Here is a 72089-nt window from a genome sequence, read left to right as displayed (position 1 = left end):
AAAATAATTCTGCAACATGTGAAGCATCATCGGTTCTGTGGCATGGCACAAAATGAGACATTTTTTAGAATCGATCCACAACCACCAAAATCGAATCCTTTCCCCTTTGTGTTCTTGGCAGTCCAAGCACAAAATCCATACTCAAATCTACCCATGGTTGATCTGGTACAGGTAGCGGCATATACAACCCTTGTGAAGTCTCTTTGCTCTTCGCCTTCTTACAGGTAACGCACCTCTCAATGACGTGATGCACATCACGAATCATAGCTGGCCAATAAAAGTGCTCTTTCACCATCTCCAATGTTTTCTTCTCTCCAAAATGACCCGTCAATCCGCCACCATGAGCTTCTCTCACCAAAAGCTCTCGAATGGAACTGTTAGAAATGCACAGCCGACCTGACTTAAACAAGTATCCGTCATGCCTGTAATAGCCATTTACAGCTCCTTTCTTGCACTCTTCATAAATATTTGCAAATTTTGGATCATCCTTGTATCGATCTATAATCAACTCAAATCCCATTAGTTTAGCATTAAGCAATGAAATCAAAGCATACCTCCTGGAAAGTGCATCAGCCACGATATTGACATTTTCTTTTTTGTATTTGATCACATAAGGAAAGGTTTCCAAGAATTCCATCCACTTGGCATGTCTACGATTCAGCTTGCTTTGTCCTTTCAAGTGCTTCAAAGACTCATGATCAGTATGGATGACGAACTCCTTTGGCAATAAATAATGTTGCCAAGTCTCCAAAGCCCGAATCAGAGCGTAGAACTCCTTGTCATAGACAGAGTAGCTCAAGCTTGCACCATTCAACTTTTCACTGAAATATGCTATGGGACGTCCTTCTTGCATCAGAACAGCTCCAATGCCCACACCGGAGGCATCACATTCTACCTCAAAAGTCTTGAAAAAGTCGGGTAGAGCTAGAATGGGTGCTGAACTCAACTTCTCCTTGATTAACTCGAAGCTCCTTTGGGCTGCTTCAGTCCATTTGAATTCTCCTCCTTTCTTGATGCATTCAGTGATAGGAGCAAGAATAGTGCTGAAGTTCCTCACAAACCTCCGATAAAAGGATGCTAGGCCATGAAAACTCCTTACTTCAGATACATTAGTAAGAACAGGCCACTCCTTGATCGCTTTCACCTTTTCCTCATCAACTTTCACTCCATGTTGTGACACAACATAGCTAAGAAAGACTATGCGATCCTGACAAAAATGACACTTTTTGAGGTTGCCATATAGCTTCTCTTGTCGCAGAACCTCAAAAACACCCCTGAGGTGCTCCATATGCTCTTCCTGATTTCTGCTAAAAATTAGAATATCATCAAAATATACAACCACAAAATCACCAATAAACTTACGCAGCACATGATTCATCAATCTCATGAATGTGCTTGGTGCGTTGGACAATCCAAATGGCATGACCGTCCACTCATACAATCCGAACTTGGTCTTGAATGCGGTCTTCCATTCATCACCTTCCTTCATGTGAATCTGATGGTATCCGCTCCTCAGGTCTATTTTTGAGAAGACCTTAGCTCCATGCAACTCATCAAGCATATCGTCCAGTCGCGGGATTGGATAGCGATATTTTATTGTGATCTTGTTTATCGCCCTACTATCCACGCACATCCGCATAGATCCATCTTTCTTTGGTACCAACAGAGCTGGTACTGAACATGGGCTCATAGACTCCCTCATATAACCCTTCTCCAAAAGATCCGCAACTTGCCGCTGCAACTCCTTGGCCTCCTCGGGATTGCATCTATAGGCTGGTCTATTTGGTAGGGCAAACCCTGGAATGAGATAAATCTGATGCTCGATCCCTCTGATTGGTGACAATCCTTTTGATAATTCTTCCGGGAACACATCTGTAAATTCCTCCAAGATCTCCTTCATTTGCGGTGGAAGGGAGATTTCTTCACTTGGAACCTGTTTAGCTACAAGAACAAAAATAATTTCATGGTTAGTCAAAACTCGCTTCACTTCCCCCTTGTTGGCAAATAGGTTCTCTTTCTTGCCCTTTTCAATCACAAGCTGATCCTTCTGGACCTGTTGCGGGCTAAGTGGTGCCAACACTATATTCTTTCCATTCTTGGCAAATGAATAGGTGTTTTTGAAGCCGTCATGAATAGTCCTTCGATCGTACTGCAAAGGTCTTCCCAAAAGAAGATGGCTGGCTTTCATAGGAACCACATCACAAACAACCTCATCTTTGTAGGACTTGCCAATAGAGAAAGGTACTACAACCTGCTTTGTAACCTTCACATCACCATCGTCAGTAAGCCATTGCAATCTATAGGGACGGGGATGTTTCAGTCACCAAATTAAATTTTTCTACCAAAATAGTAGAAGCCACATTGGTACAGCTACCTCCATCAATGATAACACCACATACCTTATCATGGATGGTGCACCTGGTATGGAAGATATTTTCGCGCTGCTCATCATCCACTTTGGCTTGTAGTTTCAGGTTACGACGAATAACCAATAGCTCTCCTTCATCTGCAAACTCCACATAATCTTCTTTTACCTCTTCCAAAATAGCCTCATCTTCACTTTCAATTTCTTCTTGTGATTCCCGAATGAACATCACCCTCTTGTTTGGACATTCAGAGGCTATATGACCGTAACCAAGACACTTGAAACACTTGATATCTCGACTTCGTCTGGGAGGTTGTGAATTCCCCACCTCTTTTTCTTTGGCCGCATCTGTGACTTGCTTGCTAGAATCACCTTTTTCTACTTGTTTTGGCACCGCCTTAGGGACGGACCATGGTGATAAGGAAGATGAGTTGGTAGTCTTACTTGACTTACTTGCACCACGCTTGCGCTGTCTCTCCACCTTAACAGCAAGTTTGATCACATCGTCAAGGAACACATAAGATTGCAACTCCACCGTATCAGCAATCTCCTTATTCAAGCCTCCTAAGAACCTTGCAATGGTCTGTTCTTGAGGTTCTCGCAAATCGCATCTCATCATCAGCATCTCAAATTCTTTGACATAATCCTCAACACACATCCCCCCTTGTCTCAAGCTTTGTAACTTGATGTACAGCTCCTGCTTATAATATTGAGGGACAAATTGCTTCTCCATGATCCGCTTCATAAGCCTCCAGTTCCGGATCTCCTTTTCTCCATCCCTCCTACGCTGAGCTTTCACATTCTCCCACCAAAGATTAGCATAATCAGTGAATTCAAGGGCAGCAAGTTTACATTTTTTTACCTCAGAATAGTCTTGACATTCAAAGACCTTCTCCACACGTTGCACCCATTCCAGATATTCTTCGGGTGAGCTGGTTCCTTTAAAGGATGGGATCTTCATCTTAATATTGTCTCCCAAACTCCTTTGCTGCCGCCTTTGCCATGGGTGTTCCTCCACACCATCATCATCTCCGGGTTCGTCATACTCCTCTTCATCATTGTGATCAACTCGTCGTGGTGCTGGATGGCCATGCCGCTGTGGTGGTGGGGGAAGTGTTGCCAACCGCTCAAACGCTTGTGTTAGGCGATTGAGTTGCTCCATCATCTCTTCTTGATGCCGCTGGAGCCCCATAATCTGAGCTTGTTCCAAACTCATGCCTCTAGGAATGACAGGGGCCTCGTCTCCTCCAGACATGATTTGGATGTCAAACACTCCCTCAAGCTCTGATACCAAACTGATGTGCCCAGGTCTAAATAACTATCTTGTGTAGGTAAGAATAAAGGTTGGAGCACAGAAAAAGAGAAAAAAAAAAAAGAAACCTTTGAAATCTGATTGATAAGAAAATCGCCACAATCAGATCACAAAGGGGTAGAACGCCACACTCAAGAAAAGAAGAATGTGAGTGATAAGTTCTAGGGTTTATAACTCGCCACTAACACACAGGGGTTAGATAAGAGAAATCAGCAACACTCATTTTCATTCATTGAAATCTGATTGAATACATAGGTCACCTCCCTTTATATAGATAAGAGAGGGAACATAAGACATTCAGTAAATGGAAGGAAATAACAGAATTTGACTATCATAAAAATGATGGTGGCTATATCTTGCTACAAAGGAAATGATAGTGGCTGTATCTTGCTACTATGGAAATGATGGTGGCTGGAGATCATGGTGAATTAGGAAGAACAAAATAACTTTGGCTGCATCTTGCTACTATGGAAATGATGGTGGCTGAAGATCATGGTGAATTAGGAAGAACAAAACAACCTTGATTACGTCTTGCTATTATGGAAATGATAGTGGCTGGAGATCATGGTGAATTAGGAAGAACAAAACAAGCTTCTAAACTCAACCCTTTTTTCAAGCAATAATTTCTTTCAAATTCTTACCAAATCTGATTCGCACCGCATCATGCTTCTACGCACGTGAGTAAAATCATCAATTTGGCTCTTGGATCCATATATGGCATGTGATCATCTCTTTCTTCATGATGGTGCACATCATGTAAAGTCCTTTGGTTAAATAGAGATATAACTTGCTAGAGATAGGAACTGAAGGGCCACAACATTAGCCCAAAAGTAGTAAGAAGAAGTCCAAGTAGGGAGCAATAATGACTGCCACTTGTCACTTTGTCTCTCATTAAATGTCATTGTATTTGGTATTCTTCAACTTCAGCTGAGTTTTTCTTAAAGAAAAGAACACCTTACAACATGATGCTAATCAATACCAAAATATAGTTATAGGATTGTTTGGATACATGGAGAAAATCCTGCAAGAGACTAAACAAATTCAGTCACCACTGAAATCTCAACCTAAGTGAAATTCACAATGCCAAGCAGATGCTATTTTATTCCGAGTCAGGTAACATGAATAGAGAACAAGTAAATTTAAGTCAAGGATGCCAAATGACTTCAGACTATGCACAATCGTTTGTCTGTTCTCAATATATGCAAAAGAAACATAGTTAGTCAAAGAGATTTTGATATCTGGATGCTTCTGCAGTTCTCTACTAGCAAAAATTTGGTATCACAAGTTCATTCTTGGTCGATTTGCACACCAGAAAATGTCCAAACAGACCTGCTAATGCCAAATTGACTTTAGTTGATCACACTTCAGCTAAAAGAACACCTTGAGACAATTTAACCACCACATGATAATTAAAACCAAAATCTAGCAATAGGGTTGTTTATAGAGAGGGAGAAAACGATGAAAAGAAACGAACTCAACAACTTCAATCACTATTACAATCTTACCTTTGGCAATTCAAAAGAATCTAGCCTATGCCATTCCCAGAGAACGGACAAACAAAGGAATTAACTGAACAGAATTTGTGATGACTAATTATCTATACTGAATCTCTGTTCCATTAAAAACTAATCTCAATATGTACAAAGAAAATATTATCAGAAATTTCAAAATATCAAGATGCTGACATGCAGCCTCTCATTTTGTAGATAGTATCACGAGTTCATCCCTAGTTGATGGTGCACAAGAAAATGTTTGATTGGACCTGCTAATGCCCCATAACATTAAAAATAATAAAAAATTACTTCAGCAAACAAACTGAATCCAACTTGTTGACAACTGCAGTAAATATAAGGCCAAGTTTTCAATTCTTTCCAAACATTAAAGCCAAAAATCAACAAAGTTGTTGACAACTGCAATGGACACGCCTTATACCTCTTTGCAGAGGTCATCTATGCAAAGGGTGAAAAAAGAAGGAAATGAAAGAACTATGGAAAAAGAAAACGAAAATTCAAGGAAGATCACAGCATATATATGCACATAACTACAATCATCAGCTAAAGTAAAAGAAGCTTTTTATATATCATGAACTCACAAATTCAGGTTTCAAGGGCTCCAAAAATTTTCCCATGTTGATGTTAGATCGGATATTTTCTACTTCTTCAGCCCTCTTCTTTTCTCTGGCTAATTGTGTGAGCCTCTTAATTTTTTTGGATATTTCTACACTCTGTGGGTTGTACTGCGAAGCTACTTGGAATGCAGCTACAGCCTGCATTTTTGAGGAATCATGAATAAAATAATGCACAAGGATAACAGTTCAATGCACCAGCAAAGTAAAACAGTTTGAAATGACCTCTTTGCTGTCACAAAATCTAAATTTCTAATCTCTTGCCTAGTTGCTCAGTGAAGCCATTAGATTATCCAATTCATGTGCATTCTTAGCTGATGCAGAGAATGAATAGTACACCAATTAGATATCCGAAGTTTAAGATATTTTACAGCCTTTAGTTAATTAGTTTGACATCTTGCTACACCTAAGGCACTAAGCAAGACCGATCATCCAATCTAAGTAGTAATGATATACTGGAAGTCTTTAGGTCAGGCTGAGCCAGCAGAATTCCCAAATACATTAATTATAAAGAATCTTGCCTTCATTGGTCTCCCGTTGCCACCCCTCCTAGATATGGATATACTAGAATAGAAGTACTAGAATTTCTAGGCTTACATCATCATAGCGCTCCATTGCTTCCAAAATGCATCCTTTCCTGAAATAACCCTAGAAGTGCATGAAACAAACAATCGGTCAAGCTACAAACTAGACGAAGAGATCAACACACAGAGCATGAGTATTAACTGAGGATCTTTTTTGGATCAAAAAGGATTAAAACAATCAGAATCTTGAAAAAAATGTATATACTTGTTTACCTTCTCCCACTGGGGTTTTAGTGTGATTGTCATCTCAGCATCAGCAAGTGCTTTGCTGAGCTTGACCAAGTGCAGAAATGCTGCAGCACGGTTGCTGTCAGACAATAAAAGAAGGCATTTTAATAGAAGTAATCATGAGATTCAAGAAGTACAACATATATTAAATTTCATTTAAACCAGTTGAAATGAAGTTTAAGTGGTGGTAAATAGATGATCGTTGACAGATCAAATTCCATACTTTGTACACTACAAGGCTATGTAGATATCATTTGAGTCGTATCAATAACTTTATATAGATTATATAGACAACAGCTTTATGAAAGGGTGCAAGTAGCATGTCTATTTTGATGATTATTAATCTGGTTTTATTGTGAAATAAAATTGTTACTAAAAGCATCATTCTATCATCATATAAATTCTATGATAGATGATGTGGATCACTTTTCTTAGGACAAGGAAAGCAAAAATAGACAGCAAGATAATAAATAAATCAAAAGATAAAAAGGATAGACTAAGCCAAGATCTTCAACTGTGATGAAGGAATCTTCAAATATTTCTCATGTTTGGTAATTAAGTGTGATACTATCATTCTGCCATGTGGCCATTTTATAAGCCTCGTTCCAGAAAATGGTGCGAATTCTAAATCTGGCAGATTTTTATAGTAGCATGACAACCAATTCTAAATCTATTTTAAATGCCAAGCTAAGATCCGAATTGAAGACTAAAATATCATCTAACACCCCTCCATTAAGAACAGTTTTACCATGAACGAGATTACCATCACCATTACCCATTGCCATTTTCTTTGATCCTGCTATCCATATTTACTAGCTTACGACCATGCAGATTTCCAGGAAAGTTGTTCCATTTCACTTGATGACACCTATAAAGTTTCCACATCCCAAGAAATAATGAAAAATTTCCTTTACGTAAGCTTCTTTACCCACTCATGATCCATCATGTGCAAGACCTCGTTCCATAATCCACTACATTTACATAAACTTTCCTTTGAAGGTAGCATAGCTTTACCCTACCCATTTCTCACTGCTAATGATCAGCAAATTTGCAGCGATGCTTCCAAAAATACCCTGCAAGAACCTTTCTATTTTTCTGAAAAGGCAGTAACTAGCAACAGGAATCTAAAATACATCTAATGCAACAGCACAAACCCTTAATCCAGACTGGAAACTAGCTATCATTTTTCAGTCCAATCAATCCCAAAAGCTTAAGCTGATAAGGAAGGGGTGAACACCGTATATCAGGCTTAACAATCACACAGTCTTGAAATTATATTGAAGTAACTGTCATACAATTAAAAACATAATTTACTTTTACAGTTAGCATGGAACTACCTTGGAGATAGACATTGACAAGAAAGAAAATAAATTGAAACTATACGAATACAATAATGCCACAATTGCCTGTTGCTAAGTTTCAGCATAATGACTTGGATCCCTTAAAATGATACATGCTCTACACTATCAAGACAACTCTGTCCCTCATTCTTCCAATGTTCAGGTGTCTTAATCAATGCTTAAAAGCATACTGATGTTTTTCAATGGGTTTTGTCAAGCAATCAACAGTGCCAGGTGTGACCCTAGTTTGAATAAGATTTGGACATTATTCAAAATCTGAAAATGGTCAAAAGATCGAAGAATGAAAAAAAAAAAAAAAAAAAAATCAAGATAAGAATTGATACAGATGCAAGTACAACTGTCTTTTTAGATACAAAGCCGTCAACATCTTTCCTCAGAAAAGTATATCAGTGATCAGTCAGGCTAACCCAATTATAACCCAGGATCCTAGTGAGAAATCACTAATATCTGGTCTATGTTAGTGGAAGTCAAGCAATTATATTATAATCAAACTTTCATACATTTCTAGAGAACCAGATTGACCCTACCAACAATGAGTATTATAATTAAAATAAATAATAAAATATCCACATGTAGTTTATTAAAAAGGCCTCTAACCGAACAAAACTGAAAATTACAGTTTAAATGTTATAAACTATGTTTAAAGGCTCTTGGTTGTGGGCGGTAAAATAAACAACAGTCCTTAGAAACTAAAATATTTTAATAAGTATACTTAAATCCTCATCACCCATATGAAAAATAGCTATATTAATTGGCTTCAGTTAACAGAAATTTGCCCCAATTCTGAGCCAATGAACACCATTTTCTCTTCTGGTGTTTCATAACTAGCATCCTTCTTTATGAAGATCATTAACTTGCCAAGTAGTTGAAGCATATAGTCAAACATCTTCAAGTCATGGGAAATCTACACATCTCCGAGAGCATATCTATTAACCTTGTTATGGACATTCTAGTCACAGTTTCATGAATGAATCTTGTAGCTCTCATTCATAGGTTTTAAAACAGTGCAATAGGGTCTTGGGGCTTCCACATTTGGATTATTTTTCATTTGATGAGCCATTATTAACTTAAAATCCATTGTAAAATTAAATAGAAAAATATGGAGTTCAAAAAATTAACCTTCAACTATTACTAAATACTAATGACGTATCATACATCATAGTAGGCATGTAAGTTATCAATTTAATCATAAGCTGACTTCAAGCGCCTCAAGATTTAATAAGTAGATTTCAGTTAATCTAGTTTGTATGGTGTTCAAAGCCTGAGTGGTCTAATAGCATAACAATTGAAGCCATATCAAACATCTTAGTTGAAATGTTGAATCACCATTTTCTTTTTTGTATAGTGATGGTCATATAGAGAGGGCTTTGTATCCACAATGGAAACAAATTGGAGTGCTGATTCCTGTTCCTTCTTTTCATTGCGTAGTGTAAAGACAAAAGAAGATACAGTCTCGTAATAGAACATCTGAAGCAAATATCAACCAACTCTACTGTCAAACCACTTCCCAACAGACGATTTCATTTCCATCCACCCGCCCCCCCACAACCCAACCCCCACAACCCCCCCCAAAAAAAAAAAAAAAAAAAAATGTTGTCGTACATTTTGCCCACAAAAACAATTAATAGGATAGTAAAAACCATTCCTCCTATTCCCTTGTTCAAACTTTGTAAGGCGTGACACACTCCATCGACCCTTCCTTGGAGCTTTTGGAGAACAATAAACTGTTCTCCATTTGCTCAAACCTCATACAAAGCAATCCCCGCTCCCCTGACAATCAACAAAGCATTTAAACCAAAAGAGCATCCATTTCCATTTCACATCTTTTCCTATTAAGCCAACACCGTGACATCGAAGCTAGGGGAACAATTACAACAGACTTCCACTTACTACACACCAAAGTGACTATCCAAAGAAGCTAAAAAACCTCTTTTTTGAAAAGGCTTGTCTTGCTTGCGAGTTTGCAATCACAACTTTTCCACCCAAAGTCGAATTTTTAATCTAAAATCAAACAAACCTACTTAAGATAATCAACTATCAAGCCCGCCCGCTCGCTCCTTCGACCACCCAATAAAGCAAACAATTCCCAGAGTAAAGATGATCGAAAGGCTGATCCAGTGCAGCAATCAACGTAGCTATATGGATTTCTTCATAATGAACTGAAAACTGATAAAAAAAGAAGAAGAACGAAATGGATGGAGATTTGGGTGAGAGAAGAACCTATAGAGGGTGGGGTTGTTGGGCTCCAACTTGATGGCCTGGGTGTAGAGGGCGGCGGCCTTCAGATGGTTCCCGGCCTTGAAGAACTCGTTGCCCTGGTCCTTTAGTGCCGCTCCTCCGCCTCCGCTCGCCGCGGCGCCTTTTTCGGCCATCGCTCTCCCTCTAGGGTTAGGGTTGGGTTTAGGGTTCGGATCGCTGGATTCGTTTTCTTTGCATCCCCTGGGAGCAGCAGCTGGTGATACTCAGGGTAAACAAGTTCAAGGAAGAGAGCGAGGAGATTGCTAAATAATTCCACCTCTACTAGAGCGACCGCCTTCATGCACATACATCCAAGACTGGAACCCAAAACCTCTGCCACCCAATATATAATTATGAATAGATATGATTATTATATAAACAAATGATTATTAAATAATTTTAAAATATTATAGTAATATGCTTTCCTATTATAATATACTTATCATTATTTTGTAAATTAAAATAAAATAACATTATATTAAACAATTTATTATTACTACATATATTTATAATATGCACCGGAGTAAATTACAAAACTTTTCTGAGATCAAGAATAAATTATACTTATATGTAAAAATTTGAAAAATCTAAACTTACTTTCATAAGGTTTAATTTTATACTTTAATTAACATTAAATGAAATTTAAATATCACATCAAAAAAATTAAAAAATAATAAAAATATCTTTAAATAATATAATAATCATTTAAAAATATAAAAAAAATATGTGCCTCTTCCTCTCCATCCAAAGACAATTTTGACTACAAGATAAATAATTTTATTAATGCCATTGAATTAATTAAGTATGAGTATAAGTTTTACAAATTATAAAATATAAGTATAATAAGCACAAACATCAAGAAAATTTTTATAATTTATTCTATATATTATAATAACTAAAAGAAATCATAATATATGATGGTGGTTATTAGATTTATATAAGTTATAATAAAATTATTATGACATTGTAATAATTATAGAAATATATTATGACCATAATAATAACAATCATAGTATTAATCTGATGACAATAATCATAGTACTATAATATCATAAAATTTATTAAATACTTTACTAAGTTTATATATTATTACAATGATAAACTTATATTTATAATATAATTATTAAAATAAATAATATATATTTTTTGATTGTAACAAATCTTGTAATTGGATCTGCCACCAATTAATGGTAGCAAATCAGGCACTCCAAGTGCTGTCATCTCACAAGCAACATGCTTGAGACCGAGATCTATAGATTGTATCTCTGCTCAACCAGATTTTTACATGTCTTCATGAGCAACATTTTTCTTCTGATGGAAACATGACACCAGCTCCCACATACATCCACTCTGCTCAAAAGAGACACGCTGTCAATTGTCTTCCCACCATCTAACAATTGATTTTTTTTTTAAATTTTTAGTTCTTTTTATTTTTTCAGGCGACAACAGGAAGGGTGTGTTTTGGAAGCAATAGATAACTTGGGGTGCATTTGGTTATATTTTTTTTTATTTTTAATTTTTAAAAAATATTTTTATTTTTATTTATTTTTATTATTAAATAAAAAAATAAAAAATTTATTTGATAATTAAGTTGCTATAAAGCAAAAAGTAAGATTTGAGGATGGCAGGTGAAGAGCTTGACAAGGGAGAAGGGTTTAAGAAGAGAGGGAGAAGATGGTGGGGAGGTGAAAGCTTGACAAAGGAGAAGAATTTGAATTTTTTATTTTTTGATTTGCTGTTTTAGATGTGCGAAAGTAAATAAGTAAAAAAGCAAGTTTTGAAAAGCAAAAAATTTTTACTTTGCATGTAAAGCAATTATTTTAATTTTTTTTATTTTTATCTTTTGCTTTGTATGGTGTTATCGAGCATTGTTTTTTGATTTTTATTTTTTAATAATCAAAAAATAAAAAAATATTTTTTCAATGGCTAACCAAATGAATCCTTAATGAGGCCGTAGTTGCATTTCTAGTGGCTTGGCAGTGCAATCAAGATTGCCAGAAGATGGCTAAAGATGTAGAAAATATTCAATCTAACATGGGCATAAGAAAATATCTGGAACCCTTGAAATTTGAATTTTCTACAAAATATGGAGCTGCATAGTTGCGGCAAGAAATCTTTTCTTGTTGATGCAATGGAGTCCACCATTAAAGTTTAGCATGAAACTCGAATATTTTATTTTCTGATTTCTATGAATATTTCTGTGTTTGAATGGTTTAATTGAAATCTGATTTACCAAAAAAATTTCGGTATGCAACTGAGAAACTAGTTCAGAAGATTGATTTCCTTCTTGACAAGCAAAAGTCACGAACCGGCAAGTAGCTCTGGTGGTCAACATCGATAAGATAACCATCATCATATGAGTATGGACACGGATTCTCTACGGTATCACGATGCACCGCACAACGTGGTGCTTCGTACACACTGTCCATCGCACAATGGATGGTTGCACGTGGCTGCATGTACGCGCGTATACAATCATATACACCAACAGTACGTGTGGTACACTGCAGAGAATCCACGCACTGAGTATACTACATGCATGCAGTTCCCATATTTCATCTGTTTTCGTGAACAGTATCTTATGATATTCCTAAATTAAAAGTTTCAATATTTGTTCTTCCTATTAAACATCTGCAAGTTGGGCTCCATTTTGCGCCAATTTAAGTACTTTTTTTTTTTGATACCCCAAAAAAAATACATTTATTTGTTAAATTATATTAGTAATTGACCTTTTCTCTATGGCACGACGAGCCGCTACCACATAAAGCATCTCATCCGTACTATCTCTCCCTTTTGCTTTGTCGGCCATTTGAATCTGTATGCAAGTCATGCCCATAGTCTCCAATATTCGTTCCACCTCATTTAAGGAACCCTGAGGCTTTGGATATCAGTTGATTTATTTGTAGTCTACCAAATCAGTTTCCTGAAGGGATGTGAATTTAGACATATGAAATGTGCAAATACAGAAACCGACTAATCTTGTTCAATCTATCGTTTGATGCAAATAAAATAATCGAATTATGTAAATGAAACGATAAGCACCATACATCCCACATGTACAACAGCAACACCTAATGCTTGTTTGCAGGAATGTGAAAAAGAAATCAGTGAAATTTCATGCTGGTGGAGAGCACCGTTAAGGCAAGGTGCTCGAAATTATGCTAAAGGGCTTATGTGGATGGGGTTATATCGGTGTCCTCATCGAGCTTCAAATCAAGATCAGTGGCAAAGCGCTCCACATGACTCCAATCTGAAGAACACAGGCACAAGCATGTCTCGCACCATACCTGTATGATAACAAGTGACTAATATTCCATCTGGAACCAATATGAAGTGAATGTTGCTTGTAGTTGTTCCAAGGGCTAATAAAATAATATCCATCCACTGCATATTTGACAGCTACCTCCTTTGGAACAGCTTAATCACATAGCAATGGACAACTCAGAAATCATATCAAGAACTAATATCTTAATATATATATATATATATATATATATATGAAGAGCGTATCAAGTGAGAGGAGTGGCTTAATGTGAGAGGTGAGAAGATATAATAATAAACTTTAGATTCATATCAATGGTTCAGATGAATGCCGCACGTATTTTAAAAAAATTTAAAAAAAAATGATAAATCCTAGAGGTATTTGGACAGTCTGGACAACCGCGTTCTCATCTGAACTATTGATATGGATCCAAAGATTATTATTATATTTTTTCACCTCTCATATTAAGCGACTTCTCTCACTTGATATGCTTTCTATATATATATATTATACATGGTGTGTGATACTAGATAACCAACATTAAATGAATTCTTCAGTTCGAACCTAATTATTCAGTTCACTGAGACCCCTTAAAAGCCTTTAACTTGTAACCGAATAAGATCCCTGTTGTGGCAATTTTCAGATCACCCATTGTCTGATATGTTCAAAAGCTAAGGTAGCAAACTGAGTTTTGTTGTGGACTACGTAAATGATCGAAGGATTGGAAACGAACGAACATTCTTCCGTTCTGTAGTCATTCTTGGCAGGGAGATATCTGGCCCTCTTTCCAAAGAAGGAAACCAGATACCAGAAGCTGAAGTTTAAAAGCAAGAAAATGATGTCAGCAACACAAGGTTACCGTTAACTTTTAAACAAACTGAAAACTGCTTCGGAAGACATCTTGACTTATGGTCGCCTGATGTCTTTCCATGTTTCAAGGAAACCTTCAGTTTAAAATGCTGCGCTTTTAGTTCCTTCTGAAAATTAGGCAATGAATAGACAAGTTAGACTCCTTATGCAGCAGAAATAAATAACTTGAAAATTTCAGCAAGAAATGGAACAACTGCATAATCAAACTAATATTTGCCAACACATTGTAACTGTTGTCAACATTCCCTGGGAGCTGGTGGGGAGAGTGAGAAGAGAAGCAATGAAATACCATTCATAAAAAGGAAACAATGAATGCAAATAAGCATCTAGTTCATGAATGTGTAAGTGCAGAGAAAATTCACCCAAGTTTGCCATATGGATCAGGACTAATTTTCCTTGCTAAATCAGCTAATTTTTGAAGTATCAAATTGAAGACTTCTTTTACAAATTGAGACAGCGACACAGAAATAACTTTACTGAATTCATGTAACTTTGAATACTATGCTTGCATAAACCTTTCCTTCTCTTCTCTCAAAGATGCAAAGTCAAGTGACTGAAGCAGGAGGAATGAGAACTAGTCATTTTTTTGCTTTAAACCTGAGGAAAACACAAGTAGGGGCTTGCTTATGTTGACGGCTGTTTCTCCTTCCATAAAGATATTCTCGCAAAGAGATTTTTGGTGTTCTCTTACTTACATGTCCTTCCCCAAGTTTCAGCAAGATGTAATTGATTTTTTGCAGCTCCACTTCCAGCCTTCCAATCCTTTCTGACACCCTTCGTGCCTGTTCTGAGATTATCCTTTGTCTTGTGCTCCATGTTTCTACATTTTCCTCAAGCAGATTGTCAGCGGACACAGTTAAGCCTTCAGCCTCCTTTGTCAACTTGCTGTTGGTACCAATCAACTGCGAGATGATTTCCGTAGTCTCTCTCAACTGTGCTTTGACTGTATCAAATTCAAAATCTTTAGGTATATTAAACTCTTCAGATTTTTCCATATTTGCTTTTAGTCCATGTACACTTGCTTGTAGGACCAATAGCCTATGAGCATCAGAAGAAAGCCTTTCAATCACCCTTCTGTTCCAGTCTTTATGAGATTCCATTAAAACTTTTTTTGGCAGTTCCAGCTTGTCGACATCCAACTCTTTTTCATCCAGCAGTTCGCAAACAGGTTGCTTACCTTTTTCTTCCTTGATTGCTTTGATCTGGTGAGACTCTAAATAATGCTCTGTAGTTCCCAATGGAGTCATCTCTATCTGCTTGCTGTGGTCCCCTTCAGCTGTTCCCCTTAATTCAAACCCCTCAACATTAGTTTTAAAAATTCCTGTCTTTCTTTGTACATATGAACCAACACTATTTCCAATTCCATATTGTGAGGAATGTGAAACAAGATCAAGTTGTATATCCTTCACGTTTTGCTCATGCTTTATTTGGTGATTCGATCATCTGAGGTTCCCCCTGATTTTAAGCATTCAATTTCTTTCATTGCAGCCTCCAGATTAGCATCTGAATCAAACCTTTCTTTCCTTAAAAGATTTCCAGTGTCCATGACGACCTTCCGAAGTGCTTCAACCTTGGCATGCAATTGTTGCAACTTCTGAATTCCCATCAGATCTATGCCATTGTCATCTTTGATAGGCTCTTGACTGCTCTTCATACCCTGGAGAGGCACCAATGGAACTTCCTGGAAGAAAAGATATAATATTTTTTCTTTAGAAATCGTTACTTTGATTAGCTCAATTCTATTAATGTTTTCTTTATATAGTGATACTTCAAGATGCTTTCCCAAATGTAGTCAAGCCAAGCCAAAACCATTAAACATGATTCAGGAATAACATGCATGAGTTAATAAATCCAACAGATCTGTTATGATTCAAATTCCCATATGTGTTAGGGGCAAGAGAGTGAAGTAATTTTGATTAATGCAAATCAGTCTACTGATTTGCACTACAGAGATGAAAACAAGATGATCCTCTTTGTTACCAAGGTGGAAGGAGTACCTGTATTTCTTTCTTTTCTGCTGAAATATGATTGGGCAGCATAAGGATGTATTCTTCCAGCAAGGCAACATCACCCCGCAGAGACATGACAAGGGTAACATATGCACTCAAGTGTGTCTTAAGTTCTCCATTTTCTCTTTCCAGAGCCTCCAGTTTTTCCTTTAATTCATTCACATACATATTTCTTAGAGTGATTTCCTCCTTTAGCACTTTCCTTTGTACCATGGCACTTATCTCAAGGTTATGACATGCTGCTATTAGTTCAAGTAACCTTTCTTCAAAGATTGCTGCATGATCTTGGTAGATTGAATTTCAGCTAATAATGATGCAATTTCTTCCTCGCAGCACTTGACCTCATCTCTTCCACTCTGCAGTTTAGAAGTCAAATGTTCTTCTCTTCTTCTAAGCTCTCCAACCTCTTTCTGCAATTTATCAAGTTCTCCTTTCAAGATTTCATTTACTTGATGAAGACAGGCATGCTCAATTTCTTATGGGTATAATCTTCTATCAATGTGGAAATCTTCTTCTCTAACTCTTCTCTTGCCAACTTACCCTCATCAATGTGCGACTTAAGGCCCTCGATACTTCGAGATAATTCTGTTGTCACATATTCTGCTTGTTGGATCTTTTGATTTGCTTGTAACAGCTCCATGTCTTTCTTTATTAAAAGGTCCCTTCCTGAATCAATTCGTTGGTTCAGTTGTTCACAGACACTTCTGCATGCCCTAAGATCATTCTCAAGTATTGCCAAATGCCTTCTGCAGTCTTCCAGATTAACAACCGAGTCCTTAAGATGTGTGTTTTCAAGTTCTAATGCTCCTGATTTTACAACCATTAGTCTGTTCACCTTGGATAGCTCATTTCTAGCTCCACGAAGATAGTCCATATCGTTTTTTAACAATTGTAGCTTTAATGCATTCTCAGCACTGAAACTTCTGAAGATCAGACAAAGATATTCTAGAGCCATGGCCTCTTCAAAGATAATGCTGTTTTCCTCTTCCAATGTGTTTTGTTTCACCCTCATATCATCAAGTGTCTTCGACAAAGAGCAATTTTCTTTTAGCAGCCTACCAATCTCTCTTCGCAATAAGCAACGAGCCTCCAATAAATCTGATAGCTGTCCATAAAGATTCTTCATTTCAGCCTTGAGTTCTTCTTGTCTTAGACTACTCGCTTGTATATCCTGCCCCAACTTTTCACTCATCTTAAAGAGTTCGTGCCTTTTGCCATGCAGCACTGAAAGTTCCTCAGTCTTCATTTTAGATTCTTTCTTGAGAACCTTCTTTTCTGATTGCAAATCTGCTACATGATGTCGAAACTGCTCCAGAAGGCCATGGATTTCAGATTTCTCATTAAGCAGATGCTGCTTTTCATCCTTGGCCTCTGAAAGTGACTTCAACAAACATCTAACTTCATGCAGAATAATCTGCAAAAGCACTTCATCTTCGACACCATCTAGAGCCCCATACTCTTCGGCTATTAGTGTTTTCAATATCAGATGAACACCCTCCCTCAGCTTCTCATAACTTACCGAAGAAGATCTTACATTTTTCTCTTGGATGAGGCTGTCCTGCTCATGTTGTGAAATTGAATCTTCTGCATCCCTTGATGTCTCTTCATGTTTTTGATGAACTGCTGAAAGAACCATATTTGTTTCTTTCATATCACACAGGCATCTCTCCAAGATAAAAATCTGAATCTGGGCACTTAAAAGTTTATATTGTTCCACTTCAAGCTCCTCCTCTCTATATTGATTTTCTTCTTGTAGGGAAAAGATCTCGTTTTCTAAAGTATTCAGCTGACTCTTGCGGGACTGGATAGCAGCTTGATGTGCTTCCTTTTCTAGTTTCAATACCTCCTCTAGCTCCATGAGTTGATGAAGTGTCAAATCTTTCTCGCTCTCTAAATTTAAGTATTTGTTTACCAATTCTGCATACTTACTTTCCAAGTTTTCCAGACTCTCGCTAATCTCTCTACCTGAGGCACAAATGTCAGTCAGGATTTATCACCAGTAAAAAATAATAAAAAGGAATTCTAGGACAGCATATAAATTGTTCTCATTTTTTGTCAAAGGAAAATAAAAGCAGCTACAGAAACATATTATGAATCTTAAAAACATAAACATCTATATAAAGGACAAGTTTGAACAGAAAAACAGATCTTGCAATAGCAAATGGGCCAAAACCTAAAAAGCAGAAGGAACAATATCATCCAATTTCCCATTCAAGTGGGCTAAAGAACGAGGACGAGGAACGGTTCTTGAAAAATCTACCTGAGCGACAAGAGAAATCTTTTCAGCAAGAAGTTCAGAATTTTGATCATGAAGAGAATGACAGTGTTTCTCAAGGCCTTCCAACTTTCCTCTCAAATCTTCAAGTTCGATGTTCACATCAGACAGGGAGTTCTCCAATGCATTTTTCTCCAAATGCTTCTCCATATTCTGTGGAGTAGGCTCCACCTGGGAGACCAGAACAGCATTTTCTGATGGAAGGATGGAAATCTTGCCACAGAAACAACCACAGGAATCTTCTAATGTCTTTATCTTCTCTCTTAATCTCTCTAGCTCAAAATTTGCATTTGAACGAGAGTTTTCCAACAGTGCATTCTTCTCTAACAGCTCCTCCATTTGTTTCAGGTTCTGCAAATGTGTAACATTTTCATCTTCATGTTTCTTAATGATCTGCTTTAGCTCCAACTCTAGAGATTGATTTGCTTGCTCCAGCAGAAGACATTTCTCTTGTGCAACATTCAGATTCTTAGCTCCAATTAACACCTCATTGTTAAGCTTTCTTATATATTCTTGGAAGCTGGAGATTTCCATCTCCAGGCTAGCGATCCTTCCCACGGATTGCTGGCATTGAAGAGTGGCAGCTTCCTTCTCAGATTTTACTTCAGATAGGATGTCTTTTAGGCTTTGCACTTCAGTTTCGGCTCTGCTAGCATGGACTGACTCTGAAATAATTTGGCTCTCGAGCTCCTGGCTTTCCATCAGCAATCGCGAAATTTTATTTTCCAGTAGCTTATACTCTGAACCTTCTCTTTGTTCCTCTTGGACATCCAAGCCTGTCTTGTCCTCTCTTCAGTGGTATTTGGATTGGTAGTCTCCTCCCCAGCTGCAAGCATCTCATTCAAATGCAACGACCCGCTCAAAGCATCCTTCTGAAAGTCATCAAACAGTTCATCAATGGGTGGAGGCATCTCAAAAGTACAAGGATCCTCCTCTTTGTCAGAAGATCCAGATGGAGGCTCATCAGTTAACACTAATGGGATTTGGTTGGGAAATGCTTCTGCGATTGTTTGATGAGCCTGGTGAAGTGCTCTAGTGGCATGATCATGTCTTTCTGCTAAAGCACGGTACATTCGGTAGAATTCCTCCACCAATTTCATAAGCTCAGGGCGTTTCTTATAGAACATTTCTGCTCTTTTTGCAAAGGTATCAGCATCTTCATCTACAAGCTTGATCATTTCTTTGATCTTGTAGTCCATTTCTGTCCAGATAAGTGCATGACCTTAGTGATAGATATAAACATGCAACATCCAAACCAAAAGGAAAGAGGTAAGACCCAAACAAATGAAAGGAATCCAAGACAAGTTTTTTAGTACCAAGTCAACTATAAGATTGCCCATCCACTTTTGTTAACATAAACTATGAACAAGATTGAACAATTCCTAGACATAAATAACAAAAAGAGTAGGCTCTAACTCATAAATCACACAAGTTTTTCATCAAATCAAATTTTCAAACTTGTCCCTGAGAATGCATTCCTTTTATTAAGAGATTGAACAGAATTCTTAAAACTTGTTCATGATGAAAAGTAGAACAAACCCACATACATGCATATATAATGCATAGATGATTTCAATTAAGAAGGGCATACTACAATAGATAACAAATTACAGATGAAGCAACAAGGATTGAACCATATATGGTGGCAGGAAATGGAGCCATCTCATCTGGTGAGCTATGGGCTACTTTTAAGTGTGTGGGACACCCAATCGACAACCATCGGCAGCCAGCCAAAGCTGGTACAGCCATCATAAAACCGGCACATGGTACAAAATCTCTTTCCTTGGTTGAACATTTTGTATCTTCATGGTGAAATACACAATTCCCGGGACTTGTCGAAGTATGATGCACAAAGAGCAAAATTTGATAGGGATTCTCTGTTTTCATTAAAAACTCATATCTGTCGCTGAACGAACTGCCAATGTTCTATTATGTTATCTATTGGATCTCAAGTCTCTTATTAGTTTGGTTCCTGAACTGTAATCTTTGCAGTTGCTGAAGTGTATCTAGAAGCATTATAAAGTAATCTAAATTCTAAAAGCAGACGCAGCCTTAAGTTTGTTGAGCATGATAACTCTGGCATTTATGCTTGCAGTACAGTTCTCAAATTTTGTAAAACTTTCCTCTACTAAACTCTATCCATTGTATCAAATGGTAACAAGACAACCATGAAGCAAAAATGCATACCTGCAAGGTTTTCCTGAAGCCATTTAGAATTCTTTGGGCTGATATGACTCGCCCACCACCATGAATACAAGCGTCTGGATTCATCACGCGTCAACTTCTCCATCTCTCCAAGCAAACAAACCAAGCTATCTGATCTAGTCTTGCAAAGGCTCAATACTTTTACCAATATAAAAACCTTGGTAATAGATCAAACCCAGAGAATTTGAACATATGCGTTAAACCCAATGCATAAAACCACTCAGTTCAATGATGAGTTCCAAACCACCTACAGAACAATGCAAAAGAGACCAGGTTTAGAGATACAGAGGTTAGTGTAAAACTCTCAATGGTGCATGAAGAACATTAAGAACCCAATAAGCTAGTTGAGTGTTCGCTTTCCTACAGCAAAAATCACCTGATCGACAGCAATCACATCAGAAAACAACAAATGGGTCACTAAAGAGTAATGTAAAAGAGTAATGTTTAGATACAGCAACAGCAGACAGTGGAAAGATGAAGAAAATAATTTTTTTTCCCCTCACCTCCACGTCAAGAAGCAGGAACAAAGCCTTCTTGTAGGAAATCATTCCAAGGTTCCACCTTCAACAGCAATTCAAATAATTTCAGTGACTACATCATCATACATTAAAAAGTCAGCAAGTCTAAGACTGAGTCCACCATTTGCATCTGAGTTTTAATCAGAACATGGAACAAATGAATCAATTGAAGAATAGAGGCTCAACCAAAATAGAAATTACGTGCAGTGCAGATAACAGTTATGGTTAGAGACCCAAAACGCAGACAAAGTTCCCACTGATTTTTACTTTCTACAGCAGCAAGATTCCCTGATCAACTGAAGCCATAACCAAGATACCAAAAAGCCAATTCATTCAGTGATTAGGATAAGAAGAAAGAATGGAAAAAACATGATTAAGACATTAAGGGCCTGTTTTGTTTTGATTTTGTCTTTTATCTTTTCATTTTTAAAAATAAATCACAAAACTGAGACAAAAATGTTTTTGGTACGTTTTTTATTTTCTATTTTTAAAAATTATTTTATTTTTCTATAATAAAAAAAAATAAAAACTTAAGTTTCAATATTTTTTAAAAAATAAAAACATGTTTTATACCACCACCAACAGATCTCCACCACCATCATCATCGTCTCTCCCGCCACTAGTCTCCACCACCTTATTATAGCTCCGCCTTCACTACGCTGCTACTATCATCATCATTGCTTTAACATATCCCAATATTTTCATCACCACCATCATTGCCTCCATCATATAGTGGGCATCATCATCACCATTATCTCAACCACTATATCTATCACATCATCGCTACTATTTTTGCAGTATCTCTGCCACTATATCTAATCACATCATCGCTACTTTGTTGCGGTATTGCCAGCATTCTTACCACTACAATCACTATCATCTCCATCTCTACCATTATATAATTGTCCCCATTAACGCTATCAGTATTTTTACCATCTTCATCACTACTGTTATTACTATTATTATATACTTATGATTTGAAAAGTATTTAACCATCCAAACATATTTATATTTTTAAAATTTTAATTTTTTTTATTTTTATAAAATAAAAAAATTTAAACGTATATGAAAAAGGTACCTGAATTGCGTCATAAAATGGCCCAACCAAGGCACCGAACCACTGAGAAGAACACTAGATATGGTCTCTCTGCAACTGGATTTTTAATCAAACATAGAAAACAACAATCATATCATGGAAAAAACAATCTTTTTGTATAACAATAAGATCATACCATCCATGAAAAAGATCGAATCTTTTTTTTCCCAGCCGCTGTACCGAAAGATCCAACCGCTTCTCTAGCAAAAAAGAACTCTCTCTCTCTATCTCTCTCCCCTCTCTCTCTCTCTTTGCGTGTGGGGATCTTTCTCCTTATATAATATTAACCTCCCCTGTTCTGTTGTACTAGCAAAAGGAAAGCAGAGGCAAATAAAACAGAGCACAGGAAAAGGACAGGAAAAAAAATACAAACAAAGCAGCGAGGCCGAAAAGGAAAGGAAATACACTGGGAATTAATTCTGGGTGCCAAAATTGGTAGATTTATTGGGATTAAGAATGTAATTGGAGAATTATGGGCGGTAACGGCTTGGAACTATGCCATGAACCGAATGGCTATCCACCAACTTTGGCAATCCCTCTTCTACTGAATACTTGCTATATTACAGTCATTAAAATCGTCTAATAGAAGAAAACGCGTTCATTAAATTATTAGATAAGTCATTATACTAGGACTAGTCCATGGACGCTGCATCTGGTGCTGTTGCTGTCCATTGTCATGACACCTTCAAGTTTCCTTTTATTCCTGGTTTTAATAATTCCTGGCTTTGATAATTTTCTAATGGTTATATTACTTTCTTAACTGGTAGAAAAAAAACTCGGTCCATTGGAGCGTATACTTAACGTGACTAATTAATGATGGGCAATTAATGCAAAATATATCTCGAAGTCATACAAAAAGTTCCTCGTGATGATGTGGCACTAATAGATTGGTACAATTCACGTGGATGGACGGAGTACTAAATATTTTTATCAGACTTTTTTGGTGAGAAATTTTTACTTACAATATATGTGCGACATGATCATGCATTGATGCACACGATCATTTATTTTTATAGATTCTATACATCAAACACACATCTCGATGCATCACTATATGAATATGTGGTTATGATTAGTGGTGTATATGATCATTTGGTGCATACAATGTAGAGAATAATTGCTCCTTTATGGTTGCACGAAGAAAAAAAGTATAGAGACACAACAGATAACTCTATGAATACAGAGATATGCACAACAAAAGGCATATATTTCGAGAGCATTAATAGAAAGATTACAGAAGATAACTCTTTTGCCTCTTCCAATTATATGTTTTACAACTTCTCCATTTATTATTGTCTTCAAGGAAGACAATAGGTTGTGCGCCTCTATCCATCAATATGTTTGTACATATCGTATTATTCATTAATCAACTGGACTTAAAATTTGATACGGACAAGGTATTTTCATAATTTATGAATGAGATAGGACATTTCATATGTATGTTTATGATGATGCTATAACTCATGACTAATTATTGTGTTTGTTTACAACAAACTTATTTTTTACTCACTCTTGAGAACTTCATTTAAAAAGAAAAGGTGTTTTTAAAAATATGCCATCCATAAGATAATGCTTGTGTCGCATCAAAAAGTATGCCTCAAGTGAAGGGGTAATGTCCAAAGATTTATTTGATCTTGACCTTGCAATCAACTGTATTGCAGATCCAGCCCACTAGTTTGGAGACCTGTAGTTAGGCCCCGGTGAGAGAGATTAATATACTTGCTATTAGAAACATACGTTATTTTCATCCTAAATCCTTCAAGGAACTTGAAATTGAGGTCAAATCATGTTTTGAAATGATTCAAGAAATCAAACTGATTTATATCCGCATTAGGTTTCTTTTTTTCTTTAAAAAAAAGTCAAACCCAAGCTAATCTATTTATATTTGATTTAGATCCACTCAAGTGGAGCTTTTAATTTAGAATAAATTACAAAAATTCTCTTGAGATTAGAGATAAATTATACTTACATCCAATGATTTAAAAAATTTATTCTTATCCTCATAAAGTTTAACTTTATCCAGTACTTTAACTCATATCTTAACAGAATATTAATCAAATCGTTAACATTAACCGACATAACAGCTACCCATAAATGTATAAAAAAAAGAGTCATCCTCTTTCCCACTCAAGGATAATTTTGGCTTTTTATATGATGTAAATAGTTTTACTAATACCATTAATGGAAGTAGATGTAAGAGTAGGTTTTATAAACTATCACGTGTAAGTGTAATAAATAAAAATCTCAAGAGGCTTTTCGTAACCTACTATTTAATTTACCACTCCATCAAGTTTATTGGCTTGAGTTGAGCCGGCAAAAACATAAACGCAATCATAAGCCACAAGTATATACCAACTTGCTAGCACCCCAAATCCAGAATATAACATAGCTATGCTATTAAGGATACCACCTATAATAACACAAAGACAACAATCATAATCTCAAAGAAAATAAAGTGTTCAAATCTATCATTTATTAAATAATTAAACAAATGTTGTTTCAGAACGTTTAAATCTAGATATAAATATCAAAACTCATAATCCTCAAATTTCATAAAATCACTTAGTACAAAGTCATAAGTAACTAATAAACTGAAGTTATGTTACAAGATTTACCAAGTTTGCTAGCGCAAACCCTATACTTAAAACATCTTTTGCTCCTATGACCTTCTTCCTCTGAAAAAGAAAAAGGATAAAGAGATATGAACTACACAACTCAATAAGTAATACTTACACTACCTTATTGGATCAAGCATAAGTTTTTATATTAACAATATATCATTTAGAGAAAATAACAATAATTGCAAATAGACCTTTTCATAGTATAATATAATAAAGCAAATCATAAAACTAATCATACATGAATAAATCATAAATATTTTATAAATATAATTATAAATAAAATTATAAATATTTTTTTCCTATATATTCATATCATAGTTTAAAATATTACTTATAGATTTTCATGTTATGGTCATTTTATATCTGAATAGAGCTATATTTCGTAATTGATAGAGTTTCATATTTTATATGCAGACTTTATATCCACTGGTAAGATCATGTTTCGTATGGATGCTAAATTTGGATCAATTTTTCTAAATCTAAGAGGTCATATATAGCTCTCTATCAGTCTTTAAAATATTTATATCTTTTTTAAATATACATATAAGTAAATTAAAAAATACTAAACAACATGTAAAGATTCATACTTCATAAACATATTTTTTTCATTAAAAATATTCATGAAACTAATGTTTATAATAAAATATGATTTTTTATGTCACACATGTCAATCCTTTATTTTAAGAAAAATATGATTTCATCAATGGCAAACCATATGTATAAAAAATATGATAATTTAAAAACAAAGGAGAAGTATAAGATTTACTTACCTCATTTATCTCGGACCTTCAAACTTCATCACACAAGTCTACTAAGCCTATTTAAAATATTAAAAATATAATTAATTTTTATTTGATGAATTTAATATAATTAAATAATAAAAAGGGGAGACAATTGGCCGGGTCATCATGGCTCCGAGTGGGTCAGATTTAAGCGACTCAATTGATAAATTATGAAGCGCAAACTTGATTAAGGCTAAGATCATCTAACAGGGATCATCAATAGTGGTTTTCAAAAATAGTCAACAGGCAGAGAGGTGGTTAGTCTGATAGGCTGCTCGAGCACCAAGATGGTTCAAAATTGTTGGGTCAATTTGGATCCATCGAAAAAAGAGATGGGCCTCTACGTAGGGTCCAACACTCCCTGGCACGGGCCGATTTACGACTCTATTATCAAGGATCGGCCGGGGGTCCACAAAAGGAGGCCGGCACCATGGACCAACTTAGAAGGAGAAAAGGGAGGAGGACTGGGTTTCTCTCTCCATTTTTTCCACCTCTTTCTCCTTCCTTCCTGACAAACCAGGGTAAGAAGGGTGGTCAGTGGTCCGGTGGCTGCGGCGGCGCAGACGGAGGTCGGGCAGCGGGCGTCTAGGCATTGCCGGATGCGGGAGGCGGTGGACAGCAGGTCTCGGAGACCGGCCGACGACAAAACAAGAGGAATACTTGGAAAAACAGGGGAAGCCCGGGTTCATCTTGTCTCCATCGTGGAGGAAACTAGAGAAGTCGAGGATGTCGGCCGGGAGTTCGGTGTCGAAGGGAACCGGCGCCATCGGCCGGAAAAAGGGAGAGAAGTGCCCAAAAAGCAGGGGAAGTGGGATTTGGTTGATTTCTGGCGAATTTCTCCACTGGCGGCGGTAGTTTAAGGCCTTCTATAGAAGAAGAGACAGAAAACGAGAAGAAGGCCGGGCTTACCTGGGCTCCGGAGGCGCTCTCCGCCGTCGATTTCTGGTGAGAAGAATCTGGCAGAAGGAAGAAGGGAAAGAAAGAGGGAGAAAAGAGGGCCGGTACTCGTGGTGGAGCCTTAGAGGGAAGGGAGGTGGTCTTTTAAAGGCGGATGCAAGTCTCCAAGTGATTGAGGGAGTTCGACTACGGAGAGAAGAAGACTCCCAACTCCCTCCATTGGAAGTAGAATGGAGAAGAAGACTCCCGATGGGAGTCTTCCTCCACTCTCTCTCTTTCCTACCTTCGTGGCTTGGGGTTGGGCTGGTCATGGGCCTCGCACTAACAGATTAGGCCCGCTAACGGCTTTCATCTGGTTCGTTAATGGGCCGAAACAAAGCTTTCTGGGGCTTTATAACCCGGCTCGTTCTGAAGCCAGACGTCCAGAGCTAATCCCCACGGGATAAAATTTTCATAGTCAATCGATCATGAAAAGAATCATGATCAAACTATCATCGTCTGCCACATGCATATATTGGGATAACATCATCTGCTCGATGAAGTTTTATTCTAATCCATGGATTAAATATTCTCATTCTCTCACCTGACCAACTTCTAAATGAAGAGAAGAGAATATGGTATAGAAGATGAGTTTAAAGAATTCGCAGGAGATGCAATCCTTAAAACCATGGTGCATAATATAACCCACTTGCAAGGTGATTCTCCTTTTTTTGGGGATAATACAATCACCAGCTGCTGCTCCAAACTCCCTTCCCCCTTCCCAAATAAGACTAGCTATTGATATGTATGTGATGGCCCAGTCCGAGTAAGAATCCCAGCCCACCAAAGTCAAAAAAAAAAAAAAAAAAAACAGAGGAGAAGAACTCCCGAAGGGAGTCTTCTTCCTCCTCTCGTCGGCTCCCAATCGGAATCGGAAAAGATCCCTTCTCTCACTCTATTTAAGGAGGAGATCCCTCCTCTCTCCCTTCCACCGAAGATCCTAAGCCCAGTAGCGGCAATCGTAGAAAACTACCACGGAAGACTGTCCCTGTGCCCGTCCAATTGCTCGTCGGAAAAGCTCGCCGGCATCGGAGGTAAGCCTCCTCCCCTTCTTCTCTTCTCCCTTTTTCTTTCCGTGCCGGTGTGCACGCTCGTCGGCGATCAGAGTCACCGGATTTGTTACGGAAGAACCTTATTTTTGCCCATTTTTCTTTGATTTCCGACGTCGGTGGTCACCGCCGACCACCGGTTTGGCCCTCCTCTTATCGTTGGGCCGCTCCCTCTCCTACCGATGGTCGCCCATGCCGGCTGCACCGTCGGTCGGAATTCAAGGAGGGGACTTGTCGGTCCTTGTTTCGGCCAGGAAAGAGCCCGAAGAAGAAAAGAAAAAGAAGAAGAAGGAAAAAGAAAAAGAAAAGAAAAAGAAGAAGAAGAAGAAAAAGAAAAAGAAAAGAAAAAGGAAAAAAAAAAAATAAAAAATAAAATAATAATATAATAATAATAAATAGGATTTTCTCTTCTATCTTTCGTAAAGAAAAAGAAAAAAAAAAGAAAGAAAAGAAGAAAGAAAAAAATAAAATTAATTAATTAATAAATAATGATATAAATAATAAACTATGAGAAAGAGAGTTTCTTTCTCTTCCTTTCTTCCTTCAGCTTGAACTAGTATTTTTCTCTCCAGAATTGGACATTCTCTCTCTACTTTCTCTCTCTAAAATTCTTCCTCTAGATTATTTCTCTCTCCTAAGATTTTTAGAATTTTGAGAAGAATGATGATGAATTTAAATGATCTCGTGATGGATTTTTGATCTGTGATTGTCGGACGGTACACCGACATCCACTTTGATCAGATCAGGTATTTTAAGAATCTATTTTTCATGATTTTATTGAATTATCACATGATAATCTGAGCATGATTTGATCTGATCGATCGGATTTGTTGAATCATATTGTCTGAAGAATTCAAGATAATTTTTCTCTCTAAAATTTTATCTCTCTAAAATATTCTCTCTCTTGATTGATTCTCTCTCTAAAAAGGTTAGTGAATGAAGAAATTTTTTTTAATAGTCCTAATCTATTCTAATGAAGAATTCTGATCCATAGTTGTCAGACAGCGTACTGGCACCCACCTTAATCAGATCATGAATCTTTAGATTTGATCATCCATGATTTGATCTAGCCATGACTTGATTTGATCATGTTGATTTACCAATCGAGATATTGGACCAATCGTAATGTTGGATTGTGTCGCCTGATCAATTCGAATTGTACCTCATGAATTCTCTCTCCTCTAATTTCTCTCTCTACTTGATTTTATGAAATCGATGAAGAAACCTCGGTCCTATCACTTCAATCTGATTTGATCTGATTGTCAAACTTTGGATCGTTTAGATACTAATTAGATTTTGATTAGATGAAATTAGATGATCGAACCCAATCTAAACCGTTGAAAATGGTATTCGTATTCTTTCTAATTATTGAAATTGATTCTGTATAGGATTGTGGATGTTTGATCATGGGATATCGCAATATGATCTACGAACAGAATTTTTGGAAGAAAATTTATAGAATTATGTGGATTTATTGGAATGCGTTCGAGGTAAGTAATGTTTCACTTTTTTTAGATTTATCGATAAATTATAATATATTTTTCTGACATGATTTGTGAAACGATGCATGAATTGGATGAATGATATTTTGTTATGAAAATATCTTATTTGAAATGTTATGATGAAGCATGATTGAACATATTGATTCCATGATGCATTATATTGATTGATTTCGATACTACATGATTATATGTTTTATTATCAAATTAGAATATGAAACATGATTTATGAAGAATTATGATATAAGAAACAATATGAATTAACAACCTGACTATGGAAAGGACCCTGCCAATGGGGGCATATACGTTGGCAATTGATTTGTTCTGAGGATTTACGTCGTCAGAGAGACCAGCGACAAATCGCCAGAGAGACCAGCGGTTTCGAAGGATTTGCTGCCAGATGATTCGCAGCTCACCGTAAGAAGATACGCGGTGTTATGACCCTGCCACAGGAAAAATGTGGTCATAGCTCATGGTTGATGAAAAGAATTGAAGAACGAAAGAAATTGAAATCTGAAAGAAATTGAATTTTCAAAAAAAAATGAATTTGGCATGAATTATGTTGCATAATTAAAATTGATTTCGAATTGATGAACTCTATATGCTTATTTTCTATAAATGATTATTTACTTAAATGCCTGATGAAATCTGTTGAGAAGTGATCATTGCTTACTGGGCTGTCTAGCTCATTACCTCTTATTTTACTATTTTTACAGATGTTGAGGAATTAAGATGATACAAGATATGAATGGAAGAGTGATCAAAAGCAGAATCCCTATACTTTTATTTTAGGTTGAAAGTCTTATTGAATTTGATGTAAGGCCTATGAATCATTGTTGAATTTATTGAGATATTAAAGAAGAAATTTAGGTCGTTATATTTTTAGATTTAAATTATTGACTAATTATTCTGCTGTCGTTTTAGAATAGTATGATGAGATGCCTTGCATGCTTATAGGAAGAGTTTTCTATGAGTATGCGGCGGTTGTCATGACCCTCGATTCACAATCTCAGATCGGGGGCGTGACAATTAATATGGTATCAGAGCATAAGTGGATGAATTATGAAACATAGAATCAGATATAGAATGGGTGTAAGTGGATAGACACTAGGACATTATAGTGTAGATCTTTGATGATTGTAGTGGGAGAAATATTTAAAAATTTTGATTAAATATTGAGATTATGTATGAAAGGATCACAAGAGATTATGACATATAGAATTTGAAATATGATGGATGATCTACTGATCATTATATGATTAGTTAGATTTTGATTGAAAGTAATTACAAAAGGATTGATATAAAATTTTATTGTGCATTATGGTTATTAATTTGATCATTGGTTATTCAAGTAAATCGTAAGTTCAAATTCGATGTGAGAATAATACTATGATATTACTTCTAGTTGAGAAGTTGACTATTATTGGCAAATAAAGATTTGACGATAAAATATTGTTCCAAGATGGACTAAGAAAAATCTTTTATAATGCCTGATTGAAATATTTATCGAAATTAAATTTGGTATGTGGATTATATATAAAGTGGCATATTAGGATGAATGCATATTTGAGGATATTGCAAAGAAACCTATTTCTTATTGATGAAATCGATTATGAGATTGTAGAATATTCATTGTACTGAAATCTTTAATCATCATCCTTAGATCTAGATAATAGATCTTATTATGTCTCTTAGAGACTACATGATGTGTATGAAATTTCAATTTAAAGATTTCGTATCTAAGTTGATCAAGAGATTTTTTGATATTATTGTTGAGGTTGTTAATGAAAAATTGATATCTTTAGATTAAGATAAAAGATCTGCTTTATATTTATTTCAGATTAAGGGATCCATGTGAATTTACAATTTAAAAATTTTGAATTTAGGAATTGATATGGAGTTCCTTTACTTTTGTTAACGAGGTCCCTAATTGAATCTACTATTAAATGGAGATTTGATTTTTGAGGCTTGTATGATCGTTGTGAAAAGATACGTGATAGATATTAAAGATTTTGATTATAAAAATTTTAGAAAAAAAATAATGATTTGAAGTTCTTATATATTCTGATTATGTCCAAATTTGGTGGAGCATCGAAGGATTTTTTTTTCTTCATTAATTTGACTTATAAAGATTTTTTGTTTGAAAATTATCGAATTGAATTGATATGAGAATTAAGATTTGATTCATATTGATTATAGTAAATCTATATGATGGTTTAAATATGATATTGGACTCAAGGGTTAATCAAGATTATTGTATACCAGTAGAAGTATGAATGAGAATCAGAAGCTAATCTTTGGCTTCAATTGAAATTTAAAATTTTAATTTTTTTTTCTATTAATAAGGTAAAGAAATAATTTGATCAAAATTTTTTTGGTGAAGCTAAGAAATTTTGATTGTTAGATCAGAGTGCGCAGCGGAAGCATGGTAATCTGGATTATTTTGAGTAAGTCAGGAATATTGACCCTTTGAGTTAAAGAATTATGATAGATGATATGGTTTGATACAAGAAATTTATTGATATTAGAAAGAATAATATTTTAAAAATTTTAAATTATTTTAGATATCCTAATGTAATTTTTAAAGTAGTGCTTCCACCTACTATGCTAAAAAAATAATTAGCATCCTAATTCTAGGATGAGTGGATCTTTGATTTTTTATTTTGAATTTAGAATATTTAGAGATAAATTTTCTCTATCCTAGAATTAAATTTTATAATTCTCTATTTATTTGAAAGAATTTAAGATTATTTATCGAATAATGATTTCGATCTTAGATTATTATACTCAAATATTTATCTCCAGGGTATAATAAAATTTGAAGTTTGGACTCTTTTGATCATTATTATTTCTCTGACTGAATAAAAAAGATTGAGATTATCTATTGATATTGACGATTATTCTACAAAAGATGGATTGGAGTTATTTATAATTTAATTTGATAATGAATCGATTTATTAAGAGTTGTTAATGTTTAGATAAAGAAAATTGATATACTTACTTAGAATAGAGACATTGATTTTGATTATAAGAAAAATATAGTTTTGATTTAGATCAATTTTTGAGTTATTGATTTTTATTATGGAATGACTTAATGATAAAATTTGCTTCAAAAATTAAAATATTTAAGAGTTTGAGGGTTTGAGTAAGAAAATTTTGATGACTAGAAATAGTGATATTGATTCAATCAACAATAGTGATATTGATCTTTATGAAATGACTTAATGATGAAGTTGTATCGAGAATTAAAATATCAAAAGTTCGAGAATGAGATTGAAATGATAAATCTTCAACTTTTGAAAGTACGAATAAGAGAAAATATTTTTTTGAATTTTGATTGATTGGGATGTCATCATATGATTCACATAAGTATGTTTTTCCTATCTTATGATGGGTTGGAATTAAGAATGGATAATATTTTAAAAAATAAATAAATGATGATGAAAAATAAAATTCTTATTCAAGAATTAAGATATTGATTTTCTTCTATTCACAAGAGATAGATTTGATTTTGATCTAGTCATAAGGTATTGAACATTATTTTATAGGGAATGAGAGCATAATTTCAAAATTCTTGAAATATTAAAAATCTTTGAGATGTTGGTCTTGATAAAAAGAAAATGAATGATTCTATTTCAGATAGATATTGATGTACCGACTTTTTCTTATGAAATGATTTAAGAATGAATTTATATCAAGAATTAGAATATTGAAATATTTATGGATAAGATTCAAGTAAGAAACTATGAAGGCTCAAGCAAGAAAAATTATGAGGACGAAATTTTTTTAGAGGGGAAGAATGTGATGGCCCAGCCCGAGTAAGAATCCCAGCCCACCAATGCCCAAACAAAAAAAAAACAGAGGAGAAGAACTCCTGAAGGGAGTCTTCTTCCTCCTCTCGCCGGCTCCCAATCGGAGTCGAAAAAGATCCTTCCTCTCGCTCTATTTAAGGAGGAGATCCCTCCTCTCTCTCTTCCACCGAAGATCCTAAGCCCAGTCGGCGGCAGTCGTCGGAAAACCACCGCGGAAGACAGTCCCTGTGCCCGTCCAATTGCTCGCCGGAAAAGCCTTGCAGGCGTCGGAGGTAAGCCTCCTCCCCTTCTTCTCTTCTCCCTTTTTCTTCCCGTATCGGTGTGCACGCTCGTCGGTGACCGGAGTCGTCGAATTTTGTTGTAGAAGAACCTCTATTTTTGCCCATTTTTCTTTGATTTTCGACGTCGGTGGTCACCGCCGACCATCGGTTTGGCCCTCCTCTTGTCGTTGGGCCGCCCCCTCCTGTCGACGGTCGCCCCACACTACAAGAAATTTGATTTTTTGCGACGAAATTTTTTCGTCGCTAAAAATCTTATTTTCGTCGCTAAAACTATTTGCGACGAAATATATCGTCGCTAAAAATTTGTAGAGAAAGCCTCGTAGCAAAAGACCTTAGCGACGAAAATATTTTATTTCGTCGCAAAAAATAGTAAACCCAGACGACGAAGTTATGTACTATATTAGCGACAAAAATATTTTGTCGCAAGAGCTTAAATTTTCGTCGCTAAAATTACAACGAAAAAAAATTTCGTCGCTAAATATTTTGATTTAAAAAAATTTTTTCTTATTTTTTGCGACGAAAATAAATTTCGTCGCAAAACTTAGCGACAGATTTCGTCGCAAAAAATTTTGTCGCAAAAATTTCGTCGCAAAAATTACGACGAAAAAAATGTTCGTCACTATAATTGCGACGAAAAAAAAAAATTCGTCGCTATAATAGCAACGAAATAAAAATTTCGTCGCTAAAAGGGCGACGAAATAAAAAATTTCGTCGCTATAATGGCGACGAAATAATAATTTCGTCGCGATAATTGCAACGAAATAAAAATTTCGTCGCAAAAAGTTTAAATTTTTAACGACGGAATTTTTTTTCGTCGCAAAAATAGCAACGAAATAATTTCGTCGCAAAAATTGCGACGAAAAAAAAATTTCGTCGCTATAATGACGATGAAATAATAATTTCATCGTAAAAAATTATAATTTTTAGCGACGAAATTAAGACTTTCGTCGCCAAAATAGCAACGAAATAAAAAATTTCGTCGCAATGAATAGTCTGGAGATGATCGACATCATCACATTGCACAGTTGATGACATAAACTACCCACACATTCTCAACTAGACCAACATTTGTTGCAACAGACACCAGGATGTTTTGTGAGATATCCGAGTAAAACATAGATGGCACATTACACCACAATACTGATATTTTCAAAATCACTTCAAAACAAATTGCAAAAGCAATGATACAGGGAAAATGACTGGCAGATAACAACGACGGAAATGGATGTAAAAAACCTTGCCATATTTATAGCATTGTTCAGATTACAAATATCACATATACAATATACACAATAACAAAGCAAACCTTATATTTTCTCATTCATGAACAACATCATGTGAGATTTTCAGGAGAATCTACAGCACACACCAACAAAAGAACACTAACATTTCATAGAGCAATCTGACCACCTCATGACTCTGATCTAGTCTACACTACTTTCTTGTGTTGCATTAGATACCCTAAGGTTAGAAAGCAAAGCATCACGTCCTGTCAGAACAATTTGGAAGAAGTCCCTCACTTGCTTTGACAGAAGATCAAGCCCATCAGTAAGCCTCTGTGTTCCTTCAGCTAGATTTGAAACGGACTCCTGCAATCTTTCCCTTTTTTCCTGGTCTATAATTTTTGCCAGTGTACCTATTTCCTCGTGTTTGAAACCATTGCTCTGTAGTAATGTTTCTTCTTTCCGCCAACTGCTTTGCAGTAAAGTCTCATCTTTGCCGTTAACACAACTTGTCAAAGCATGTAATCTCTCTGCATATTTTTCAACTGCATCCAGCTCTTTCAATATGGTAACCTTTCTGCTTGAAAATTGACTCCTAATTTCCTCATTCACAACACCTTGCAAGTCACTGAAGGCCTCAGCCCACAAGAACTTGTCAGAAACATGCAAATCCATCAATAGTGCGGAGCAACCTGATAATGCTGCAGCAAAGACACCACAAATAAATATAGTCATAACCATCACTCCATACAAGGCCCTCATCAATACCTTCCCTTTGGCAGAGTTCTTGACCTTCGTCAGATAAAGAGTTTGTGCTTGACTCAACAAGAACAGAAGCCCTTATCATCAATAGATTGAACTATAAATTGCAGGCCATAAGTCAAGACAAAAATGCAATATAATATTAACATATACATAACTCGTCAGTCATTTTATCATGACAGAATTTTATACATGCTTGCACACCTCAATGTATACATCAACAGATAGAAAAGTTTGCATATATACATGTTGTGATATAAAAAACATATGACATAGCACAACTGTAACTGTACAATCAATGTAACCAACAGATCTAAAACGAAATCTCTCTGTTGTTAAAATACACATTATTTTCAGGATTTAAGTAGTCATAGCACTGTGATAGCTTTCATGGGTTGACAAGGGCTAGAGCACATGGACATATTATGAGTGGCTACCAGGTCCTATAAGCAATTCCTTGTTTATGTTAGTTTTAAATGGAAACCAGCACTTCATAGATTAGCTGAAGACCATAGCTTATAAATTGTTGCAGGGATCACACTTGAGATAACTTATGTGAGGGATGATGAAGACAAGGTGTTCATTGAAAAGAAAAGTCCCATTTATTTTCTTTGTAATGCTTTTCCCTTTTATCGATGTAAGTGTGTGGATACACGAAAATTATCAAGCACTGCCATCATAAATGGTGAGCATGTGCCATAGTCATATCATCCAAGATATTATTTATGTCGAATCTTTCACGTGCTCATGAATTCTGGTTCGCTTCATGCAAAGTATCAGCAACAGATGGTGGTTGGCCGACAAATAAGGTGCATTAGTTTCTTTTGTTCAAACTTACATCAAACCTAGTGAGAAAATAGTGGCATAGAAAGGAAATTCCAGTTATCCCCCTTGTGTTTTGTATTATCTTGAACAACTAATATACCAGAATCAATACTCATTTGGCTGGACTGAAACCTAAATCCAGACTGATATCTTTCGAACCTTGGAATCAATAAAGTGATTGAGAATTCATGGGCCAATCCATAACATTCAAAAACTCACAGCAAACTTAAACAAAATTTGGTGTATCCTGTTGGGACTTGGTAATAGACATTCACTGGACAGATAATACTTTAAGACTTCCCTGTCCGTTCATTTATCTCTTGCCAATCTCCGCGGTTATCTTTGTACAATCGGTTTAGATTATATTATATCATGGTTTAAAAACAAAATTAGGTTTTCAAATTAGGTTTAGACTCAAATATGGCATGACAACCCCACGCTATGATCATCAATCAGCAAAAACTAAAGCTTGTATCTCCAATCTAATCAACCCTCGGTAACAAACAAGGAAATAGAACAAGATCCCCCAATTAGAACACAAGATAACATAGCACTAAGATTAAAAACATAGCACGGACTGAAAGCTACAGATCAACAAATTAAATAGCAAAAAAGCACCAAAGAATCACCTGCTATTACCCTTCTATATCGGTTCCATTAAGGTTCTAGACAGTATAAATAAGAATAGAGGAAAAAGAAGTCCTCAAAGAACGCCCAATTCCAGAGCCAAAACGAGTAAAGGAAGCGGGCAACGAATACCAGATGACCAAGGACACCATCAAATTGGCCCTTTTAAGAAGATGAACCCCCTTATTTTCACAGAAATCTTGAATCAATTAAACCAAAGGAAAGGGTACTCATCTTCGACCCATCGACTTTGAATTATTCTAACAACGCGTAGAAAGAAAAAACGAAGCATAAATCTATACACACCTCCAGAATTAGAAAACGAAGGCGAGAGGAGAGAGAGGAAGCAACGACTTTCGTAACCGAATCGGTACCCGAACGGGAGAATGAAGCGAGGGGGAAGTCGCAGCAGCAAACGAAAACCAAAGGAGGCAGCTTCTGTCGGGTTTTTTATCCTCTCTTCAGCCCTTTTTTTTTTTTCCCTGAGCACCGACCGCCACAAAAAAGAATAGGAGGAGGAGGTAGTCATTTCGGCGGCGGCCGGCGAGGAAGAATAGGAGAAAAGTATGGAAGGAGGAGGAAAGGGAGGGAGGAGAGGTGGCCGCCACCTTCGTTTTATGGATTGGAGGGTTAGGGTTTCGACGGATTGGAGGGAACCGGAGGGAAGGAGGCAGAGAAGAGGGAGGATTCGGTGCGCGGAGGAGAGGGTGGCGAGGCGGGAGGGAGATGGCCGGCAAGCTGGGAGGTGGGCTCGATCAGCGACGGGGGGCGGGCTCGAGCGGCGACGGTGGCGGGGAGGGAGGGCTCGACGGCGGTGGAGAGGGAGAGAGAGAAAGGATGGTGGCGGGGAGGGAGAGGACTTACCGGGAAGGACGACTGGTGACCGGGGAACGACGACTGTAGCCGGAGATCGGGGAGGGAGAAGAATAGGATGACCACGACGGAGATCGGGCCGGGAGGGAGCAGATCAAGCGGGTTTTTTTTAATTTAGGGCAGAATACAAAGGTATTTAGCGACGAAATAAATTCGTTGCTAAAACAAAAAATTCTGTCGCAAAAAATTTTATTTTTTGCAACCAAAATAGCTTCGTCGCAAATGATTAATTTTTGGTAACGAAAATTTAATTTCGTCGCAAATGATCGGAAAATCAAGTTTCTCGCAACGAAACAAATATTTCGTCGCTAAAAATTCAATTTTTGGCGACGTAAATATTTTCGTCGCAAAAAAAAATTTAGCAACGAAAAATTTTTCCGTCGTCAAAAAAAAAATTTTTTTGCGATGAAAAAACTTTCGTCGCTAAAAATTATTTCTAGCAACGAAATTTAAAGTTTCGTCGCAAAAAATTCAAAATTTTTTTAATAAAATAAAATTTATCGACGCAATAATTTCGTCGCTAAATACAAATAAAATTGGTCGCAAAACTCATTTTTTTTAGCAACGAAAAATCAATTTCGTCGTAAAAAATATAATTTTTTGGCGACAAAATTTTTTTTTGTCGCAAAAAATAAATTTTTAACTACGAAAAAAAATATTTCGTCGCCAAAAAAATTGATTTTTGCAACGAAAAAAAATTTCGTCGCTAAAAATGAACTTCTAGCAACAAAAAAAAAAAATTCATTGCAAAAGATATAACTTTTTGCAACGAAATTTTATTCGTCGCAAATACCTTATTTTTGGAGACGAAATTTAAATTTCGTTGCAAAAGCCTACTTTTTTGCGACGAAAAATATTTCGTCGCTACAATTTCGTCGCAAAAAATCAATTTTCTTGTAGTGCCATGCCGGCTGCGCCACCGGTCGGAACTCCAAGGAGGGGACTTGTCGGTCCCCTGTTTCGGCCAAGAAAGAGCCCGAAGAAGAAAAGAAAAAGAAGAAGAAGGAAAAAGAAAAAGAAAAGAAAAAGAAGAAGAAGGAAGAAAAAGAAAAAGAAAAGAAGAAGGAAAAGAAAAGAAAAAGAAAAAAAAAGAAAAAAAAAAGAAAAAAAAGAAAAATAATAAAATAATAATAATATAATAATAATAATAAATAGGATTTTCTCTCCTCTCTCTTTCGTGAAGAAAAAGAAAAAAAAGAAAGAAAAGAAGAAAAAAATAAAATAAATTAATTAATAAATAATGATATAAGTAATAAAATATGAGAAAGAGAGTTTCTTTCTCTTCCCTTTCTCCCTTCAGCTTGAAGTAGTATTTTTTCTCTCTAGAATTAGATTTTCTCTCTCTACTTTCTCTCTCTAAAATTTTTTTTCTAGATTATTTCTCTCTCCTAAGATTTTTAAAATTTTGAGAAGAATGATGATGAATTTAAATGATCCTCGTGATAGATTTTTGATCTGTGATCGTCGGACGGTACATCGACATCCACTTTGATCAGATCAGGTATTTTAAGATTCTATTTTTTATGATTTTATTGAATTATCCACATGATAATCTGAGCATGATTTGATCTGATCGATCGGATTTGTTGAATCATATTGTCTGAAGAATTCAAGATAAATTTTCTCTCTCTAAAATTTTTTCTCTCTAAAATATTCTCTCTCTTGATTGATTCTCTCTCTAAAAAGGTTAGTGAATGAAGAAATTTTTTTTAATAGTCCTGATCTGATTCTAATGAAGAACCCTGATCCATGGTTGTCAGACAGCGTACTGGCACCCACCTTAATCAGATCATGAATCTTTAGATTTGATCATCCAGGATTTCGATCTAGCCGTGACTTGATTTGATCATGTTGATTTCACCAATCAAGATATTGGATCAATCGTAATGTTGGATTGTGTCGCCTGATCAATTCGAATTGCACTTCATGAATTCTCTCTCTTCTAATTGTCTCTCTCTACTTGATTTTATGAAATCGATGAAGAAATCTCGATCCTATCACTTCGAATCCGATTTGATCTGATAGTCAAACTTTGGATCGTTTAAGTCCTAATTAGATTTTGATTAGATGAAATTAGATGATCGGACCCAATCTAAACTGTTGAAATATGGTATTCGTATTCTTTCTAATTATTGAAATTGATTCTGATAGGATTGTGGATGTTTGATCATAGGATATCGCAATATGATCTACGAACAGAATTTTTGAAAGAAAATTTATAAAATTATGTGAATTTATTGGAATGCATTCGAGGTAAGTAATGTTTCACTTTTTCTAGATTTATCGATAAATTATAATGTATTTTTCTGACATGATTTGTGAAACGATGCATGAATTGGATGAATGGTATTTTGTTATGAAAATATCTTATTTGAAATGTTATGATGAAGCATGATTGAACATATTGATTTCATGATGCATTATATTGATTGATTTCAATACTACATGATTATATGTTTTATTATCAAAATTAGAATATGAAACATGATTTATAAAGAATTATGATATAAGAAACAATATGAATTAACAACCTGACTATGTAAAGGACTCTGCCAATGGGGGCATATATGTTGGCAATTGATTTGTCCTGAGGGTTTACGTCACCAGAGAGACCAGCGACAAACCGCCAGAGAGACTAGTGATTCCGAAGGACTTTGCTGTCAGATGATTCGCACCTCACCGCAAGAAGATACACGGTGTTATGACCCTGCCACAGGAAAAATGTGGTCATAGCTCATGGTTGACGAAAAGAATTGAAGAACGAAAGAAATTGAAATCTGGAAAGAAACTTGAATTTTCGAAAAAGAGATGAATTTGGCATGAATTATGTTGCATAATTAAAATTGATTTCGAATTGATGAACTCTATATACTTATTTTCTATAAATGATTATTTACTTAAATGCTTGATGAAATCTGTTGAGAAGTGATCATTGCTTACTGGGCTGTCTAGCTCATTATCTCTTATTTTACTGTTTTTACAGATGTTGAGGAATTAAGATGATACAAGATATGAATGGAAGAGTGATCAGAAGCAGAATCTCTATACTTTTATTTTATGTTGAAAGTCTTATTGAATTTGATGTAAGGCCTATGAATCATTGTTGAATTTATTGAGATATTAAAGAAAAAATTTAGGTCGTTATGTTTTTAGATTTAAATTATTGACTAATTATTCCGCTGTTGTTTTAGGATAGTATGATGAGATGCCTTGCATGCTTATAGGAAGAGTTTTCTATGAGTATGCGGTGGTTGTCATGATCCTCGATTCACAATCTCGGATCGGGGGGTGTGACAATGTAGGTTTTGGATTGAGATCAAATGATAAGCAAAGAGACTGAGAGATGAGATTTCATGGTATAAATATGAGGATTGTTGAATCATAGTTTCATGTAGTTGCATGGACACCTCTCTCATTAATCACATACTCGAACTTTTTTTAAAGAAAGGTTATACATCTATTCCAATATCTGATACAATCTGAGGAACAGTGATGTCAACCTACAATTCACTAGCCTAATCTTTTACTACTTTGGGTCAAGTCATCGAATCGGACATATTCAACATTTTGAAAATTCAAGGGCCTGGTTCATTAGCATCTTTAATAACTTCCATTCAAAAAGTAACAAGTAATAAGAGAATTAAAACTAAAAGAGAGAGAGAGAGAGAGAGAGAGAGAGAGAGAGAGAGAGAGAGAGAGAAGAATAGGAGGAAGAAGAAGTAGAGAGAGAGAGAGAGAGAAGAATAGGAGGAAGAAGAAGTAGAAATAATTATGGACTATTTTGCTTGTACTTTTATTTTGAGTTCGGGAAATAAATAGAGTAAGGTCATGGAGCAGTTGTTTGGTTGTAATTATATCACATGAGATGCGATTTTTTTCTGTAAACTAGTTATAATAAATGTGCATAAGGAGAAAAATTTTGAATCTGTTGTGGTATAAAAAGGATGCATCATTAGTTCCATATTAGTTATGAGTCAAGAGGAAATCTAGTTTATATAGGAAGGGACCATTCTTCCCATATGATGCATCTTTTGAAGGGCAAACTCATGAAACCCATGGGCCAAAATAAATAATACCTCACGTACTGAGCCACAAGCCCTTGATGGCAACAGTAGTATGCTAGTTAGGAGACCACCTCTGCAACTATGAACCTCTTTCTAACCGCACACCAGTTTGTGATAAAAATAAGGAGCATTTCCTATTCGTATATAAACTCCTCCTTTACTGAGGGGTTGTGGTAAAAATAAGAAAGAATATACCTTCCATTCGTACACAGATTTTTTCTTGACTGAGGGGCTATATTATAGTATAAAAGAAAGAATATCATTAGTCCCACATTGATTGTGAGATAAAAGAGACTCTGGCTTATATAAGAAAGAACTATCCTTCCCATATGAGGCGTCTTTTAATTATGAGGCCCATGGACCAAAACGGATAATACCTCACATACCAAGCCGAAGTCTTTGACCACAATAGAATCAATTAACATTGTAATTACATCACCAAATATTTGGTTGTTTATATATTTGGGTGAGGGAATATTCACTAATTATTGCACACGGCGGTGTGATCACAAGATGATTGGTGACTCATTGTGCATTTTTGATTCATTCTTTAAAAGAAACCATAATATCTAAAAATCTCTACTACACAAGGATTGAAAAGAGATTAGACTACGGCTAAGTTTGACCGAAAGAGAACTATAAAGAAAATTATACTGGCACATCAATTAATGGACTCGGCAATTTAGCTTGAGCTAGCAGTCCAGGAAGTAATTGAAAACGTGTCTGCAATTTTAATTGGTTGGGTTTGATACATGTTGGCATAGGTCATAGCAACATTACTACCTGGGTTCTCGTCATGGTAAACTCTTTGAGATTTGGTATTCAGGGCATAAACCATTTAAGAAACCAAACGATATGAGCTCTTAACATATAAATATAAATTGACTCCTAGAGCGGTTGGCAGTAAACAAGTTGTAGACATCAATGACAAAATGCAGATAAACATGTCCATGTAGACCAGACCCTTGATTTGTTTTTTCAAAGATCAATAAAAGAAAGGATCTATTTGGATCCTTGTTATGTCTATAAATGGTATATATACATGATGTGTTCTTATTTAAAAGTTTTTACAGTTATGTGCTGGATGCTGGTGTTTCTATAGCTCTGGAAAAGTCTTGGACAACTTTTTGCAACAAACAGTGAAAGGTTAAATAATTTGATAAAGACAGAACTAGCAAAGAATGGAATTCTCGAAGTCGATTCCTATAAGTCTACCATCATTTTTCTTTGTTAATGTGATAACCCGGCCCAATTGAGGCCCAAAACAAGTTCAAAGCCCACCCGAAAAAAAAAAAAAAAAAAAAAAGGGAAAAACAGAGCAGGAAGACTCCCGATCGGAGTCTTCCTCTTCTCCGATCAAAAATCGGAGTCCTAGGGCCATTAAAAGACCCTAGGACGAACCCTATAAGAAACCCCTCTCTCTCCTCTTTGGGTAGACCCTTCAGTCGCCGTCGATCGTCGGAGATTTCCTCCGATTTTCCCGTTTGAAGCCGTGACTCCTCGACCCGTGTTCGCCGCGATTTCTCGCCGGTGGGGGTCACCGGAGGTTGTGGTAAGGTCTCCCTCTTCTCCCTCTCTTCTCTCCCTTCTTTCCCGTGCCGGTGAGCACGATGGCCGGCGACGGGTTTCGCCAGATTTAGTTGGAGAAGAAAACCTCCTGTTCGCCGCCTCTTTCCTATGATTTTCCGGCGCCGACGGTCACGCCGACCGCCGGCCCTGGTCTCTCCGAACCCGGGAGAGTCGGCCGTTGCCGCCGGCCACCACCGGCCATGAGATGGCCGTGATTGGCCGATCAAGGCACAGGGACCTCAAGGTCCCCTGTTTCGGCCCAATGAAAGCCCGGGAAGAAGAAGAAAAGAAAAGAAAAGAAAAGAAAAAGGGAAAAAGAAAAGAAAAAGAAAAGAAAAAGGAAAAAGAAAAGAAAAAGGAAAAAGAAAAAAAAAAAGAAAAGAAAAATATAATAATAAGAAAAGAGAAAATTTTCCTTTCTCCCCTCTTTTTCCCTCTCTTTCTCCCTCTATTGTCTCTCTCTAAAAAGAAAAAGGAAAAAGAAAAAGAAAAAGAATATATATATATAAATATATTAAAAAAAAGAAAAATAATAATATATATATATGTGAGAGAAAGTTTTTCTCATCTCTCTCTTAAGTCTTTCTCTCTCTAGAATTAGACTTTTCTCTCTACCTTCTCTCTACATTTTCTCTCTCTAAAATTTCTTCCTATTTTCTCTCTCTAGACCTTTCTCTCTCATTATGGATTTCATCTCTCTAGGGTCATTCTCTCTCTCTGATTACATCACAAACCCTAGGATAAACTCGAGATGAAAATATGATGATCTAGAACTGCTCCAAAATTCGTGCAGTAGATCGGATCCCGATCCGATTCTTTTTCGAAATTGATAATATCAATCATGGTTAATCTATATTAAGTCACCTTGATATGACCTCTGATGATCTCAATCATGATTGCCATTTTTAAAAGATACGAAGATTCTCTCTCCACTTTCTCTCTCCACTTTCTCTCTCTACTTTCCCTCTCAAAAAAAAAAAAAAAAATCCTATGAATCCCTTATTAGGCTATCTTCTTCACTTTTAGGGACCTATGACCTTAAATCAGGTTAGAGCCGAAGGGAGAGATTTATTGGACTGATTATCAAATCGGTCATTTCTTTATATTATGTAATTTTATTAAAAAATATATAATTTATTAATGATTTAATATTTTAAATAGGACTGTCTGATTCTTTTAAGGAAGATTAAAAGGTCCTGGACGATCGAGGTAAGTGGATCTTATGCTCCTTATTTATTTTAAATGATCATGTTTTTATGCAAAGAATTGCTATTGATGAAATCATAATTTTTCATAAAATAAGGATCGGCATATGTGATATGAAAAAGCATGTTTTATTATGAGCATTGATTTCATGAATATGTCTTATGAAAATGTATGATTATGAAACATGAATTTCATTGTTTTTTTCATCTATGTATATGTATGCTTTAAGAAAAAGATATAATGATTTCAAAGGCTCTCAGATGGCTATGAATGAATCCCTTCGGGAAGGTCGACATCCGGAGCAAGCATCCACACGAAACATGGCCCTGCTAGCGGGTATAAAGTTGGCACATGAATTAAGAATTCTGTCGATTAAGAAACATGGCCCTGTCACGGGTATAATAGTGACCTTAGCATGAATATCTGTGAGCAATGTTTTGAAACATGACATGAATACATGATGAAAATGATTTACGATTCATAATTGTGAAATATACATGATTTATGCATGCATGATGAGCTTATAACTTGTTTTATTATATGCTCTATGAAATATTTATTTTTGCAATAATTGTTATTTGCTAAATGATGCATTATCATAGAAAACTTATGCTTGATCCGGTAAGGAAGCGGAAGTCTACTTACTGAGCTAGTGTAGCTCATATTCTTTTTGTTTTCTCTTTATGTACAGAGAAATAAGGCTAGGATCGAAGGAAAGAGAATCCAAGCTTGGAGATCAGCAAAGCAAGTTTAGAAATTTTGCTCTAGGAATTCAGTTTATGTTTATGGATTGAAGACATTATGAATTTTAAGACTTGAATTATTTTATCTCTGGATTTAGATGCTCTGAACCAGTTTTGGTTTAATTAAATAATTGAATTGAACTTTATTATTATCTTTATTTGTGATACACCTGTCATTATACTTAAGAAGATGAATTTTGGCTTCGTGTTATCGTGGGTCCATCCCTTGGTAGCATGGCCGTGTTATGTCCCGGATTTGGGGCGTGACAGTTAAAGTATGGAATTCTCTCCTAGAGTTACTCGAGTTAGCTAAATCTTCCTAAATCAGTTTGAAATCAGCATTTGATAACACCATTCTATCTTTCTCCAAACAGCTACCATTCCAATATCCCCATCTCTTATTAAACTTGTGATAAATTTGCTAATTTCTGTCAAGGAAGCATCCTTATAGTGTTTGCTGTGTCAAAAGCAGAGCTACCTATTGGTTAATTGACGGCAGAGGTTAATCTACAGGCAACAATCCCTTGTGGCAAACAAAGAAGGGACATCTTTTTATCGAGAAACTTAGTTGTCTGTTACTATCACAATTTTATTCTCTCCGAATTTTTTTTTTCTAAATGCTTCCATCAAGTCGTAACACCCTGAAGATCCCTGAGCGTTGGGACTTAGGTGAGGTCTATGAGTAAATATGGTCAACTGGTATGTTTTTCACCGAATCAAAGGATATATAAACAAAAGTGAAGCATAATCTAAAAGGCATACGAATATTAGTTAGTTATTATCTAAGCACTTAAAGTTCAAGATCCAACAAGACAATATTTGTTGGCATTAAATCAAGCACTTAAATTTCAAGGTGCGAGTGCATACATGAGGTAACTCCATGGAATCATGCAAGGATTTTGTTCCTAAACAATTTATCAATTCATGGAATCAGGTAAGGTGGTTGCTCCACTGCAAGTTGAAAGTCTTGGACTCGGAATTCTAAAATAAAACCAGTTACATATATATGACCCTTCCTACACCCCATAATGACAGGAACCTCATACGCTGAGCTGCTTATTTTTCTTAATGGAATCAAGCAAAGATTTTGCTCCTAAGCATCTTGTGAGTTAATAAATAGAATTCAATTATTTTGTCAAAAATCAATGATCTTAAAAACTAATGAAAGAAAATGCTAGTAAAACTTCCTTTGGAAGGAGCATAAGCAATTCACTCAACGAGTCCCAAAAGGATGGAGTATATCACTCATTGGATCACAAAAGGATGGGGAATATCTACCTGCATGAAGAAGTTTGATTCCCGAACGGAGTTCATAACATGCACTGCCCTGGAGGGGAAAAGAAAACTTTGGATAATAGTTTGACACAATGAAAATCGGGAACTCTGACAACTTGAGACACCGGGACTCCGCATGATAACACCAAGACTCCGGATGATGGGAGATTGCGAGCGACCAGGCATAACCAGGGAGAGACTTTTTAAATGATGATAGGATTCTAAGATGATTGCAAGGACATGATGAACAGGGGGCATAGTTAAAGGATATTTTTAAAAAAATAAAGTCATTTAAGAATAGGGGCCTTAGTTGAATATATATATATATATATATATATATAAAGAACTGGCAAATTAAGAGACTTTCAATTAAGATGTTAGGATTGTAAGCATTCTTCACGGTGCTGTACAAGATTTTGATAATTATGAAATCGATCTCTATGTCTTGAGACAAACTCAACCGACAAATGTTGAAACTTTATATATTTTTCAGTAATATATCATTGCCCTATGCCATGGTATGACATGTTCATCACATGGACTTTTCGCCTGTTCTAACGCACTTCTGCTATTGTGCATTAAGCAGCCTCAACCTGGCTCAAACTGGGCTTTTCTAAGCATCTCCGGGCAACCAAACATACCTTTTAGTGCTTGCACTTTCAAACAGACATCACCCAAGTAGGTTTATCTTAAAATTACAAAATAGAAATTCTTTTAGCACAATCTGCAGCGACCATTGTAAGCCTCCCTATGCTTATTCACCCAATTACCAACTCCACAACTACGCCTCGTATAATTGATATCATCATTCAATTTCCATGTTTATTTACAAATCCCTGCATAAAGCATCTGCGCCACCAAAGAACAGAGCCAAAGATCCTAGTCCATATGTTGAATTAGATCTCTGATTAGCCACAACCAAGGGGAGGCATGGCTGCAAACATTCATTGCAGTGGACATCAATTGAACAGTTCAGAACAAGGAAAACAAAGGAAAGCAAAATGGGAAGACACACCAAAAAGGGATTGATTGCACAGTGCAAATTTACCACCTTGAACAAATAGAAATGTACCACCTTGAACGAATTGCCAAGCCAGATGCAGAAGGTTTATTCATCATCCTACCAGCTATAGTGGCACCATAACAGTTGAGAGAATTAGGCATCTATCATCTTCTGTCTACAATGAGAAAAAGAAAAAAAGAAGTGCAATAGACAAGGGTCTCTTCATAAATTTACTGAAGTAGGAAGACAGTACACGTGAACAAAGATGAAGAGAAAAGTATCAGACAGGCATCATACAACAGGAAAAATCTAGACATGGCTCAGTTCTTTAACCATGACTGACCATTGCTATTTATACTTCACCTGTTACCAGGTAACACTAGAGTTTCGTCCAGTGCAAGGATTCTTATGAAGTGAGAGATGGCAACATGTGGAAGTCTTCTTTCTCAATCTCATGCCACCCAGCCATGCAACTTCACAACAACCTGATCCAAAAAAAATGTATAAAAAATGCCTCATAGACAATCTTGAAATATCGAAACATTAAAATGAGCATAAACAAAGGATACCTCAGCCACACGTAGATGAATTAAAATAAACTGTTGGAATAGTTCATGGATAATCTTCAGATGCATCACCAGTGAGTGATGGGAATGAAGGAATAGATTTTAGGATCACTTTCCTGCCACCCTTGCGACTAGGAAGCAATCCAATTCCATTATGTGGAGGTGAAACCCTCTTTCGGTTAGGGGAAGTAGTCTTCACACCATTGCTTGGTGGTGCATCGCATCTAAGGACATCCGGAGTATCATCCTCAAGTGCAGTATTTACGTGCTTCTCAAGCTTATGTTGAGGAAGGATTTCAGACTTCTGGAAATGCTGAGACGTATATAACCAAGGAGAAAATCCAACAGGAAGTGTCGAAGATCTTGGGGGCTTTGCACTTGAACAGAATGACAGTTTGACGGATGGTCTGAAAAGTATTGTGGTTCTAGTATTATTTTTAAGAAAAGATAACTGAAACTAAACTAGGGCAAATGGTGGAAAATGGTAGAAAATGCTAAACCTGCAAGTTTGCAATGGAGTCACGGATAAAAGACCTTCAGAAGAATGATTCTCATCAATCTGCACAGTAGCATGTTGTTGACCATCATCATCTGGTTTGTCCTTTTCCCTTTCACAATGATCTGTTTCGTGCTCTCCCTGTTCAATTTCTTCAGCTCCTATCAGTACAATACCTGTCAAAGGAACAGTTAGGACAATAATGCAACTAAAGACAAACAAAATGAAATCAATGACACATGCTTAATGGATCTTTAACTTTTAAGTTCAAATTAAGTGGTATTTTTATGTAATCAGAGCGACTGAATACAGTTACCATGCATAATAATGGTTGCAGGAAGGGCTTTATATATATATATTATATATATATATTATATATATATATATATTTTGTGTGTGTGTGTGTGTGTGGTGTGTGTGTGTGAGAGAGAGAGAGAGAGAGAGAGAGAGAGAGATCACCATTGGAAGCTCAAGAGGGGAGGAGGGTGTTCTAAAACCATGAACCAGCTGAAACATAGCATGGGAAATAAAAGGAGCAACCAGGACTCACATCACAGGCCCAGCAACTAATGAGTTGAATCTTGATCAGGTGACCCACATTAACAGCTCATCTGAGATAATACTCGTGAGTACTAGGTGCCACAGTCCCTGGATATTAGGCCCTAGACACAATAGCCATCTTACAATATACCAGCTTTTGTTGCATCCGGACATCCTAAACAATGTATCTAACACCAAATGTATAACAAATGTTTGTTTTAACCTCACCATGAGCTAGTCAATTATCTGCTTCACAGTATAAGCATGTAACTAGAATTTAACACCACCTCTGTGTGAAGGTACCCAATGCTGGACTATTCCCTGATTGGTAAGAGAGAGAAATGAATAGAAAAAGAATAAGGAACTTATTCCACAATCAACTGTCATGAATTTATTTATGGGTTTCATGCACTCCAACTTAGATTAGTAGTTTCGATTTTCCTAGGGGAAAAACACACTGGTTCTCAATTTGGTCTCTCAAGAAGTATTTGCAAGGGTATAAACCTGACATGGATAAGACATCACAGTGACATCATCTGCATCAAATTGTCAGTAGCCCCAAGATCAATTTCCTAAATGGAGAGGCATACCAGAAGAGGCATGCATTGAAAAGGAACATATATTAATGGAGTTGTTACTCAGCTGCTCAAGTCTTGTTCCATATGCCAGAGTTGGTGGTGATGAGCTCTAACAGCAGGCACCAAAAAAGCTTTTATTCTTCATCACGGGCAAAATGAAGAAAAGTATCCGTGCATGTATGCTAGCATATTCAGCCATTAGTGACAATACCTCAAGATGGTCAAGCATGAACCAGAAAACACACAAAGAACACAGAAACTCAAAAAGACAAAAGGTTGAGAAGCCTAGGATAAGACAATGTCGAAGATGGCTACAGAAGTACAATGGAATGCTGCAATATGAAAGCAGGTGAAATCCACAAGTCCAGACAAAGATAACAAGTAGTGGTCAAACACATAACAAAAGAATTTGAATGAAATAAGTAGCACGACATGGCTCAAACTCATATGTGTAATTGCATAAAAAATGTGAAGTTATTGATACTCTAAAGCATTAAAAAAAAAGAAAAAATCTTTTTGGCCGACAATAGCATGACTTGCCCCATAAGAAAATGCTCGGCATAACTAGACACATGAATGGAATATTGAAAGAACACTCACTTTGATAAGAGAACTGGCGATGGCACACAAACCCTCAGTCATGGTTGCCACTAGGCTGCAAACTAACCCTGAAGTGGTCAGTCCTTAGTCCTTACAAATGCAGTCTGATATACATCAGCAATGACAGAACACATAGACGGCTCTCCGGAAATCATAGCAACCCTTCCAAATTTCCTTGCCACCCTTTCAAGATGAGAAGGCAGAAGAGTAAATGGATATGTCAAGTTCAATATTTTAGAATAGAAAGGCTTGGGAACTAAGCCACAAGTATGCCTTAAAAGTCAATTCCCTCTAGGTGATCCAACAGTCCGATTTCACAGATAATGGGCTAGATGTTCATGACCAAGAGAAAATTACAGTCATCACGGTTAGGTGAGCAAACATTGCAGGCTAGGTAAAGAACCAAAATGTCCTAGAAGTATAAAGTGCATGTCCCACCAAGAAGGAATGACAAACACCAAGATAATTATTGAAGGCACAAGGACTCAAAGCGACCAGTGCACTAAACACCTGAATGTCAAAATAAAGGGAGAGAACATGCGTCATTGAGGGAGGCCAACAAAGTAGGAAATAGAAAACAGAATTCAAACACTTGAATCATACAAGATGCAAGAACTGAACACGTCAGGGAAGAAAAGTAAAAAGAATAAGCTTTTGAGGGGTCAAATGAGATGAAACAACCTAAAGAATGGATTATGGCATCGTAATGATGATGTTATGAATAAAAGATCTGATCAATGTAGATAGCAAAATGGGAGTAGAAATAGCAGAGCTCTATAACATAGAAAGCAAAGATGGGGCTTTATCTCCATGAAAAATTGGATGAGTTAAATTGAGCATGAAAGACTTGATCAAGAGGTTAGAAAAATGACAAAAACATGACATAGTGAACCAAAAGCAATCCAAGGCCTTGTTTGCCTAAGTACAAAATTCGGCCAGAGGTAAAAACACCTATTAGTTATTTGAAGATCTATACACAAATTTAGTTACTCTCATAGTGTAAAACCAAAACCACACAAGAATCGAGATCCAAGAAGTTTTCAACTCTTTCCCATGTTATTGGACTGACACAATGCTTCAATGATATATGTGATAAAGGAACAAACTACTTGACAACAAGGAGAATTTACAAGCAATAGCAGACATATCCAATTGAAGATTCGCTATCAAGATGACAATTTTCACTTGTGATGTCATGAAATCTAGAAATCAAGAGTTGGAGCTATGCAATTAATATAAAAATAGGAAGCAACATCCCAATATGTATAACTACATTGGGCTATGGCCCTCTCATGTAACATATAAATTCAAGTATTTACACTGCTGCAACAGAACAACACATCGATACATCACGAGCTAACAAAGGCAGTACCAAATCTTTGGGGGGTCAGTGGTTCACTATTTAGAAAAGAAGTGTTTTAGAATGTTTTCAGATGCATACAAAACATGATACCTTGTCTTTTAGATTAATTTTGTAATGCAAAGATATGATGTTAGGCAGCATTTGCCTTTGCTTCTGTTAATAAAGTTTGTAAGATTCTGGAAACCATAAAATTGGAATATTCAACTTTTAGCGGAATTTTCCAACTCTATACATTTTCCTTCTTTGACATTATATATATATATATATATATATATATTGCTTTGAGCTATCTCCTTTTAACAACTGATCACCACCTATGAAAAATCAAAAAAATCAAACATATAAAAGTGTGGAACATTGGAAAAGCATAGAATTTGAGATCATGAAGATAACCGGTCTCTAGAACTCAAAATTCTTGCTGAAATTTATATTACATTAAACTTTAGCTCTATGGTAGTTCCACAGACACCAAATATCACGTTGCCTGGAGATCCACATTTTGCAGTTAAATATTTGATAATGACAACAATAAGTTCATTTTTGGAAAGGTCTTGAGCTCTCCCACTTTCCTTTTTTTTTTTCTTGATCATAATCATTCCCCGCCCCACCCCCTGTCCTTCTACTCACTCAACTTCTTACATATCTTGGAAGAATGCTACACACTCCACATGATCTAACAATTGCCTCCTCTATTTATCTTTTCAATGTTCTTCCAATCCAAAAGTAAATTAGCATCTCTATTTCCTACTTTTTTTTGGGTACAATATTTCCTACTTCTTTTTCTTCTTAAAATATCATATAGCACCTTTTTTCCTGAGTGTCAATTTCTACTCACATTTAGTCGCCATTGAAATGTTTATCAAGCTGGAAAAGAATAAAAAAAAAACTAGAAAGATGTCAAAAGCATGTGAAGTGATAATATAAGGGTCCACTCCGCAATTCCTTAAATGGCAAAGGAATGATTGACAACTAAGGAATTCAACTGACCACTTTTCATGATTTCCAACTTCAGAATATTGCAATGAACAAACTCAAAAGTACGGGGAAAAAGGCACAACAATAAAGTAGAAACAAAATCATTTAGTCAAGCTGTTTTCAAGTTTGAAAAAAAAAATAGAACAGGAGTATCCCTTCAGGGAAGCAAGTAATTACAAATTATTCAAGGATGGATATAGGGCTCAGTACGCACCCTCTTTCCTTCCAAAAGCATTCTTGCATCCCTCACATCTGCAGCTGATAGAGCATCCAACACCACCCTTAATAGAGAAACCAGCATTCCCATATCAGATAACATACAATACAGAAAGCATGTTTAGTGAGCCAAGAGGAAGAACCTGATAGCACTCGCAGTATTTCTTCAGGCAACTTGACTTCTTGCAATTGCATCCTCTTTTATGGCGGGCTGAAGCTGGCGTCTTGTTAGCATCTTCCTAAAGGGTACCAAAAGGTGATCTCATTAATAGCAAGAGAAAAGAAAAAGGAGAGGAGAATGTGGCGGAAAAGTTCAGAGTGGTGGCAAGCAGAAAAAGATATCACGTAAAATACCTACCCCCATTTCCTGGCCAGTTTCAGATGTGCGAATCACTTTAGGAGCAAATGCAAGAGGATTACGAGACTCTATCTGCTTGCGAGTAGCCAGAACTGTTTCCTCATGAATTGGCTTGTTAAAACATCCCTGGCATGAGCAGGGCTCAGAACAATAGACTCCAGCCGCAAAACACTCACAGTAACTGCATGAAATGTCAGTAGAATAAATGACCATCATACAAATAGAGTCCGAAACACGTTTGCTTTAAAACAAAAAAGACGGGAGAACTTCTAAGATATGCATACAGGAAGCTTTGAGAATAATTTTAGAACATTGCAAAATAAGAGAACTCTCCAGAGGATAAACTTCATCAAAGAAATCAAACCAACATTCAACCCAAAAAAAAGAAAGATATGTCAAAACAACCAATGATTTCTGACCAGGGCAGACCATTTCAATGTAAAATTGATGATAAAAAGCAAAACTGAAAAACAGCTTATAACAGCCAGATTATCCAAAATTTATCTTCTACCAAAGCGTTACCAGATCAGGGGATGGGTAATACGAGGCAAAATTTGGTCAGAAATTCATGGTTCATGTTGGATATACCGACCGGTCCTCTCACGCCGACTCACTGTCGGGCCCGCCTGACCAGCGCCCGACTCTGCCGACCGACGACTGCCGACACCGACCGACCGAGTATATGTCGGTCGGGCAGACCCTCTCCGCTCTCGACTGGCCGAACTATAAAGCCCGATATCCGACTCTTGTAAGGCGCCCGACTGACCATCGGAGGGTCCCTGGGTGTTCGCCCGACATTCCTTAACCAGGCACCGACATACAGTCGGTCGACTCCTTCAAACGCCGTACAACTGCTAGAGGTTGTCCGCCCTGACAGCGGCGTGCGGCTTAGCCGCCCTAGGGCGTTATCCCACCTAAGGCATGAGTCAACCCTAGTGACTTGACAGCCCCACGGCGATTTGACAGTCCTCGGCGATTTGACAACTCTCCTATTGTCGGCGCCATTAATGATGGCGCCATGCCGCGCCCTACTATAAAACGGGGAAGGCAACAGTGCGGAGGGGGGCTTTTCGAAATCCTTGAGCGTGTACTCTCTCTCTCTTTCTCTCCCTCGCTGAGCTCCTTGATTCTTTTCTACTGTTGCCTAGTCTCCTCTCTGACTTGACCGTCAGAGGGTCCCCGCCGGAGACACCTCCAGTCAGTGCGGACTTCTTTTGCAGGCGCTCGTTTCCAGCGACCAGGCGACGAGGGGATTGGCCGCAACAGGTTTGGCGCGCAGGTAGGGGCGGAGCTAAGGAACAAGGATTGCGACCCCCACAGAACTCGAGACGTCCTTTCGAGATGACAAGAACCAGAACTCAGCAGTCGAGGATCACCGGATCGGCGAGGCACTCTTCCCGCCGGGAAGAGGCCTCTCCTCCACCCTCCATGGCGGAACCTAGCTCTCCGCGTCCTATGGTGACCACGGAGGCGCAGATCGCGGCGATTGTGCGGCAGATGACCGTGCTGACGGATGCGGTCAAGAGCCTCCAACAGCAACCAACCCGGTTCCGCACTCGCCGGCGGAGCAACCGGCGGCACACCCGATGCCCTCCAGGAGCAGCCGTCGGTGCCCGCGTCGGTCTCCGTCTCCTCCTCAGGAGCAACTGTTACAGCACTCCCACCAGAGGAGGAGAGGCGGCCGCGGCTTGATACCCATCGGTCTGGATGACCGACTCCTTCCCGACTGGAACGGGCAAGGAAGGAGAAGCGGCCGCGAACGCCATCCGCTTCCCTCTCAGAGTCATCGGGAGACTCCACTCCCGGAGTCTCTCAGCACCGACGGGCCGACGACTACGAACGCAGGTTCGAAGAAATCGACCGTGGCTTACCCACTGCAGGTGGACGGACAGAAGTCCTCGAACGACGTCGACTTCCAGACCGCCCAACCTCTCTCCCGACTCATCCTCGACGAGCCGATTCCTAGTCGGTTCAAGATGCCCCACATGGAGCCTTACGACGGCTCCACCGACCCAATTGACCACCTGGAGAGCTACAAGGCTCTTATGATGATCCAAGGGGCGACCGATGCCCTCCTTTGTATCGGCTTCCCCGCCACACTCCGCAAAGCTGCCAGGGCCTGGTACTCCGACCTTTGCCCAGGAAATGTTCACTTCTTTGGACAGCTTGAGCATTCTTTTGTGGCCCACTTTAGCACCAACCGGAGCCGCCACGAACTTCGGACAGCCTTTTTTTTCTTAAACAGGGAGAAAATGAGACGCTCCGACACTTCATGACGCGATTCAACGCGGCCACACTCGAGGTCCGGGACCTCAATGAAGACATGGCCATCTCAGCCATGAAGAGGGGTTAAGGGGTCCCAATTCACCTACTCTTTGGACAAGACCCTCCCCCGGACGTATGCCGAACTGCTGGAGCGTGCATACAAGTACATGCGCGCGGACGAAGGAGCTTCCGATCGGCGCCAGATTGAGGCCAAGGGCCCGAAGGAGAAGCGAAGGAAGGGTCGGGACCCTGCCAAGCCTGGCAGGCCCCGACCGACAAACAGATCTCACCCCAGCGACGGAACCAGAGGTCGCCTGGACAGCGGAGTCCGAGGCCGACGCATCCCAGGTATGACTCCTATACTCCTCTCTCTGCTCCTCGTGCGCAGATTTTGATGGAGATCGAAGGGAGGAATATCTGCGACGGCCTCCGCCTCTGAAGGCGAAAGGCCTCGACGGCGAAAGTACTGCCGATTCCATCGGGGTCATGGCCACAACATCGAGCAGTGCATCCAACTTAAGGATGAGATCGAGGCCCTCATACGCCGAGGGTATCTCGGCAAGTTCCGGAGGAACCCGCCGACTTGACCCGTCACCGATCGGCAACCCCAGCCGACTGAAGAAGCAACGACTAACCAGCCTACGGCCGGGTCATCAACATGATCTCCAAACGGCTGGGCCTGGGACGACTGCTGGAGGGGAGCCGACGAAGAAGCTGTGCGAAGACAATGTAATTACTTTTACGGATGAAGATGTTCGGGGTGTCCAAACTCCCCATGACGACGCTGTTGTTGTCTCGACAACAATAGCAAATTATGATGTAAGAAAGATTTTTGTAGATAATGGAAGTTCGACGAATATTTTGTTTTACTCAACCTTCTCTCGGATGCGACTGTCGGCTGACCGGCTCAGAGAGTCTCTACACCCCTGATAGGCTTCGCTAGAGATGCCGTCACCGTGGAAGGGGAAATTACTTTACCCGTGACGGCTGGAACCGAACCACGACAAAGCACAGTACACTTGACCTTTGCGGTCGTCCAAGTGCCTTCGGCCTACAATGCCATACTTGGAAGGCCCGGACTAAACGCCCTCCAAGCGATAGTCTCGACGTATCATCTGCTGATTCGGTTCCCGACCAAAAATGGAGTCGGAGAGATGCACGGGGATCAGCAGCTCGCTCGGCGATGCTTCCAGATCTCCGTCAAAGCGACGAATTGAAGGGCTCCCTGACGGTCGACAAGTTGGACCAACGGGAAGTGGAAGAACGAGGTGAGCCGGCCGAACAGCTTGTCCCCATCCCGATATCGGAGAATCCCGAACGAATGGTATGGGTCGGGTCTCAATTACCGACCTCGGGCAACGGCAGCTAGTGAAGCTGCTGAAGGCCAATGCCGACGTATTCGCTTGGTCGGCAGCGGATATGTCGGGCATCCCCCGGAGACGATGACTCACCAACTCAACATCAACCCAGCAATGAGGCCGGTGAGGCAGAAGAAGCGGTCTTTTGCTCCCGAAAGGCAGAAGGCCATCGACGAAGAAGTGGACAAGCTACTCGAGACGGGCTTCATCAGAGAGACCACGTACCCCGATTGGCTCGCCAATGTGGTCATGGTGAAGAAGGCCAACGGGAAGTGGAGGATCTGCATCAACTACACCGACTTGAATCGAGCCTGCCCGAAGGACAGCTTTCCACTCCCGAAAATTGACCAGCTGGTAGATGCGACGTCCGGCTACCGACTGCTCAGCTTCATGGACGCCTTTGCTGGGTACAATCAGATCCGGATGGCGTCGGAAGACGAAAAGCCCACGGCCTTCGTGACCGCCAAGGGCCTTTACTGCTACAGAGTAATGCCCTTCGGTCTGAAGAACGCCGGGGCTACCTACCAACGACTTGTCAATAAGGTCTTCAAAGACCAAATCGGGCGCAACATGGAGGTGTACGTGGACGACATGCTGATAAAGAGTGGCAAATTCCAGATCACGTGCAAGATCTCGAGAAAACCTTCCGCACTCTACGACGACATCAGATGAAGCTAAATCCAACTAAATGCGCCTTCGGAGTGACTTCGAAAAAATTCCTCGGGTTCCTCATTTCGCAACGAGGAATCGAGGCCAATCCCGAGAAGATCAAAGCAATCATCGATATGCGACATCCGGACAACAAAAGAGAGGTGCAGCAACTCAAGGAAGGATCATCGCACTCAGCCGATTCATCTCTCGGTCGGCTGAAAGATGACTCCCGTTCTTCAAAACTTTGAGACAGGTGAAGGACTTCTCCTGGTCGGATGAGTGCCAACGGGCCTTTGAGGACCTGAAGAGGTACCTGGCCTCTCCGCCGCTGCTTGTAAAGCCGGAAGTCGGAAAGACATTGTACCTCTATTTGGCTACTTTCCCTGAGGCGGTTAGCTCGGTGCTCGTCCGAGAAAATGAGAACCGAATCCACCAACCTATATACTACACCAGCAGAGTGCTCCACGGTGCTGAAGCTCGATATTCAAAGACGGAGAAGATGATATTCGCCCTGATTGTGTCTGCGCAACGACTCCGTCCGTATTTTCAAGCGCACACCATTGTGGTCCTCACCGACCAACCCCTGAGGGCGATATTGCGCCGCCCCGAAACATCGGGACGACTGGCGAAATGGGCAATGAGGCTCAGCGAGTTCGACATTCAGTACCGACCGCGACCTGCCTTGAAGGCCCAGGTCCTGACCGACTTTATCGCGGAATGCCCGACAGCCGACCAAGGATCGAAAACGAGGGCTCCATAGAAGTTACTATCTCGGAGCCTGACCCCAGGTCTACCTGGGTGCTGCACATCGACGGAGCTTCCAATGCTCGTGGGAGCGGGGCCGGGTTCCTGCTCACCAACTCGGAGGGGGTAGTCACTGAGTACGCCCTCCGATTCGACTTTAAAACCTCCAACAATCAAGCCGAGTACGAGGCGCTCCTCGCTGGCCTGAAAATGGCGAAAGAGCTTAGGGTCGACAGCCTCCATGTCTTCTCCGACTCCCAGCTGGTTGTGGGGCAGGTCAAGGGCGAATTCGAGGTGCGAGACCCGACTATGGCAAAGTATCTCCTGAAGGCGAAAGATCTCGTGGCACGCTTCGAATATTTCGAGATCTCCCACATCTCTAGGTCGGAGAACGCTCGGACCGATGCACTCTCCAGGCTTGCGACTTCAGCTTATGACGCCTTGGGTCGGACGTTCGTGGAGAATCTTGAGCAGCCAAGCATCGACGGGACCGAGGAGGTGCTGCAACTAGTGGCCGAGCCAAGCTAGATGGATCCGATCGTTCAGTACCTGATCGATGGAACTAGCCCTGAAGACCCCACGAAGGCCAAACGGCTCCGATGGTCGGCCTCCCAATACGTGATGATGGATAGCCGACTCTACAAAAGGTCGTTCTCCCTCCCCTTGCTCAGATACTTGGGACCGACCGACGCGGACTACGCACTCAGAGAAGTACACGAAGGGATCTGCGAAAACCACTTGGGGGGCAAGTCTTTGGCCTACAAAGTCCTACGGCAGGGTTACTACTGGCCTACCATAAGAAAGGATGCGGCTGAATTGGTTCGGAAGTGTGAGCCATGCCAGAGGTACGCCAACATACAGCATCGACCAGCCAGCCGAATCACCCTAATCGTTGCCCCATGCCCCTTCGCCCAGTGGGGGATCGACATACTCGGCCCCTTCCCTCCGGCATCTGGCCAAAGGAAGTTCATAGTCGTCGCCGTCGACTACTTCACTAAGTGGGTGGAAGCCGAGCCTCTGGCGCAAATCACTGAACGGAAGATGGAGGACTTCGTCCAGAAGTCCATCATCTTCAGGTTCGAATTGCCGCACACCATTATCACCGACAATGGACGAAATTCGACAACCAGGACTTAGAGACTTCTGTGCAAGGTTTCATATCATGCACCGACTGACATCGGTCGGACACCCACAGTCCAACGGTGAAGTCGAGGTGACCAACCGGACCATTCTGCATAGACTTAAAACCCGACTGAATGAGGCCAAAGGCCTCTGGGTCGAGGAGTTGAATTCCGTCCTATGGGCGTATCGAACGACACCCCGTGTCCCGACCGGAGAATCGCCTTTCAGCTTGGTCTATGGGACAGAGGCGATGATACCGCTCGAGATCGGGCTACCATCGACTAGAGTCGAGCGGTATCAAGAGCCGGACAACTCTGAGTGTCGGAGGGCCGACCTAGACCTCCTCCCCGAACTTCGGAGCGAGACTCAACTCCGCATGGCTTCTTACCGACAGAAAGTAGCCCGATATTACAACGCCAAGGTCAAACAGAAGCTTTTCAGGCCTGGGGATCTAGTCCTAAGAAAGGCAGAAGTCTCGAAGCCACTAGACCGAGGGAAGTTAGCTCCGAACTGGGAAGGACCCTATAAGATGGCGGACGCCTACGGGCCGAGAGCTTACCGACTGGAGACTCTAGAAGGGAACGCCATTCTCCAGACCTGGAATGCCGACAACCTAAAGTTGTACTACCAATGAACTTTGTATCCCTCACTCGGAATACAAATTCAGTTTCAAAACTTCGAAGTCTGGAATCTCGACTCTTCGACTGTGGGTCGGCGCTCGTCAAGAAGTACGAGCCCCGACGTCCCGACTTGAGCCTAACGTTCCACTGGGGACCAACGGCCCGATCGCCGACGATGCATCGGATGCTTGAAAGGACCAATACATCCACGACGACGGGGGTTACACTCTTTCTACAGTTAAAACTCTCAGGCGAAACGAACGGCTGACTTGCCGACTCGGCCCTGGCCAAGAAAGGCAAAGCGCCAACGCGACCAATGTTGCGTCGGCAACTTACCGACCAGATCACGATCGGTCGAAGGATATTCGGCTTGTCACCGTTTATCGCACGCGGCGCGACGTATAAACCCGACCTAGGTCGGGATAATGGGAACTCGACTTGTCATCGTTTCCCCGACTAAACGCGTCGGATGCCATTCGGCTGAACGCATCGGACGATATTTGACTATTAGGTCCTATGGAATGACCCGATCGTCGAGTTATGCCCAGAGGTCGGTCGGCCTTCGACCCGACGAACACGCCCGACTCACGCCCGGGCGACAGGCATTCGACTTAAGCCCTCGACCGTCGGGTTACACAACAATCGGGAGGCTGATTCAAAGTCGAAATTCGCTCTGCCTTTGCTGCGGCGCGCGTTACCGACTACCTCGGATCATTATCTGAGATCCTACCGAACGTCCTAACTATTGCACTGGGCTTACGACTTACGCGTTCAAAAAGGTACTTCGGCGAATCACACAAGACACATCTAAAAAAAAACATACAAAGGAAGAGAGTCAAAGTTAAAAAGGCTTTTGCTTTCATTAAAGTTCGGGCTAATTTACAAAATTAGGCCGAAGCCTGATTACAAGTATGCTGAATAAAAGTAAAAACAAAAGACCGACTAGTCCTCAGAATCGGCTTCCTCCACCGGGCGAAGATTGGGGGCGGTCGGCGAATCCACTCGGGCTTCGGGGGTCGATGCCGCTTCGGGAGTCAGAGCCGCTTGACCTTCGGTGGCCTGGTCCGCGTCTGCTTCGGCTTCTACTGTGGTGGTGCGACCTCCCGACGATGGGTCAGCCATCTCCTCCGCAGCTGGGGCCTCCGACTCTGGCGGAACGATGCTGCCGAGGTCGAGCTCCGGATATAAGCTTCGGACGGCTTCCCGAGCATCCTCGTACCCCACTCGGTACGAAGGAAGCCACTCTCCAGAAGTTCCTCCCGATACTCTTCGGAGTCGCGGAAGTCTTCTATAGCCCGACCCATGGCTTCCTTCGCCGACTCCGCTTCCGCCCTTGCGATGTCTACGTCGGCCTGAGCGATGGACAGACTTTCTTCAGCCTTAGCAAGGTTCCCGAGGCTTGCCCGGAGCTGCTCGCGTTCGACCTTGAGCTCCTTGGCGAAGCTGTCCCTCTCGTGATGCAGCCGACGGACGGTGCGAGATTTTCGCTTAGCATCTTCCCGAACCGACTGCATCTCGATCCCCGAAGCGGCCAGGGCGCCTGTGAGTCGGGAGACCTCCTCGGTAAGACGAGAGATCTCCCCCTCAAGCCGGGCCTCCCGGTCGACCGACTGCTGCAACTAGTCGACTAGTATGACCTTGTCGCTTCGGCGGCCGCGGCCTTTCCTTCAGGCCGCGCGCAGATCGTCGAATCTTCGATACCCGGCCTCCAGCTCGGATATGTTGTAAATCAGCTGCACAAAACGAAGCCGACCGTCAGAAAACCGAACCTATAGAAAATGATGATGAGAACAGAAAGAAAGAAGACTTATCCGAATCATAGTCGGATAGAACGAGGACAGCATGTCGGAGATACGCTGATTCTTCATGGCCTCAACGTCGGCCGGGAGGATGAGCGCCTGGCACAGCCTCCTGGCCAAGTCGTGGTTGGCCAGGGCCGACGCTCCTTCAGGAAGTGGGGAGTCGGTCGACGCCCCACCACCGGCCAACCTTCTGTCGTCGCCGGACGCCATCGGGGCCTTCCCTCGACGGATATCCAGGCCCTGATGTCGGAGAAGGATGGCATGCTTGAGCCCGACCGGATCTCTCCTGAAGGCGCGGCAGCAGCAGACGCGGGTTGCTCGGGCTCGCGCGCCTCTTCCCGAACCTTTTCTGCCGGCTGAGCAGCCGGCACGTCCTCGATCGATTCCTCGGCCGCCCGTCCCCGGCCCCCCCGTCCCTCGGACGGGACTTCGACAGGCACCGTCGGCGCCAACATGCGATGACGGCTCCACCTCCGCCGCAGCCGGCTCGCTCGGCGAAGCCACCTGAGGCCTCTTGGGAGGCCGCGAGGGTTCGGCCCCTTGCGCCGGCCTTTTCCGCGCAGCGTACTGCCAGACGTCGGCCGCCGTCAATCTCCCTCGGTGGCATATCTGCAAACAGCGACAGATGATCAGCACCAAAAAAGAAAGGAAAGAAGAAAGAGGGAAGGAGAAGAGAAACGAACCTAAGCGAGGGACCGGGCTGAGACCGGCGTCGTACAGGGCCTGCTCGGTGACGAGCTCCCTCTGCTTCGGCACCGAGATATCTTTCAGACGGTGGAAGTCTTCCGGTCCCGGCCTCCACCCGACTGTTCTCGTTCAGTTGGGTTCGGAGGTCCCCCCAACAGGTAGGGAACCCCCAAGGAATAGAAGAAGAGACGAAGAAGAACTGGTTCTTCCATCCATGAATCGACGATGGAAGACCGGTGATGAAGGAGAGTCCCTTCCGAGGATTGAAGTACCACCACCCTCGGGCTTTAGGGTGGGGTCGGAGAACAAAAAAGGCTCGAAAGAGTGAAATCCGAGGGATGGTCGGCAAAAGCCGACACAACAGGGCAGTAGATCTCAACAGTTCATATAAAAATGTAGTTCCAGAAAGTGTTCTACTCCTTGCCTTCGTTCACAAGGTACCAGCTCACCTTGCTTATAGAAGTCTATTGATGGTTGTATTTGGGAACTCCGGTTCCTCTACTATGCATGTTTTGCACTGCAAAGAACTATGCATGCTCAGATAGCCGCCATACCGCACATCTCAGAAACGGAGGGCTCTCACACAATCTCTTGACCAAGCATGTTTGGCAGGTCAATGCAACAGTCTGCAATGGCCTCTCTCACACGTGGTTGAGGAATGCATGAGCCCTCAGTTTCCAAGATAAAAAAGATGGTGGCTGTCCGAGCATGCACAGCTCTCTACAGTGCAAAACATGCACTGTGGAGGATCCAGACTCATACCTGAGACCTGGGTGGCAATCCTGGTCTAGCCAGGGTTGGAAGGGTTAGGGGTATTCAGCAAAGGGCTACCCTGATTGGGTAGCCCATTGCCTACGGGCCTCTTTCTACCTAAAAGGATAGCAATGATAAAATTAAAAATGGTGAAAAATTAAAAGATGTCAAACAACATACATGTCAGAGAAGACATGTTCTCTTGACAATGATATGTACGCCAGTTTGAGGGACTTCAGCTATTGGCTTATCAAGGTGAAGAAACAGAGTTTTGTTGCAATAGAAATGATGCAAATGAAAGGGCGAGCATGATTCAAGTATCAAAGCAGAGATATCACCAGCTTTAAATTTCAAGCTTGACCATTATCAAAATCAAGCATAAATTGCCAGACTTAGATTGAATCTACGACACAGTGAAGAAACAAATTAGTTATGTCTTAGAATTATGAATTACATAGATAGAACTATGGTACAAACTTCAGTTTGCCTGTCAAGAGTACTCCATGTAAGAAAAATAAACAATCTATCAGGTTCAGGAAGTTTCTAGTGTATGAAAGAATTTTTTGATACTAACCTAGCACTATGAAAAATATGAGGGACAAAAGGAGCAGTTATACGTAAGATTTATCCTACATGAGTTCAGATTTAGAGCAAAATTAAGTGCAGTGAAGAAATCTCACAGTTTCAGACATTTTGACTTCTTACAATTGCAACGCTTGCATGCCTCACTTTCACCACCATGTTCTGACTTGCGCCTGGCTCATGATTTTTCAGCACCAGTTATATATCGAAAGACAGACAATGAGGCAATAATCAAGACAACCAGTGGCGTCAGATAATATACCTTTTCTTCTTTGGACTAACTTGATTTAGCTCCTCACCATTTCCAAGTGCAGGCGCCTGAGAAGCATCATTATGCATAATCTGAAGGTTCTGGACTTCATTTTCAGTTGGACTCACATCCTTTTCAACAGCCAACGACTTACCTTTCCACCCAGATGTTGTTGGGCCAAAGGGGCCGACTGGACAAGGCATGCTGATTAATTCTTTCCCAGAAGCCAGCATCTCCTGAGTGACTGGTCGTTCTTTTGAGGTTGTTGCAAGAGTATTCAAATGTAACCCAATTCCAGGCAACACACATGGTGCTTGACTAGTTCCAGGCGTGGAGCATTTATCATCAGAAGCCATTTTCTCATTGGACAGCAATGAGCTTGAAGAATGTTGGTTTGAGTTGCTTTGCAAATTCTTTTTAGAAATTCCAGCCATATCAAAAACCAGACAGCGCCTTCGAATGCCACGCTGTTGCTGGGACTCAACCTATAGTAGAGAATCAGCAACAGTCACAGCATACTCTTAACCAAATCACAGATACAGGTGAAATTGGATAAACAAGAACGAATCTACATACTTTTTCATGAAGTTGGAGACTAAAAAAGTTGCTGATGAAAGAAAATTACCCCAGAGAACAGTGAACATGTAAATTATGAGAATACAAGAACATTTTTAGACAAAATATTCATAAAATTTTCAAGAATGATATCCTAAATCAGAAAAGCCAGAGGACAACAGCATTAAATATCTGAGCTACTCTGTGTACAAAACTGCAGTATCTGGACACAACAAACATAATAACATGAGAAGTTTCATCATAGCCATCATTTGCAAATTAACAATGAGTGGTTGGATACTTGCAAGTAAGGATAGGTGAAAGTGACGAGTGACATCACAATCAAAATAGTAAAGCATGCAGAGACATCACTCAAGCTGTAGTTCATTCACTAAATTGCTATATTCAGCATGACTCAAGGTACCTTGGACTCACCACAACTCTAGGAGGAATGGAAAAGCATACAGCTTAGTCATCATTCCTGGCTCTTCTTAAGGAAGGGTTCAAGGAACAAACTACACTTCTATGCTCGATAATAAACAGCACTTCCAAGGTAGTGTATTATCTACCCAGCTTCCTAACGGTGAGTGAGCAGCAAATAAGTCAATTAAAAAGATTGAATACATCATCTGGTAGCAGAATGAGAGGAAGGGCCTCAAGGGGTTAAAGTCACAAACAAAAATTTTTTACTAATATATTTCATTCATTTTGAAATCAAATGATCAAATAATACAGTTCAAACAGGGGAAATTTAAAGACAACAAACAAGATTTACAGAAAAAGAAAAAAAAATTGCCAACAATGGTATTGATAATTTCTGAATAAGATCTACCTTGTGGCCCGATTGAATTTGATCACTGGTTCCATTACTTAACAATACCTGATTCTGACAAGTGCCTGAGAGAATTTGCAGGGTATGAGCTGTTTCATCTTCCTTACCATTTTCTGCACTATGGTTGACTGGAGGATCCTGTGCAGCATTTTGGACACACGGACCAAAAGACTCATCAGGTTGTGTTTTTTGTGAATTATCCAGGTCCTGTGCAGGCTTTGATGAATCTCCTAATTCCTCGATCGGTCCTCTGCAAACCTCTGATTCATTGTTGGAATCAAAAATCAATGGAACATCAGCATTGTCAGATATCAAATTCACCCAGTCGCACCCTACAGCTTCATCTTTGTTTTGCTCTAGTGGATAATTTTCCAGAAACTCAGATTCAGAAGCAAGTAAACTTTTTCTTTTGTCCAGACCATTTTGAACAAAATGAACCAGTTCTACTGGTGCACGGTCAATGTCCAATGTGACATCCATTTTGATATCATACCAAGGTGCAGTATTATGGTCGGGACTACCAGAGTCATGCTGCTCAGACTGAGGCAAATTACTAGGTAGAATTGAACATTCATCAGGAGGGTCAACAGTTGCTTCATTAAGTGAGCATATTACACTGCAGTTTTCTTGTGCAATAACAGTGCATCTGGATAGGCTAACAGCATTTTGGACCCCTGTACATAGGTTGCTTTCATTCACATTATCAGAAGAACTCTCATCTTTTGAGAACTCTGATAAAGAATTCCTATGAAAAGAGAGAAGCACAATGAAAGCTAAAACATTCAAAAAAGGCAACAGCAAGTTTTAAATACGCACAAGCAAGATGATTACATACCTTATCAAGAATCTTGATTCCCTTTGTAGATTTGCATGTGGTGAAGTAAAAATAGAAGAAACAGGTTGCAGATACGATTGCTCAGTGTGTATTGAATCTACAGATTTAACAGGCTGGATAGGAGACAAACTATTGATGAAGTTAAAGACAGGAGAATCCTGCAACGATATACAAAATCATTAGGCGAGTAACCCCTGAAACCTGCCGAATCCCATGTACAATTAGACGTACTACATAGGCCATACTTCTGAGGAAAAAAAAACCAATCAACTTTATACATACTTTGCATATTGCCTGACCAAGAGAAAAAACATCAGGAAACAGACGAGAGCCAACTGAGAGGGATATGTAATCCTAGACTAGATCTCAGGTCAAATAAGGAAGGGAAAAACTATAAACTCTAAAAAAGGGAAATTAAGTATCCTAGATCTTGGATCAAGAAACAGAGAATATTACAGGAGATACTGCAGAATGGCCAGCACAGCAGCACTGACTAAGATATTGAATGGACGTTGCCACTAGTATGATAGAAAACAACATGAATAAAATCATGGAACCTGAGATGTGCACTGAATCAAAAAGAGTAACCTATATTGCACCATCGCTGCAAGAACTTAATGATGTCAGCAACAACACCAAGACAAAGCCAAAAGAAATTCTTACATACAGAGATTTGCCAAAAATTAACCTAATCAAACTGTGACCTTGAAGCTAGATAGAAGGACAAGCAATTTGACGCACACAAATATCAAAGACCGGCGCAAGGCTGCATCAGTGGATGAAGAACACAAAAACGCACCAAGACCTGCTAAAAACTAACAAAAAGTGCTGCACCACTTGCATCAGAGGAAGGAATGCTCCAATCCATAAGTTAATTACTCGGATCCTAGCACTTGGATTGAGAGAAGTAGAGGTGTACATTAAATTCAGACGCTTTCAGATCCATTGAACCAGAACGATCAGGACTACAATGCCAATTCGTAGCACACCAACAAGGGGAAACGGAACAGGAAATTAAACCCTAGAGAAAGCAAAACCAAAAATAAGAACCTACCAAAATTGACTTTCTTTTTAGCACACAGAATCCTATTTGGGGAGGAACATTTAATAACAACACTTTAAACTAAGCAAATCAAAACCCTATCAGCAACCACCCCGCTACTTCCAGTTAAAACCTGAGGTACCGGAACCAAGCCCACCACATCCCAAAGAGATCAAAACCCGAGTCTTCCCTCACAAAGAACTACAAATATCTCCAACGCCGGAGAAAATTGAGCAGAAAAACAAAGATCACACGACCCATCCAAACCGTCTTAAGAGAGACCAATTCACCGTCCAACGAAGCACAAACTTCACCGATCCAACGAATTAAAAACCCAAGCTAGCATCAAAACCCCCTACACTTCCCCATCCCCTTCAAATCCAACGAAACAACCCAAAAAATCCCGAAAACCACAAAGAAAAAGGCGAGACTTCGCGAAAAGGGCATTGAATCGAGATCACCTCGAACTTAGATAGCGGCGTGCCACCGATCTTGCTCCTCTCCGGTGTGTCCATCTCCTCGGAATGCCCCAGAGCTCTCCCACATCCTCTTCCCCGTTCCTCTCTCTCTCTCTCTCTCTCTCTCTCTCTCTCTCTTCTCTCTTCTGTCTCTTTCTACACCACCGCTCTAGATTTCAAGAAGAGAGAAGGGCGGGAAGTCGATCTTTTTCTTTCCTCTCGTTCTCATCACCCGTCCCCACTTACCACGGTCGCTTTTTTATTGTACCCCCAAACATTTATAAATCACCAGAGCTTCCAACGTCGCAGCCACGAGGAGGAAAAAAAAAAAAACTAAAGCCGACGACTCGTCGTGTAAGAGCATAAGCAAGAGGACTTTATTATTGTTTTTTTTTAACTTTTTGCCCCCTCGTAAGACGGATCACGTCACCGCCCTCGAGAGCGGGGCGATATGTTCACCTCCGATTGTTCCTTGCTCCGCTCTCTGGGGCGTGCCTTCGGTTCTAGCGATGGGGGGTGCGATCCGGTGCTTCGCTACAAGGTTAAGATGCGCTACTGCGGTGGGTTCCGTTGCGCGCCTTCGCCGGCGGGTGCGTTGTTATAACAAGCAAGGGAGCCGGAGAGAGCGGAAACGGTGACGTTATCAGATTTTCTTTGCTTCGGAAAAATAAAGAGACCTGGAGTTGACTCGGACAAGAACTCGGGGATCGGGCCACGAGAGAAGATGGTGGTGCCCACTTCGAGTAAGGGTCCGTTTTTGAGGTGACGTATTGCCCTTTAGCTGTTTTAAAAATTAACGGTTACGATTCCTGCGACTGATGTCCGGCCACTTAGATTCGATGCTTCTGCTCTGCCAGCCTGCCTTACCTAACTTTGCCACCATGGTAAATACCGATCAGCTGTTCACTTGGAACACCAAACAGCGAATAGATTGTCAATCGCAGGGTACCGTAGGAGGTCATGGCAGAGAAGGATGCAAGACAACGAACATTTTTTTCAGTGGGACTGCAAACTTGCTGGTGAAAAATGTGCACAAAGCTGGGTAAAGGACTGGTTCGGTGCGAGTGGTTTTTGGATAGGGAGGCAGTCTTCCGCAGTCTAAAAAGTTGCCACATGGACTTGTTGGTTTTAGAACTTTCTCTTCTTCTCCTCCTCCTCCTCCTCCCCTTCTTCTTGGATATAACAGTCATACTGTTCTAATATGAATACATTAAAAATAATCTTCTAAAATCCATGTGAAAGATGCCCCACATCAGTCCACATAGTCTCTCCAGTATTCTCAACTATCCTATAGATCACAAAGTCATACCCTCTCTCGGCCTCTAACGCTGCCATCAAAGTTGACATGAGGAATCCAGAAGATGGAAGCTCCCAAGTAATGAACATCACCTCAACTGGAGGGCTTCAGATATCCTGGGTAGTCAAGGTTAAACCCTATGATGAACAGTCCATGACCTTCGCGGTCTGAATCATCCCCCTTTTTGGGATGAGTCTCACCATATCCCATGTCGTCTCGAAGATTCCTCTATTACTGGCCAGCTAAATATCATAACCAATATTTGTGGCTCGGATTCCTATGGCTATAGACGAGTCAGCATCTACATTTCTCTTGAGAGCCTCTAAGAAATACCGAGCTGGCCTCTCTTAGACCATGGCTACCTCAGGCAAGACACGCAATCTCCTATGCTTGCTATGCTCAGGGACAAGTGAAGAGAACATATTTCACAATCTCCTCCTCCTTGCCGTAGCAAGGGCATATCGATACAATGTTCATGCCTCTAATACTTAAGATGACATTGGTCGGAAGGCGGTGCCATACCACCTTCCAAAGAAACAGACTAATCCTCGATTGTATCTACAATCTCCAAAGCCAGGCATCCTCTAGCCTCCTAGTCGGAGTCCCTCTATACTCCTCATACAGATATCTAATTACAACTCTTGGCATATAGGCCCACCTTCATATTATCACATTCGGACTAGTATACATGGGCACCACAATAGATAAAATCCTCTTCGCTAGGCTAGTTTCAAACAAGTGTGACATCAGCATAGTGTTCCACCCCCTCCCTCAGGCTGAAACAAGTCATAGACATGCATAGATTCTCCCACCTCCGTGCTCACAAAATAGGTGACTTGCTCAGTTTAGTAATCCCACTTTATATAAAAAAAAAGGAAAAAAAAAAAAACATATGATATGATGTAGGTTGGGGAGAAGAGGAGGGCCGATGCTTAAAACCTTGAAGGGCTTCCTCCATTGTTTAGTAAAAGCAGATATTTCATCGTTTTTATAAATGTTTATGGAATAAGTCATGGACAAGATATAGATTTAAGTGGACCAACTAAAACTAAGATATTTTTGTGACGACATGATTTTGGATTGAATTGGATGTACTTTTGAAAAATAGGGGAGGCCAAGGGACACTTCATGCTTCATCCACCCAACCTCATCTAAGCCGGAACCCAGGACACTTAAACAGGGGGCAAAAATGAGGACCAACAGCGTTTGAGCTAAGCTCAACATTGCTTATAATCAACTCAGGTAATATACATGGTTGAAGGCACGTTGTGTATATATTTATGAAATAAGAGATGGGAAATATTAGGATGACTGAGGACCTATTTGGATGCCAGAAGAATTTATTTGCTAGCTAAAATTTTCTAATGGGCACAAAAAAAAATACAATGGAAAAATGTTGAAAAAGCTCGGTGTTGCTAGATGGAGCAGTTAAATCTATATTTTTCATGAATAGACAATACCTTCTTCAAGGTAATTTAACTTATCTCTATAATATAGGGATTGGTTGCTGATCTGACTAGTTGCCTCTCCCTCTCAATCACTCTCTTCCCCGCGTATTTTTAGAAAAAAAACCCCTGGATAAAAAGGTCTTCTAGCATCTAAACAGGCACTTAGCTTTTCTCATATCCATACTTTTTAATCATGGGAAAGGTAAACTTTCTTTAAATCTAAGAATGAATGAGATAAGGGTTTTGTTTTGGTAGGATGATCAAAATAAACTCCTTTGTCACCTGCTATCTCTATACCAAACTAGACACAAGGCCATGTCTATATATTAGTATTCATTATCCATAAATAATTTATGCCTTCATGATGCAGAGTACGATGGAAAGTCCGGTTAGCAATAACATACCCGTGATTTTGACCAGCTCATGCGATTCCATATCTCTCCCTTTCATCACCTCATATGTTTTTCTTTAACATGCACAAGGTTATTTGCAAATAACAAATGTCGGTATGCAAATAAGTCCTAAGAGGACAATTAAAGATGCGTTTGATTGTACTTTTTGATTTTTAATTTTTAAAAAATATTTATTTTTTTTAATTTTTATTATTGAATAAAAATAAAAAAATAAAAATATGTTTAATAACTATATTGCTATAAAGCAAAAAATAATATTTGGGGACGGCAGGTGAAGAGCTCGACGAAAGAGAAGGGTCCGAAAAGAGAGGAAGAAGGAGCTGGGGAGAAAAGTTCGGGCTTTTACTTTTTGATTTGGCATTTTAGATTGAGAAAGCAAAAAAACAAGAAAGGCAATTTTGGAAAGCAAAAAATTTTTGCTTTGCATATAAAAAATTATTTTGATTTTTTGATTTTGATTTTTCTTTTATATTATTATCAAATATTATTTTTTGATTTTTATTTTTTAAAAATTAAAAAATAAAAAAAATATTTTTTGATGGCTAACCAAACGCACCCTAAATAGGTACCATATTCAACACATTCAGACAATTTGCAGCTATGTGCATGAATCATGGATCCTTTTCCCCCTTCCCTCTCTCTCTCTCCTTACCTTCACTGTAGCTAATAGTTGCCATGCCTTGATCACTTGCAAGGCCTAGAGACTCAATTGGCATGTTTCAAGTCTTTCAATGGTTGTTTGCTTCACCCAAGGCTTGATTTGTAGATGTAAAACATTATTTGAAGAATTCAAAAAAAATTTGCTAGAAATTACCTAAGCATTTGATCCATGAGATTGCAAGTATGCCAATATAAACTCATCCATGAAATATCACTTATGAAAGTGTTGTATAAGGAACATGCCCAAGCAATCTTGGTTGAATAGCTCGAGTCTATGCTCCAATCATAGTCTCATATGATCATATTTTTGGCCATCTTCTTGAAAGGAATTTTGTGCATCTATGTACCTTGTCCAAATGGAAATGGCACAACTCCTTTTATTTATCTTTTTTGTTGCTCGGTTTGCTTGATCACATCAGGTAGTA

General features: G+C 39.3%; 4 protein-coding genes across 7 annotated transcripts in view; all 4 read right to left on the bottom strand.

Annotated features, from left to right (window-relative positions):
- LOC105036758 (U-box domain-containing protein 70) overlaps positions 1 to 10534 on the bottom strand; it is a 15363-nt gene extending 4829 nt beyond the window's left edge. The window contains exons 1-4 of one of the 2 annotated variants that reach the window (XM_073259819.1): positions 10196 to 10533; positions 6600 to 6693; positions 6400 to 6450; positions 5770 to 5943 (exon numbers count right to left, since the gene is read on the bottom strand). In XM_073259819.1, the coding sequence (XP_073115920.1) occupies positions 5770 to 5943; positions 6400 to 6450; positions 6600 to 6693; positions 10196 to 10347 (471 nt within the window). In that variant the 5' untranslated portion in view covers positions 10348 to 10533. Of the gene's footprint in view, positions 1 to 5769; positions 5944 to 6399; positions 6451 to 6599; positions 6694 to 10195 lie in introns of both variants that reach the window. The other variant, XM_073259820.1, reaches the window with a different exon arrangement.
- A 4150-nt stretch (positions 10535 to 14684) lies between these two features.
- LOC105046612 (protein NETWORKED 1B-like) lies at positions 14685 to 27327 on the bottom strand. The gene is given in 12 exon segments (XM_073259818.1): positions 14685 to 15771; positions 15774 to 16026; positions 16343 to 16635; positions 16638 to 16826; positions 16829 to 18311; positions 18597 to 19408; positions 19411 to 19830; positions 20817 to 21081; positions 21338 to 21395; positions 25064 to 25123; positions 25840 to 25886; positions 26761 to 27327. Coding segments are annotated over 8 exon segments (4401 nt in total). The 5' UTR covers positions 20920 to 21081; positions 21338 to 21395; positions 25064 to 25123; positions 25840 to 25886; positions 26761 to 27327; the 3' UTR covers positions 14685 to 14923.
- Positions 27328 to 34650: 7323 nt separating this feature from the next.
- Positions 34651 to 42004, bottom strand: LOC140858843 (uncharacterized). The gene is made up of 3 exons (XM_073260128.1): positions 41998 to 42004; positions 37172 to 37762; positions 34651 to 35352 (listed from the first exon to the last, which is right to left on the bottom strand). Exons 1-3 carry the CDS (start codon positions 42002 to 42004, stop codon positions 34853 to 34855), a joined length of 1098 nt encoding a protein of 365 aa, XP_073116229.1. The 3' UTR covers positions 34651 to 34852.
- Positions 42005 to 47081: 5077 nt separating this feature from the next.
- Positions 47082 to 68174, bottom strand: LOC105046595 (protein tesmin/TSO1-like CXC 2). 3 transcript variants are annotated; one of them, XR_002164889.2, is made up of 13 exons: positions 67850 to 68174; positions 66347 to 66504; positions 65512 to 66256; positions 64137 to 64609; positions 63973 to 64047; positions 53291 to 53471; positions 53076 to 53171; positions 52931 to 52997; positions 48665 to 48836; positions 48168 to 48571; positions 47962 to 48083; positions 47647 to 47773; positions 47082 to 47529 (listed from the first exon to the last, which is right to left on the bottom strand). XR_002164889.2 is itself a non-coding variant. In XM_010925238.3 (11 exons), exons 1-10 carry the CDS (start codon positions 67901 to 67903, stop codon positions 48211 to 48213), a joined length of 2382 nt encoding a protein of 793 aa, XP_010923540.2. In that variant the 5' UTR covers positions 67904 to 68174; the 3' UTR covers positions 47082 to 48083; positions 48168 to 48210. The 3 variants fall into 3 exon arrangements, 1 of the variants encoding a protein (XP_010923540.2); XR_002164887.2 differs by having other exon boundaries at positions 47083 to 47529; positions 47647 to 48083; XM_010925238.3 differs by having other exon boundaries at positions 47082 to 48083.
- Positions 68175 to 72089: the final 3915 nt, after the last annotated feature.

The sequence above is a fragment of the Elaeis guineensis genome, chromosome 6, assembly GCF_000442705.2.
Source record: "Elaeis guineensis isolate ETL-2024a chromosome 6, EG11, whole genome shotgun sequence".
Taxonomy (NCBI): Eukaryota; Viridiplantae; Streptophyta; class Magnoliopsida; order Arecales; family Arecaceae; genus Elaeis; species Elaeis guineensis.
This window is presented reverse-complemented; position numbering and strand designations above follow the sequence as displayed.

Bases quoted from the DNA above. Each gene is read 5' to 3' on its own strand.
- LOC105046595 (XM_010925238.3), bottom strand. From the start codon at position 67,903: ATGGACACACCGGAGAGGAGCAAGATCGGTGGCACGCCGCTATCTAAG. The intron at 66,505-67,849 runs GTGATCTCGATT...ATATCGTTGCAG, and splicing joins CGCCGCTATCTAAGTTCGAG to GATTCTCCTGTCTTTAACTT. The intron at 53,172-53,290 runs GTAGGTATTTTA...GGTACCCTTTAG, and splicing joins AAACTGGCCAGGAAATGGGG to GAAGATGCTAACAAGACGCC.
- LOC140858843 (XM_073260128.1), bottom strand. The intron at 35,353-37,171 runs GTGTGTATAGAT...TCTTTGCTGCAG, and splicing joins TTCGTTTTCTAATTCTGGAG to CATTATCAGGTTGCTCCGCA.